Source organism: Strongylocentrotus purpuratus, unplaced genomic scaffold (genome assembly GCF_000002235.5).
Source record: "Strongylocentrotus purpuratus isolate Spur 01 unplaced genomic scaffold, Spur_5.0 spur5_scaffold_6, whole genome shotgun sequence".
In the NCBI taxonomy this organism is placed as follows: Eukaryota; Metazoa; Echinodermata; class Echinoidea; order Camarodonta; family Strongylocentrotidae; genus Strongylocentrotus; species Strongylocentrotus purpuratus.
The window spans coordinates 46,858,214-46,919,161 of NW_022145612.1; the positions used below are offsets into that span (position 1 = coordinate 46,858,214).

A 60,948-nucleotide genomic window follows, 5' to 3' on the forward strand; every position below is an offset into this window, starting at 1 on the left:
ACCTGGAACTTATTAATATAAAATATTCAAAAAACATCAACACTAGGATTTGTTTATTTAGATTTTGTGTGGGTTCAGTGTGCTTGTCAAGTTGTCATTACTCTAGTAGTACTACTACTTTACTAGAGCCTAGTCCCTAGAGTCTAGTAGATCTACTAGTACTAGTACTAGATCTAGATCTAGATCCCTATCAAGGGGGGGGGGGGGCGGTGGGGGGTTTAACATTTTGAAATCGGGCCAAAAATTTCGCAACGACTCAGCCAGCTGCTGATTAGGAGGGGAGGGGGGGGGGGGGGGGGGGGGGGAAGAGGACGTTTAAAAAAAAAAATTGGTCACAAAAACTTCGCAACGACTCAGCCAGCCGCTGAATAAGCGGGGGGGGGATCTTTTTTAGGTCATCCATTAGGATTTTTTTTAATTTTTTTAAAATCAACACTAAAAAAGGGGGGGTTTCCAGAAAAAACATATAGGTCTACATAAAAAAAAAACTCAAGGGGGAGGTCTAACACCCCCCCCCCCCCCCTGCGTACGTGCCTGACCCCTATTATTATTACTTTTAATATATTAGAGATTTCTTTCTTCTCCAAATCGTGCAGTTCATGTTGATAAATCTATTTGTTTGTGTAAGAGAAGACCCCTAGTCCACAATTATTTTTACTTATGTAGTCCACTTCTTCTTGTCTTAATAAACCAATTCTACTTAAGACTACTTTATATTTATAGGCCATATAAAGCACTTTTGAGGCACAAGTTAAATCTTCCATTTAATTTTACTTTGTACTTTGGTCCATTAAATTGGAATGTTGATTTTCACACCATATTAAAATTAAGGCCAACCATGACATGAAAAATAGCTTTTATGCTAGATCTATATTGATTTTGTTTTCTTTTTGTTTCAACAGATTGAAACTGATGAAGAGCTGGATGGAGTTAACTGATGAGTAGACATTACAACATTTCTTATATTTGCAAGATGAAGCTGAAAGTCCCATGCAGGTAAAATTTTCAGGATATTTAGCACACAAATATTAAACGACCACCTATCAATTCACTAAAAAGGAAATGGAACTAAGTTTATGTTGCAAGTGTATATAGTGGAAGGGATATTTTATTCTAGTTCTTCCCTTTCTTTGTTTACAAAGGGATTTTTCCTTATTTACAGGAGGTCCTGTGTGTACAGAACGATGTCTAATGCACATTCAAAGCACTACATAATAATAATAATGATCATACATGTAGGGTATACACAGGACCCCTCATTACTTTTTGTTTGTAAGTGGTCCTTTCACTTCTTGAGCAATGAAGATGAAGAAGAACACAAAATAAGATTAATGAAAGTCTGTTTATAGGATGTATTATGGTTGATATGTATCTATTATTATCACTTTTAATTGAAGTACCTACATTGTTTTCTCTTATGCAGGATGATGCTTCTCTACAGTGGATGATGAAGGCATGCTGATTACAAACCCAGGAGAGGAACAAAGAACAGATATTGACAGAAGCATATCTAGAGATGCGGGCCTACTACACTTCATACGAGCAAGTGTGCTAATATACAATGTAGGTACCCCCAATAACCTATTGTAGAACACATATCATGCAGAAAGTTATAGATCTGAAAAACATATTTTTCATTGTCCGTTACTTGTAAAAGAATACTTGACTGAATATCACAATTGTGATTTAGATTTAAAATAACATGTTGATATAGATGAAATTTAAGTCTACATTACGTATGTTTTAATATCATTATTTCCAGTACATACTCTGGTCCAAGTTGTGTGGTCATTTTATGTCCCATACTTAACCGAGTATTATTCAATTTTGAGCACAAGTTCACAATACAAGTACATTGTACACGTATTACTTATTTCATACCTTGTCTGATCCAAGCTCCAGCAGGCCTATCGTCTTAATGGGATCATCAGAAATAATCTAACATGTGGTCAGTAACTAGTCTTGTAGGTAAAAAAGTTTAGGTTTGCCCACTAGAATCCCAAGTGAATATTAGTCCTTCCTCTTTTTGTCAGAGCAGGTATCAGGGTGTATGTTATTAGTTGTTGTTTATTTTCTTATACACTGTATCTTATTTCATTTTTCCATTCAACAGACTTGGGTTATCATCACAGCCCTTTCTTCTGAAAACTAGCCTACAACTTCATCGATGAATGCAGAAGACATCTACATGGGACTACGTCTTAAAGATGCAACCCTCATATAATGAAAGAGGACATTAGAGATGGGTTTAAACTTGAATATTTACATACTATTTATTTATTATTTGTATTATATATTTGTAGAATACCACATTTAGAAAAAGCTAATGAATTTATCATCTTGTCAACTTTCAAATATTTAAAGATAACTAATCATCAATGAATAAACATTAACATTTTAACAATGTCAACTACCATCTTATAGGATGAAACTGAGGGCTGGGCAGAAAGAAATTTCCTTGAAATTTGAGTGATAAAGATCTATCAGTCTATATCAAAGATTGAATTAATCAATGATATTTTAATTATAATTATACATGTTGAAATTCATTTACCTCAGTCTATGGACTTCTGTATTTGAAGTTTTGTAGATTATTACATTATTGCTGCTTCAAGTATTGTATGTAAGAAGGTTTGAAAGACAACCCTCTAAATGCACTAAATATGGAAACTGCTAATCATCATTGCCTTTTGTATCCAAACTGCTAATTTTAATAGAATCATGTTTTGATACTTCCTAGCTTAAGAAAACGGGGGGGGGGGGGCTCGTTATCCTCTTCCTGGTGCTGTTTCTACATGGACCATGTAACAGGTTGCAAAAGTGTAAACAATATTATATTTGTTATATGTTTATATTAGAAGGATTTAGAAAATGAAAACGTTTTGAATTATAGAATTACTGTTGCTAGAAGTAAGGCCAAAAAAAAAAAATCATTTGGTTGTCCTCGACCGCCCGCTCGTCATTTTCGGGCCGCTCGTATTTTTTTTATTTTTTTTTTTAATTCAATTTTTTTTTTTTTTTTTTTTTAAATGTATTTAATTTTTTGGGGGGAGCAATTTTAAATGCCAAACATACCATTGTATGCATTTGCAAGGATCAAAATGCGTCCCGTTGCCAGTTTTGTCTTTTCAGTACGCAATTAGGTATTTATTAAACTTGGCATTTTTATTTTTCTATGTCAAAATGCCGTTCATTCAAATCAGGTTCTGAGCATTCTTAAACTCATTTTAAAGCCCATCTGTACTAGTCTACAGGAGAGATTAGATCACCCTGCAAGGTCACTGGACAGGTGGTTATCTCATCAAATCAGCTCTCAGTTAATTTAAGATAAAGAGGATCATGGGAGACCAAATGGTCACTGATTAGGCATTGTTTGCTACATAGAGGGCGCAAGTAGCTATAAGTAGTACAACAGAGATTTAAAAGGTGCTGTATTTCAAAGCCCAAAATACTTTCTGTGTTGGTCTTGATATTCATTGTACATTAAGCTAGTATTTTACCATATTAAAGTGTTTTATAGACTTTGTTTGTTTAAATGCTTGAAAATCCCAATTATTTTTTTTATTTTTATGGAAAAAACATATTTAAAAAAAAAAAATGAGGGAAAAAAAAAAAAAAAAAAAAAAAAGACACACAAAAAATGAAGTTAAAATTTAAAAAAAATCCGCCCACCCGCCCCTACTCCAGAAAAGCAATCGAGGACAACCAAACTATTTTTTTTGTTGGCCTAATGGCAGTATTGATGTGTAAGGGAATGGGGTGGTTTTCCCAGTGAAATTAATGGTATACCAATGTAAAATTAATAAAAAAAGAGAAAACTATTCTTAAAAATAAAATTATAAAGGACATGGGCCACCTAACTAACAAACCACTTTTGGGTTGTTGTTGTTGTTGTTTTTTTCGGGGGGGGGGGGGGAGGGGGGCAACCCAATTCAAAATTTCCAGCGTTAAATTCCATTGTCTTCAAACAAAAATTATGTCAAGATGTTGAAAAACAATGTTTCACTTTCCGTTTCAAGTTAGAAAATTTGAATAAAATGATTAACATATTTTCCGATCTCTCTGGTCTCTACATTAAACATGTTCAAAGCTCCTGCAAAGGCTGCAAAAAGGAAAAGTGAAGATAATCCAAGTGAAATGTGGACAGTACGTAATGGAGTGAATATGGAATGGTTGATCGTAGTTGATAACGAGTAAACGTAAATGAGTGGTAATAACAACTACGACTGAAAGTGAGACAGAATGGAACTGCAACAGGTTGTTCAGTCAAGCAGGCACGTAGCCACGGGGGGGGGGGGGGGGCACGTGCCTCCCCCCCCCCCAAAAAAAAGAAGAAAATTCCACGATCGGTTGAACTTTTTTAGACCCCTTTTTTTTATCTCGATCGATTACATGTATGTGCCCCCCCCCCCCCAAACATCAAAGTCTGGCTACGTGCCTGCAGTCAAGACAACAAACCGTTAGTTGCAGAAGATAATTTACGAGAGCCAGAGAAAGAGAGAGAAAGGGAATCATTAAGGTACGATGAGAGTGGGTGGAGAAAAACCATCCACTGTGCCACATAATTTGTCTAAACTAAGGAAACTTTATACATTAGTATATTTAAAATGTATAATCATAGCCAGAGAATGTGTTGTTATATGGCTTATAGCCAGGAGGGGCGGTCGAGCGACTTCCAAAGTGGGGGGGCACCAACAAAAAAGGGCACTTTCTGAAGAAAAAAGGGCACCTACAGTGGGAAATCTCAAAGCGAAAATATACAATTTTTTAGACATTGGTACATACCCCTGCATTGTGATTACATTATCAGGGATGATTTCAATATTTGTTTCTCTTCATACATCATACAAGATATCGCTTAAGCATCATACTTTACAGTTGGGTGGGATGTCTGAATATGCATTTACGAGCGAGCGAAGCGAGCGAGAAAAATTTTAAAGATCTGCGAGGTCGCAGTGCGAAAAATTACATCTTATAAAGAGGAAAAAAGCCAATCGTGATGGGGTTATAAGCACATTCTCTTAACGGAAGACTGAAAAGACCTTTGATAACTAACATAATTATATCATCTTTAAATGCGAGCGAGCGCAGCGAGCGAACTTTGGGGGAAATTGCTCTTAGTCGCTTTAAATAAGGGGCATGTTTAATGATTTCATGAAAAGGGGACAATTATCGAAAGGGATAAGACACTTATTAGAAAAGAAAAGGAGCACGTGTCAAAGTACAAAGGATAATTATAAGAGGTGAACATGAGGCATTTTTTTCACCTGAAAAGAGGCACTCACCTGATGAAAAAGAGGCGTTTACGAAAATGGGAAATAGGCATTTGTTGACGGAAAAAGGGCACCCATCAGATTTTGATAGGGGCATTTATAAGAGGTGAAAAGGGGACAGGTCCCTTATTAGAAAGGAAAATGGGCACGTATCATTATTAAAAAGGGAATTATCAGAGGTGAAAAGAGGCACTGACCAGATATGAAAAGGGGCACTTATGAAAATGTAAAAGGGGCACTTATAATAAAGGAAAATGTGCATTTGTTGAATGAAAAGGGGGCACCGTTCAAATTTTAAAAAAGGGCCGTTATGAGAAGGGGAGGGAGCTTTTTCTTTTTAATGGGGGCACTTATCATAAGGAAAAGGGGCACTTATTAGAAAGGGAAAGCGGTAGTTATGAGAAGGGGAAGGAGCTCTCTCTTTTTAATGGGGGCACTTATCATAAGGAAAAGGGGCACTTATTAGAAGAAAAAAAGGGGCACATGTTAAAATTAAAGGTGTGCTCATCCGAGTTTAAAAAAGGGGTAGTTATTAAAAGGAGAAGGGGCACTTCTTACAAAGGAAAAAAGGAGCAGTTGTCAAAGTAAAAGGAGCACCTCTCAGTTTTGAATAGGGCAATTATCAGAGGTGAAGGGGGCACTTATCAAAAGTGAAAAGGGGCACTTCTCGTACCTGAAAAGAGGCACTTACTAGAGATTAAAAAGGGCACTTATTAAAGATAATTTCAAGATTTATGAGAATGGAAAATGGACACGTATTGCAAAGGAAAATGGGAACATGTCGAAGGAAAAGGGGCACGTGTCAAAAATAAAAAGGGCACTCGTCAGAGGTGAAAAGGGGGAAGGGGCACTTTTATTTAGTAATAGGGGCACTTGTCAAAGTAAAAGGGGCACTTTTCCTATGTAAAAGGGGCACTTCTTACAAAATAAAAGGGGCACTTTTCCTATGTAAAAAGGGGCACTTTTGGGGTATCTGAAAAAGTGGGGGGGCACTGTGCCCCCCCTGCCCCCCCGGGAGAACCGCCTCTGCTTATAGCATGTTTGATTTAATAAAACAAAAACAGACCCAGTTATTGATAGACCAAAAAGGGAATAAGATCGAGACATTAAGAATATCAGTATTTCTTATTCAATGAAGTTAAGGCCACTCCCCCATATTGCGATGCATTCTGGGTATGAGGGGTGGAGCTTAGCAAGCTTGAGATCTGTGAAAAATGGATGGTTATTATCATTTTTTGGTCAATAAAGAGATTTTCAGAAAAATTTTATGCTGGAATATTAATAAGTAGAGGTGTAATTATGTTTTCAAAGGCTCAGTTAGTCGGCGTAGATATTCATAAATGAATGATACACGCCATTAAAACTTTAAAAACAACAACAACACAACGAGTGGAATTTTTAAGGTCCACTTCCCGATGCATCCTGGGTACACCAGCTGTTATACTGGTGATCGATAATACAAGTTCGAGCGCGTATTTCACCTAACGGTGATCGCATCAGAATAATCCACGCTGATTCGCTGAATCACTTGCGTTGCTAGCGCGCAGCGTGATGAATAAATTACCCATAATTCCGTACAGTAGATTATTTGACCTCTCTAATTACGCTGATACGCGTATTGTCTTTTACCATGTAGTGAACATCACTTCAGTATACTTTTCGTGGGGAGCATCCTACAGAATGCATAATTCATAAGGCTCATGAATTATGCAAAGGGGCTTATTTTGGCTTCTAATGGATCCGGACAAAATGGCGGAGCTTGGGGGGCCTGGTCCTATCCCAGGGTTTGATAGTAGCTATCAACCCCTCTGACGTAATGATACTTGATAGATCGAAATGCTCCTTGACATGTGATATAGTTTTGACCAATCAGTGAATGACAATCTATGTATGAGGTATATAATAATGTTTTCATCCTGTTTCTTTTGACTATTTCCTGATTAAGTTTTGTGAATGTGGAGTTTGATTATAAGTTTGTACCAGCTGTGTGAAATTGATAGGCTTTCGCTAGTTTTGGGATAACTCCATGGTGAAATATGTGATTCAAAGGATTAAAATATGTGTTGATTTCTGAAGATTTCTTTTTTCTTCAAATTATTTATCATTTACTTATTAATACTTTAATCATCTTTCTGTATTTAATGCAGTCATAGATATGAATAATAATCTACGATGGTATGTTTGTATTTTCAGAAGTGAGTACAGAAGAAAATCATTAATAAGAACATTATTGTCAGCCGGCTGGCAGAAGGGCGTTAGCGGGCGAGCGACTCGAAAACTACTTTTCGAATTATTCGCATTTAAAGATTTGTTTTACATTTAAACTGCTTTCCGTCCAGAAAATTGGTTTAAAACTTAAATACTAATAGAAATGTTATAGTAGTACACGGCCAGTTTTATAAAAGTTTGAGGCGATTTAGTGCTAACGCCCTTCTGCTTAACGCATCATTTTTTTACCTGTAGATCGAACTAATGCTTTCTGCCACCCAGGCGACGATATAAGCATGATAAATATCCAAACTGGAAACTACTTGTATAATACATTGTATTGTATGAAGAATGGTACAAAATTACGTTTTAAAAAGGTAAGACTTTACCAGAGACTTGAATAGATCAAGAGAAGAACATTCTTTGATATTACTAGGAAGTTTGTTCCATAGTTGAGGGACTGCATGTTGAAATGCTTTATGATCATATGATATTGTAGTTAGCTTGTCCTAAAACCCTTGGTTTCAACCCAGCCATATTGAAATCTTTTCTTTATATTGATCTATGATTATAGTGAGAGTTACGACGATGGTTTTCGTCAATCGAGGAGAAATGTGTTACCGAGATGATAGTCTTCTCATTCTCAGGCTGCTCTTTGCCTTCTTTAGCTGTAAGTGATCTCTCATCTTGTGACTGGAGATGCATGAATGGATTGGACGCCATAATCTACCAAACACTCACCTTTTTTTTTTTTTATAATTTGGAATGCTCAACTGACCCTATTATTCCCTTTCCCTTATGTTAATGCCTACAGCTGCACTGTCACAGTACACCGTTATCCTTTTTTTTTAAATCACAAAATTAATCATTCTTGTCACAGTTAATATTGCATGTAATTTAATTTGTCTAGTTTTTGTCTTGCTTTTGAAGAATATTACTGTACATCTATCTTTCTTGCTCCATGTTGAATGATCAACTGAGTCTATCATTCCCTTCCCTGTGTTACTACCTACAGTTGCGCCCATCGTCCTTTTAAAAAAGAATCACAAATTTAACTATTCTTAGCACAGTTAATGTTGCATGACATTCAATTTGGCTGCTTTTGCACAAGACTATTACCATACAGCGTGTCCACACACAAAACAATTTATCCCGAAACTCTATAACGAAACGTCGTATAAAGAATCACCGTATAAATTTCAGAGTGTCCACACACAAGAAACGTCGTATAAATAATCATCGTATAAATTCTAGGATGTCCACACACAGAAGAAAGTAATCCTGAAACTCTACAGCGAAATGTCATATAGTTGCGCAGTTTGTTACTGCGGTCATGAAATGGTTGCGGAAATGAGAGGTCTGGTCTCCTTTCGCTCGAGGTCACGTTAAGCCCCGCCCAGTTAGTTACACTCGTTACACTAGTTCCGTCCACACACAACATCTTCCGTGATTAGGCGTGATTAGGCGTGATTCTTTATTGGGTTTCAGTTCGAAACGATGCCCAAACCTGCGTTTCGTTAGACTAGTTTCGTTATACGACGTATCGTTAGTGAGCGTCCACACACACATATTTCATCGTAAAAAACTATCGCGAAACGGTATAGCTTATCACGCCTAATCACGGAAAATGTTGTGTGTGGACAGGGGGTATCTCTCTTGCTCAATGTGCTTTAACTGTGTATGTATAATGTATGTTTAATCAGGCTTGATAGATCTGTATGTCATGGGAATCCTGCATGGGAACCCTGCATGTGTGGGAATCCAGATTAATAGACTAAACAATAGGTTAACAAATCTGTTGTTCTGGGTTTTTGGAATGGGTCGGGAAATGCTAGCTGGTAATGTTGTGTTTGTTTTGATTTTTGAATGGTCTGACGTACATGTATCTGCATGATAAATGGAATGGATTGTGGGTGGAGTCAGAGATACACAAACCTGGGTTTTGTTCCATTTCTTAAAGTATTTTAGTGATTTTCTTTCCCTGAAGGTAATGTAATTGATGACACATGGGGGGGGGGGGTGACTAAGTCCCTTCGCGATTGGTTTCGGAACCGGGGGGGGGGGTTGTGGGGAGGAGAGGGAAATGTTTTTGTAGAATATTGTTCCACTTTTTTTCTGCTTGTGTGGTCATGAGTCTCCGGCGTGTGATTCAACATCTGGGGAAATTTGTAGGCTTTGTCTTGACACATTTTAATTATGTGAATGTGGTACAGTACATTATGTATCCCTTAGATTGTCTTTGTCACATAAATCAGCAGCACTGGTTGCATGTGGTTGGGATATAGGTTAGGGCAGTCTTCGGACTAGTTATTTGGTTAACTTTGCTCAAGGCCTGGCAGCACAGTCGGTTGCACCCAGTTTTTCATGTAGTTTTGTGTGATTTGCAATTAATTAATTATTTTCATTTCTGTAGATTTGTATCATGTGTTTTCTGCCAAATAAAGTAATAAAAGTAATAATAATAATACAGTAAGGTCTCCAGCTCATCCCTCTATGCATGAATATGTTGGGCATGGCTACAATTCCTGTCTTTACTTGTATGTTTGTGTTTGTTTGTTTGTTTGTTTTACTTTCTATAGTTGTTTTTGAATTGTTGTCCGTGTACTCATGATTAGTACTAATAGTATTAAATTAATCCCATAGTATGTAACTAATGCATCATCATCATTATCATCATCATCATCATCATCATCATCGTAATCAATATCATTGTCATCATATTCATAAGCGTCATCATCGTAATCAATATCATTGTGATCATATTCATAAGCATCATCATCATCATCATCGACACCATCATCATACCATTATCTCCATCATATCATCTTCTTCATCATCATCATCTTTATCATCATAATCATTATTATCATCTTAATCATCATCAACACCATCATCATCATCGTCATATCATCACCATCAACACCATCATCATCACCATCATATCATCATTATCATAATCATCATCAACACCATCATCATCATCATCACCATCATATCATCATTATCATAATCATCATCAACACCATCATCATCATCATCATCATCATCATATCATCACCATCAACACCATCATCATCACCGTCATATCATCATCATCATCATCATCATGATCATCATCAATATCATCATCATCACCATCATCAACACCATCATCATCACCATCATCATCAATATCATCATCAATATCATCACCATCATCAACACCATCATCACCACCATCATCACCATCATCATCACCATCATCATCATCATATCATCATGTCATCTTCATCATCATAATGACATCATCACTACAATTATATTACCACTACTTCTGCTACCTAATAGTACAGTAGGAAGTCATTAGGCACACATCAATTTGCCTTCCACGTACTGATAGCAGAGAATTGCCCGAGTATAATTATGGATCACACTGTAATTTACAGTGATCAATCAAAATTAATACACTAAAAAACAATGATGAGGCTCAGTTACATACGATGCATATCTTGAGAAATTTGTTTTTGAAATTTTCTACAAGGAGCATTATGTGTTTCATTTTTTGAGGATTTGATAATATTGTCTCATTCTGAAAAGCATGTTAAGAAGAATTTGATTCTTATTCAGCATATAACTTATCAAGAAATTGTTTGTTTATCCTCCAGAGTTCGATGCAATTGATGATGAATAATGGATATCAAATTCTGATATAACCATTTGCTGTAACTTGTAAGCATTCAAAATTTCATATTATTGAAATCACATGTGCTGATTAAAAATATTTTCTTAAATACTCCAGAGTCTAGATGATTGGACATTTCATTGTTTCAGTCTTCATATTATTTCATCATCACTCTACCAATCTCCATCTCTTTTTTGTCTTTCCTATTCTCATCCATATAGGTCTGCCTAACTATGAGAGATGTTCACCAGTCTGCCTATTGCTTCATATCCAGTCACTCTCATTTCTACTTTGCAATTTTTCCTTATTTTGTTTATCTCTCTCTGTACATTCACCATAAGCTTTTGCAAGATCTCTGCCTTCTGTTTTAGAACTTCATGGATTTCATTCTCGTCTTAACTTGCATCATGAGATTAGTTCAGTCTAGCCTATAATAGTTTAATTTTTTGGCCCAACTGAAGGACCTGCTTTTTGCAAAACCATTATCTCCTAGGTCAATCCAAGAGGTTTTTAAAACAAGGTTTCACTGTATCATAATTGCTCATTAGTACACAGCCAGGGATATCCCGAGGATTATTCCTAGCTATTTTAACAGCGAATTTATGGTGGAGGGGGGGGGGGGCAGATACATAGACAAGAGGCTGAGAATGTATTTCCAATTAAATTCCATTTATAATGATCGAACCACTGAAAAAAATGAAGTCAATAACTCAGTTGGTTTTGTTTTTTTAGCCTTCAAGTATTTTCTGAACAGAAAGTTATTACATGTATTTTAATAGCAAACAAGAGGAGTACACAAAGGTTGAAACAAGGTCTTTCTAACGAAACAAATACAACTAAACTTTCTATCAGAGCTTCTGTAGTTTCTAGCTACTTAGTTTCTTGTGTTGTCAGCCTTCTTGTACAATTCAAGCATTTTACTTTGCTGAATGTAAAGTCCCTAGCAGAGCTTTATCAATGCAACCGCTATTTTTGACCAGTCTTTTGCTCCCTCCCCCAAAATTATTTTCTGATAAGTTTAGTTTCACTGAGATTTCTTCCATCCACTTTGTCTGACTGGGATATATTCAGTGATATTTTTACAGAAAATAACTTCATAAACATACAATAGTCAGACAAAGTTGGTGTTTCTAGTGGGAGCAATTGTAATACTTACAACGTTACATAATATGTATTAGTAAGTAAATAATAGTACATGCTTATCTGAAATAGAATGAATTAGAGAAAGAGAGCTGTAAATAATGGGTTGAATACATACAATAGTTGTTTTTGGTTTGGAATCCTTCATTGAATGAATACACAGTATTACTACAGAGTGAATGGAGTATAGTATACAAATATACACTGTCTTGAGAGGTTCTGGTTAAAACTATCCGCAAGAGGTGACTCCAATAGTACTATTTGCTGAGGGGCGCAGCCCCAAAGCAAACGGTACTTTTAGAGTCACCGAGGCCCATAGTTTTAACCAGTACCTCGAATAGAAGGCATGGTATATTTGTTTTATATCCTGCATCAAATTACCATTTTGGGGAGAGAAAAAAAATTTAGAATTTTAAAAAAAAAAATCAATTTTTATTAAAAAAAGATTTAAAATATTTTGTTTTTATTAAATTAAGATTTGGAAAAGAAGAAAAAAATTGGTGTAAAAACAAAAAATCACATTTTTTTCCAACTCCCAAATAAGTACTCCCAATTAGTACTCTCATATAGTACTTTTTCAGAGCAACTTTCAAATAGTTGAAATGTTCAGGTCACGTGACGAGCTCTCAACCAATCAAAAACCAATACATTTTTGATGCATGAAATAATACTTTCTATTTTCAGGGCTCTAAAAGCCTTAACTTTTGATAACTTACTTTAAAATAGAAATGAAATAGTGCTCCATTTAAATTGTGGTGAAGAAAATAGTGTTTAAGCAGTCTCTTGACTCTGACATAATGGCTGGAATAAAGATTTATTCGCTTGATGATGAAGAACACTTACATTTATATTTTTCTATTGATATTTATGCTTACGTATTATACATGTAATGTGTAATGTAACTGAAATTATGAAATGTTTTATTGCATTACAATTTGCAAAGTGAATGAAACCAACTTTATCATATGTATTTTTGACAACATACACAATATATACAAAATGAATGATGTGTTTAAAGTCATGAGTGTTGTATTCAACTCAGTTTGAAAATAGTAATGCAATGATGAGTATTTTGGAAATGGTAACATTTGGTTTGTAGTACACGTAATAATATGGAGAACTTAGACCCCCGTGTCAAACACAACATATTCCACCTGATTGGTGAGACACAGTGCATAAGGATGTTGGTTGAAAGTATGTTTGTCTGTTTGTCTGTTTGTTCATTCGTTCATTTTCATCGATCCCTTGCTTAATTGGTAGCCTCCCTTGATGTGCAGACCTGTTCGTAAACGGAATGAAATTGAAACGATCGACGTGCCTTTTATTTTGGGGCATTTTGAGAAGCCAAGATCATTTTCGTCATAACATTTTGGAGGTACGGACATTGTGTTTTGACACTGACTTGTACATTTTAAAAAATGCTATACTTACGTTTTACTGCGCGGATTCGTCTGAATTCAATCAATCTCTTACATGAAAGATCACTATTGTTTTGTTTTGTTGTTTGTTTGTTTACTTTATTTTGTTTTTTATGATACAGATAATGATTTTAAGACTTCATATTTTGTTTGGAAAAGGGTTAGAGGTAATCAAATTAACTGTCAGTATATTTTGATATGTCAGATATTCCTCTATATAACCAGGAAAATGGGGAATAAATATTATGATGTTATTTGGGTTTCAGGGTATTGTAAGTACATGTATATGAAAAGACATTAAAATGATTTATTCATATCGTATATAAACTTTTTATCACTGTATACTCTCTTTGATTTTTTTGTTTGCATGTGATTTCCAATGTAATCTATAGTAAATATAAGATAGTCTTCTTTTTTAAGTTACTATCAAGTCGACATTGAGCTGTCAAACTGAAGTTGTGTGTGTATAACAAAGGAAATGGAGGCTTCAGACTAATACAAATTTATCTGTTCGCTATTAATGGTATAACCATATTTCCGTTTCATGTGGGGTATTGACAACTCAAGGGGTCCCGATGGGTTTTCAATAGTACTTGAACCTTTTAATTGGGTCAAAGACGCTGATAGGTTTCAAGTCGTTTTTAAAGGTCATTTGAATTTCTGTTTGAAGGGATCACTTTTCAAAGTCCACCGTCGTTCAATAGACTAACATCTAGACAACTAAATCCACAAACTCCTCTTAAATTTGCTTACCACGGACTGAGTAAATTTACCCCTCTTTATTGATATATACTTTGGCAGGGTTTAAACTAACACAAGTCTCCCTACGCTACAATAACTGATTGCGAATATGTATACCGCTCCCAGCTTTTAAGAGCTCGAGGCTGGTATAGAAGAGCAATCTGTGGAATTGCAATGGAATCTTATAATCGAGATAATGATAACGTTTGAGACTATATTAATAAGTTAGTTGAACAACAATATTCCTATTGAAAGGATTATGTTAGTGATATATTGAATGCACCATTGTACAGCTATTAATATATTTATAGGTACAAGAATGAAATGTTAATTCTGTAGATCTTTTCGAATATTTGATCCCTCCTGCAGCCGTACCTATTTGGCCTGATCACATACTCACATAATTTTAGAATGAAGAGGGGTACGTCACATGCCCCCTTCCAACAATGCCCGTATTAGTAATTTTACGGTTGTTGTAGTTGTAAATATGTACCTATAGGTTTTTATCTTCGTAGGTAGTATAATCCTTATCTACCTATTGTTTTTCTTGATTTCTTCAATTCATTTTTTCATTTCCAAACATATAATAAAACAAAAAACATGATTACAGGGCACGGTTGATACTCACAAAAAAGAAACAAACGTAGGCCTACAATAAATGAATGCACAACATGACTTGGATCATAAATAACTAACAATTTAATACCTAATTTTTTCACAATGTACAAGGAATTGCACAATTCTTTATTTGTTTCGTTACCAAACAAACAAGACTAGAAAACAAGAAGAGATGTTTGGAAATGCAGGGGGCCTACATGGAAGGCTTGTAAATGGCTGTCTTATATGGTGGGATGGTAGAGCCCAGGGCCCATATTCATAAAACCTTTATAAGCCTAAAGTTGTGAACTAACTAGCCTAATAGTTGACAACTAACCTACTATTGTTTCATGAATATGGGCCCAGGACAGGTCAACCAAGGGCTTCATGTAAAAACCCTTTGACTTCACTGTCGGCCTCTACGTTTCCACCAAAAAAAATGTTTCGTTTTTCTTGTCTTGTTTTGTTTAGATCTGATATAGACATGCATGTACCGATCGAGAAACAGGCGGAGGCTAAATACATTTCCATGGCTTTACCAGCACTTCTCTATTAAAACTGATAGGTTTGTAGATATACGACACACGTAGCTCCGGCGACAATGGATCCGTGGTTAAATACATACACTAATAGAATTCCCAAGATCAGCCATGGACCAAACACTAACCCTGTACCTGAAACATAAACCCAGTGTTAACACTGGTCAACCAGCTGGTCAACCTAAAATCTTTGCACATGGCAGTTGTCAGATCACTGGACGGTTGCTGTTAATTGTATTATTATTTGTTTTGTTCCGTGCAGTGACACAGTTCGAATGGATGAAGAGAAGGGCAGTAATCAGATCAGATGAACATCAGACTCGTGAAGAGCCTCTCCGGCCGAACAATCTCTGAAAATATTATCTTGTCACAACTAAATGAGGAAAATGCAGATTTTCACTCTTTTTTTTAAATACCGTTTTGAAATTGCAATGGTGCTCTTAATTGAGAAAACGTTGTCATTATATCTCATTTTGTATTTGAAGTGCCATAGTTATTGGTCTTCCTTGTGTTAGAATCATCATCTTAAAATTGTGTATAAAATCGTAATTTTGTTTGTGCAATAAACTCACAAAATAACAAATAAGCAAAATGGTTGATAACAGTACACGATTTCTAATCTTTCTATATGATAAGGAAATATAATGATAGTGATATTTGACTCACATAATTTCGATTTTGTAACTAGGAAAATATAACCTTGCTTTGGCATTACAGGGTTATAACAGCCAGTATTTGCTAAGGATGGTAAGTTTTTACATACGATATCAAATTTTGATAATGATGGTACATGACTGTATTTAAAATAAGGTTGCCATATATGCTGCAAAGTTGGATATTAGGTTTGTTAAGTTATTTTTCAAATCGATTGCTTAATTGTTTGTCTTACCCGACTGTTTAGGAAGCATGTGTATGTGTGGATACAAATCTTTCGTTCTCAGAACAACTCGGTAGTTAAACTTATAAATCAATATTTGTCATGAAGCTACGCAAAGTAAATAATGTGTCACTTTTTTGAGAATATGGAATTTGAATGTTATATTCGTTATATACGTTAAAAATATTAACATTGTATTATTTATACAATCATTATACACGTATTCCTTTCGTATTCAGATAATAATATATAGATAATTTATCACGGTATCAGTGTCATATACCATCTTGAGTTCTCAGAAAGTGTTTTTTATATACATGTAATTCGAAATATTACGATTATTCACTGTAATTTGGGCTATTTAGAAATGTGTGGCAAATGTAGAGTCAGAACATGGTATTATTGCAATGAGATTTTCTGGGGTTGAAAATAACTATTGTCTTTCATATATGTATGTTTTGGTGCATGTTTTTCTAATATGAATGTCTTAGAGATCTGTGGTCAACTGAAATTTCTAATTTGTATCTTGGAAAATATAGTATAAAGTATAGTATTTAAAATAATTTAACCACTTGTATATTAATACAGTGTTTTCCGGCTTCAATTTAGTTTATATCGCTAGGATATTATATTATTAGTGATACTTTTATGAATGAATCATCCCCAAATTCATTGGGGTAAACGGGGTGGTGTTTATGGTGCTCGGACATTATTCTACTATGTTTGTAAACTAAGGCTTTAACAGTGGAATATGCTTACCGGCAATTTACTTTGATATAATGAGATTTTGTTCGTAAACTTCGCCCGGAGGTTGTGTATTGCATCATGTTGTTAAATGTCGAATCCGGACACCTACCCCCTAGACATCCACCCCCGGATAACGCCCCCAGTCAACTACCCCTTAGGACAACTTCCCTCTAGGACAACTTTCCCCTAGGCAACCACCCTCTAGGACGACTACCCCCTGGACAACTACCCCCGGACAACTACCCCTAGGACAGCTACCCCCCCCCCCCCCCCAGACAACTACCCCCGGACATCTACCCCCTGGACAACTATCCCCAGACAACTAACCCCTAGGATAGTTGTCCAGGGGGTAGGTGTCCTAGAGGATGGTTTTCCAGGGCAGTTGTCCGGGGGTAGTCGTCCTAGGGGTAGTTGTCCTAGAACCGTTAAATGTATGAATTTTTGTTTTGCTGGTAGAAATACATCGGATTCCGAATTCAGGAAATTAAAACGACACATTACGTTTTGTTTTAGGGCGCAAGTATATCTTGTTTGTGGTCATTTCTTCAAGATGTTAATACTTTACTACTTGATTGGAGTTTCGAGAAAAGCGTTTCTTTTATTTATTCGTTATATGTCTTATACCTAAAAGACCAGGGAATAAAATTTGAAATGAAATTAAAAGCAACACACTGGTAGCGTATTATGCTTCATAGACTCATAAACATAATTTCTTGACAAGAAGAGAATTTAGAGCTGTTTATTTGATTACATTAGTAAGACAGAAACGCACAATATTAATCATTTCATCCGTATAACCAAAGTGAATTATATTAATTACATAGATAATCATGAAATATAAAAATCATTTGACAGATATATACATAAATGCTGCAAAGATTAGTACTAAAAGTGATCAATAAATTCAAATCATTTTTTTCTATTCAATTAATTTGTCATCGTGAAAAAATTACAAAACATAAATACAAAATTCGTGTACATAATAGGCCAATACCTCTAAAAAAACATATTGTGCTTAAAAATAAGGCCCCGATCAAGATAAACGCAATATTATACTAAATTCGTTTTAAACAAATAAAAAAAAAAAAGCATTACATTGTGCCTGGTGACGTGAAAATAACTCAAAAGTATTACCCTTTGAATTCCAACGTTATGGACTAAAAGCGTTTTACTCTTCTTGTAAACATGTAAAATGAAGAATTTTTTCTTCTTACAGCGACATACCTTAAGGCTGGAAATGTTTCAATGGCGGATCCAGAGGTAGGGGCACACGACGCCCCCTCCCAAACCTAAACCCAATTTAGCACAACTTAAGAAAGGAAAAAAAGTGTACACATATTTTGGACTGAAATGGGACTCCTTAATTGTGAGACCCCTTTCTTTTGTTCTACTTGCCCCCTCTCCAAAAATCAATCCTAGATCCATCATTGTACATGAAGCCTTTAGTGATTCTGGTAGAAAACGAGGGCCAATAAATAGTTATTTTCGATCAGGACTTTAGGTCCCTCCCATATCTTGCATACTGATACACATGTATTTCAAAACCGTTATTGTGGCGCAACTATAGCTTCCCTGCAGAGAGAGAGGGAAGAGAGAGAGAGAGAGAGAGAAAGGGGCGAAGGTAAGAAAGTAACTCGAAAAGACGATTTCCTCCCGGCTCCACCATCCTGTCTGATGGCCTTTAAATTTTTTATTTTACCCATCCAGTATACTATGTGTCCCCCCCCCCCCCCAACTCTATGCCATTGCATAATGTCAACCACATACAACATCTCAGGAAGCACCTTGGAAGCGTCACATGACAGTGCGATTAACAATTGCTACAGTACTGTTCTCCTATCTTCATATAAAAATATATGCGTACATAAATTATTAAGAATAGCATAGAAAAACTAAATATAAAATATACTAATGCCTCTTTTTGTGTTTCGGTACATACAGAAATAATAGATGAATTGCAGCAAAGTACATAAAATCTACAAACAATGATGTGAAATGATGTGAAAAAGTGACGATTCGTGAATAAGCCTCCACTAAATATGTTCAGTTTCGTGCCAAGTAACCCCAAATAACCCCTGGGGTTGTTTCATCAACTAAAATTGATTTTGATTTTAAAAATCAAGTTTTAACCAAATTCAGTTTTATCTTAAAGTTTATATTGCTTGTGAGTTGTTTCATCAAATCAATTTTAAGCTAAAATCGATTTAGATTAATTTGAAGATCAATTGTAAGGCTTGATGAAACACCCCTTGAAGACAATTGGGCATTATGCATAACATAAATAAATCTTTTTTAAGGCCTCCAAAGATCATCGTCTTTGTTTATCCCCTTCTAAATTTTTAAGTTTTTTTTTTCTTTCAATAGATCTAAGGAGAAGGAAACATCGCAGGTTCCCTCATAATGAACAGTTGGATAATTAAATGGTTTTGTCAAATTTATACATCGTCTTTAATTTCATTCTTCATACTTAATACATTTTAAAAATATAGTACTATTTGTATCGGTACTCTAGTCGGGGCCTCCATCAAAATCACATTCAAATGTTACACTATACTTCCATTGTTTATAGGCATACGTAGAAAAAGAAATACTAAAACCAAATTTAAACAAAGGAATATACCACAAGTAAACCGATAACTCGTTCTGTAAAAAAATGGAGAACAAAATAATTAGGAAAAACTTTATAATTAATTTCAACAACTATCTCTTATCCACAAGTATATAAACATATATTTCACCAACTTGCATTTCAGAAGAAGAAAAAAATTAATTCTGAAAATATATTTATTCTCACCTTTAATGCACTACTTGAAGTACAGATTACATGACGTAACTAAGGATTATTATACACATCTTGGAAATATAAATGTACGTCAATGCACCATAAGTAAACTTCAAAGAACTTTAATTAAGCCGATCTTCTTAACCTTTAAATAATTCATATAAAAATATTTGTCAATTATTTGTCGATTATTGTGAAATCGGTTCGAAATAATGTGCCATCCGATAAATGCAGTCATTCATACAGTAAAGGTGTTAAAGTACAAGAAAGTGAATACTGAATAGTGTAGTTCTAAGTAAGATTGTTGGAAACAAATAACCGGTTGCTGACACCATGTTACGTGATTTAAAAGAAATCATTTGAAATCTTGGATGAAAACGTATAAAATCAGATCTTTTCAAAGATTGCATTAAATCGAACAAAATAATGACGGATTTTGAAAAGTTGAAATCACTATATAGGAACCTAATATTTGTAAATGAATCAATCGGCTGAGAAGTTTTAGGGACTAACTCTCCCATTTGGAAGTGATATACATTAATTTCAAGTTTTTCTACTTCGGGGAAGTACTCCAAACATATTTTGAAAAGCATGTCATAGGGGTCATAGGTCCTTCAAATGGACAAAAAGATCCTAGAACAAGTTATACCGTTTTGGGAAAAGTGATTAAAGTCAGTGTATGTGGTTGAATGAATAAAATGTTCTCCGTCAATTTGAAATTTACTCATTGTGTAGTGATGAAAACTTTCGAAAATTCATTACTCTGTGTCCCATTTGCAGGCCAAAAAAATGAAAAGGTTAAATTTCAATGGCATTTGAAAGATAATACTATTTTAGAACTCCCCTTAAAAAAGGGGGGGGGCTTGAAAATTTATAGAGGGACAATAACGACAATTAGTTGCCAAATCGACTTAGGAGCTATAGAGCCAATAAGTAATAATCTTGATTTTCAGACCATTGTACCGCATGGTCGTACGTTTTATGCTGCGCAAAGATTCAATCAGTTTAATTTTGGCCATTACAAGAAGTAGGTTATTGATGTAGACAAATCATTTACAGCTCATTTTATGTATGTTAGTTACCAAAGAAGAAAAGAGCCAGTCACTCACTCAATACTGACAATATTGTCTGACAGTGAAGTCTAGCAAGAAAACGGGTTTCCTTGCATAATTTGAATATTAGGACACTGCTAACGTTTAAATTTCACAGATAGGACATACGTGACTTATTCATAAATCCTGCTTGGCTGCAAAAGGGACATAGTATCTTTAATATTTGTCCGATTTAGGTCAAATTTTTATCAATCTCCTTCTCTGCTTTCTCTGCTTTCTCTGCTTTCTCTGCTTTCTTTAAGAATATGTTGTTATTTTTCCTTTAAGGCGTATAATCAAATTCACACAGTAATTCATACTTTAAAGAAAGGATGAACTATGTGAAATATTGCAAGCCTACAACTTCAACTTCCCTTAAATTACTTTCCCGCCTTCATGAGCGAAGCGAAAATGCTGTCATCTCGCTGTAGGAGATCGTCTGGTGTATCGAATTCTGCCACACGACCGTCACTCAGCGTCAAGATCGCATCTGAGTTCAATATCGTCGCCACACGATGCTGAAGAAGGACAAGGATATTGGAAAGATTTGCAAATAGTATAATTACATTAAATTGCTGCTTGTTTATCCCAAGTCATACAGGTTAACTGACTCCAAGCCGACACAAATCTTTGACATGTGAGATATTATACAAATTAAATTAGGTCTGTTGGCCTGGATTCGATCCGGAGTCGATCTCGCGATGGACTGACCTGGGTATTGTACATGATCATTCACACGGTAAAACGCCTCCAAACCGATCGATACTGATCTTGGAGATTTTTGGTAATTGCTTTTATTGTTTTCGGTCTGGTGTGGGCGTGAATAGAATATTACTAGGTAATAATTAAATGGATGAGATTTCAGTAAATAGAACAACGTCAGAAGTATATCTCTATATTACAATATTCAATTGAGACCTGGGCCCCCGTCTTAACAAAGAGTTGATATCAATCGCAACTATGTACAAAAAGAGATGGGAGACTGCAAACTTGCATTGATTGGAGGACTTTCGATTGATTTGCATCAATCGTAACTTTGTAAGTCGGGCCCTGACCTACAGAGTTCCTTGAGGTTTTATTTCATGTCATTTTTTAAATGCACAAAATATGCGTGACATAATTTCTATTTTAAAGAAATATCAAATTAGGTTTCATGTATGCGGGTGAATAATTTGAGGCTACACACATGGAGTGAAAGACGATTTTCTTCACAAATGCAGATGTCTTAAATTTCATTTCAAGACAAGTACAGTTTGACAGACCCACGCCAGTTTTGTCACTTACTGCAATGGTTAGAACTGTCCTGTCCTGGAAGATTTCAGCCACTACGTCTTGCAGAATCAAATCCTGTAAACATTAAAGCGATAATATTTATGACATATGCATGAATTCTCATATCGCTAGCTTGTCTGATCTGCAATGAATATTATTTTGGCCAGAAAATCACTCATTACACTCTACCCCTACCCTCCCCCACTCCCTTCCACAGATTTGGTCAGACCTCCTCCCTTCATCATTTTGATTTTGTAACGTAACATAGCGTAACATACTGTAATTGTGTACTGAATAATATTGTGTACTTGTGGTGCTGTAGTCCCGGCTTTATTTCTTGTATAAGGACATTGCTTCACTTAATGGCTGCTGGAACAACAGCACCACTGCGCCTAGAAACAATGTATTAGGCGCGTTATAAATGTGATCTATTATTAGTATTACTATCATCATCGAAGGCCTAGCGACGAGCTTGTTATTATGACCCTTTTATTCCGAGTCTGGATAGAAGATTGAACTTATAGGTACAACCATTTTCTATGTTTTCCCCTGCTCTGATTTTACTTCGTGTCCTTCATGCTTCATGACTTGTACCTCTCTTGATTCATGTAACTTAATTGTACTGTATAAATCAAGTAAATCTCATGTTCCATGAATCAAATGAATAAAAAAATACCGTTTCTTGGTCGATGGAAGCGGTCGCCTCATCCATGACAATAATCTTTGAATGTCTGAGAAAAGCTCTGGCGAGGCAGAAGAGCTGACGCTGACCAACACTGAAGTTTTCTCCTCCTTCGGTCACTTCATAATCTGATCAACGAAGGTGGGAATCAAATTACATCAAGGTATTTAGAGGAATAGAATGATTGTGCAGAACAGTCAATAACTAGGACAATAGCATAATCAAGATTTGTTCTTATTTTTAAGTAGATTGGTAAAAGAGAAAATACGATGTGATACTTTATATAAAACAAAAAAGGAAATTACGAAATTATCAAAGGTACTCTGTAGTAGGAATTACGCCATACAGAATGTTGTCGCCAAATTTCGCAGACATTGCAAGAGCCCTGCAATTATTGCTTCACAAGAATACGAAGACAATGACTTTTCGAAAAATTGCGAATCCTATATGACCTGAATAATGGGTAATTTAAATTGACTTGAGTTGAAACGAGATAATAAGTGCAGTAGTGAATCATTCAAAATAATTATTTTTAAAAAAGTTACCCAATCCTGCATCAATATTGGAAACGACTTCCCTCAGCTGAGCTACATCGAGCGCTTCCCATAATTCCTTGTCCGTTTTTGTACCAATCGGGTCCAGGTTGTACCTAAAAGACAAAGAAATATATCATTATCATCACCATCATCATCACCACCACCATCATCATCATCACCGTCATCATCATCATCATCATCGCCATAATCATAATCACCATCATCATCATCATCACCATCATCAGCACCACAACCACCATCACTCACATCACCATCATCATTATCATCATCACCACAACCACTACCCTTAAATGTAAACTCCAGTTCTGGTAAAAAAAAGAAAATTAATTCTCACAGAATCAAACGAAACTTACACTGAATGTTCAAGATTACAAATAAATGACATGTGCCAAACAATTTTGGAAGAAAATGTATACTGACTGGGTAATGAGCATAGAAAGACAGGGAAATCAAAGTAGTACTAGCCCCGACACCATGTGTGTTGTCCCATATATAGCTTTCTGTGTACAGTGCTTGTTACTTTACCTCGGTCAAATTTATTATGATTTTGATGACTCCAGAACCTTGCAATGCACACCAATACTTACATGCTACATGATCAACTGATTCTGATCCTTTCCACACCTTTTCTTTCACAATGCAATCGCATTACCAGTACTAAAGTTTATCTTTAACTTCACCATTACAATTAACATCATTAACATCACCACCACCACCACAACAACAACCACCATTACCATCATCATCATTATCATCATTATCATCGTCATCACCACCACCACCAACACCAACACTACCACTACCATCACCACAATCGCCATCATTATCATCATTCACCACCACCACTACTACCACCACCGCCACAATCACCATTACCATCGTCATCATCACCACAGCCACCATCTCCACCACTATCACCACTACCACTATCATCATCATGAATATACCTGATGGTTCCCGTGAAGAGGATGGCATCTTGGGGGATGATGGAGAGTCGTTGACGGAGCGTACGGAGCGGAACTGCAGCAATATCAATACCGTCAATTAAAATTCTACCCTTGAATGTATCTATCATACGGAACAGAGCTAGTGTCAGTGACGATTTGCCGCTCCCTGTTCGGCCGCAGATGCCAATCTGAAATAGAAGAAATAAGGAAAATGACGATTATATATGATAATTCGACTGTGAAGTATAAGAGAAAGAGAGAGAGTGATGACATTACAAATGCTTTAAAGATGAACCAAGATTTCAACAACTACATAAAAAGCAATTAAAACTTATTTTACAAGCCTTTCCAAACAAAATACCACAGGGTACAATACTTGCTTTCATTACAGTCTCATCCATCAGAAATAAAACAGGTAAAAATGGGATTCCATTTAAAACTAAAACCTCAACGACATATCATATCAGGCCATAATATGTACAGCGATTTAATTTGACTAATTTTCTTTTAAAAATGCAAGGGTAAATATTCAATCCCAGAGGAAATTTAGCATTCTAAATAAATTGAGGAAAATGTCGAATAACAAATCATAATGAATTGAATCTTAAGTTGGTTAGGCCAAAACATGTCTAATTTTTTTTAAACTGAGGGACAAAATCATAATTGCATGCTAGGAAGGAAAGACAAGCATTATATCATTCCTAACCTTTTCCTGAGAGCATACGTTGAGTGACACTTCACGTAATACTGGATTTAGGTCGGGTGAATATCTCACACTGATATCATCAAATTGAATCTCACCACGAGCCGGCCAATCAGGAGGGGGCTCAAGACCTGTCCAAAGATGTCAAAAGAGTTTGAAATGTTGATATTTTTGTTTTGTTATGAATACTGCCGTCATACAAATAAATCAAACTCTTTAAAAATATATGTTTAAAAAAAAAAAGTTTTCTAAGCTTTGATATTACTTGCTGATCATTGTATTTAAAGCCCCACTGCACTACTTATATCTACTTGCGCCCTCTATATAGCAAACAATGCCTAATCGGTGCCTGTTGGTCCCCCATGATCCTCAGTTTCTTGTGTTAATTGAGAGCTGATTTGATGAGATAACCACCGGTCAATGACCTTGCAGGGAGGTCTAAACCCTGGCCAAACTAGTGCAGATGGGCTTTAAGGCAACTGCATTTTTAAGTTCGTTTGAAGGTTGTAATACAACGTTGAGTAGGTATAGGCCACACAGAGCTTCACGATAAATTCCTCCTCTGTGACCCCTCACCCATCCGCCCACATCCCTTCTCCGCCTGGTGAGGATTATGCCCCTTTTGTCAATTGACGGATAAGCCACACAAGTATTACAGTATGATAATTCTCATAATTATGAAATATTGATTTCACCAAACAGAAGCATCATTTTAATGTAATAAAATGTTTGAGAAGGGAGTGTAAGTACACTAAGAAAGAGATGCTAAGTCATTGACCTCATCAATACTAAACTTCGGGCGTTCCCATGACCATATTTCATTAAAAATTGAAATTATCATTGCGTCGTGACCTTTTGTCGTCCCCCTCTTCTTGGTATCTTCACATTTAAAATTACTAATAACACTTTTACTACAAAAATAATTGGTAACTATTATAGCTTTGGCAAGATAATACCTTATACCTCTATTTGTATATCATATGACCGGAAGGACTACCTACCATCATAATCTTCAGTTGGTACCTCCGCGTAGAAACGAAGACGTTCTACTGCGTTCATCTGCAGCTCCAGATCTGAGTACTGAAGAACTACAAAGTTCATATACAGTGAAACCTATGAGATTAGAGAGAGAGAGAGAGAGAGAGAGGGGGGGGGGGGGAGAAACGGAAAGTTTATTGCTTAACGTGCTAAATTTGCTTTGTTAAAGATCACTCAACAAATGTAAACATTAAAAAAAAAAATCTCTAATCACATGATGGCAAACGTAATTTCCTGTACAAATCGCACTGAATTAGAAACGTTATTTAGGTGAAAGGTAAAATACGCTTAAGATCATAATGGTGGATTTGTGCCCTCATACTTTTTCCCTTCTTCCTTTCAGTTATGAAGAGGGAAAGGTTAAAATCATGCAATCAATTTACACAGCAAACAATCGTGAAAATTTGAAATGAAATATGAAGAATATATATATATAGAAAAAATATAATTTTACATGCATCCTTAAATTTCATAACAATTCTGATCCTTTCGGTAATCAAAACTCTTTACTCTTATCATGCCATAGAGCTAATCCCCATTGTGCCAAGCAGGGGCGTACGCAGGGGGGGTGTTTTGGGGGTTCAAACACCCCCTTTGGTATTTTAATGTATGTAAACCCCCCTAAAAAAACCTAAAACCCCCCCCTTTGGCTTTTTTTTTTTTTTTTTTTTTAATTAAAAAAAAAAGGAAAAAAAAAAAAAATTATACCCACGGCTAACCTAAATAAGGTGACCTTACCCTCCCCCCATACGTAAAAAAATGTCAAATTTTGAAATTTTGAGACCAAAAAAAAAAAAAAAAGTGTCCGCTTACCCCCCCCCCCCCCCCCCCCCCCCCCCCCCCACTGAGCGACGTTTCGGTCGGCGCGATTTTCAAATTTTCGGGAGCAAAATATTTTAAAACCCCCCCCCCCCTTGAAAAAATCCTGCGTACGCCCCTGGTGCCAAGCCCCAAATCCCCCCGTGCCAGGTTGTTTTGGGGATAATTTGATTAACGCGATGGTTCTATGAATAGCGGGAGCAAAATACACAGCACAGTCCAATGAGCATGAACAATAACTGCTATTACGAATGCTGCATTGCACGCACATGGCACTCAAGCGATAGCTCTCTCGCGTGTACAAAGCACTATAACGATAGCGTGCATACAGCCTTATGGCAGGCTATGAGTCGAGTCTTACCTCTAATGAATATGTAATAGCCAGACCGACAACACTAGCGTCAATACCCAAATAGGCAGCTCCGAGCAAGACGCACAAACTCGCTGAAAATACCACGAAATCACCAAGATAATCCTGCAAAAAGTAAATAATATATTTCTCAAATAAAATTTGCACTAATCTGCAGATTGACGAATGTGATGTTGGATGTTGGATACTAAAATGCAAGGTTCATTTAATGAGACAAAAATAAGAAGTGTCAAATTGACATTGCAATGAATTTAATCAATGAAATTGGACAAATAAACGTTTTGGGAAATTTGGAGTTCCTCGATGCCTGTAAATATTCAAATCAAAATTCAAAGTTACAAGAAGGCTATTAATCAATGGACTTACGAGACTATTAATTTATTGTAAGTAAATATCAACCAATTACCCCTATTTACAGGGAAGTAAAACAGCTGAAACCAACCTGATACGAAGCATAGGCCTAACCCATTTAAATAGTCAGTATAATTTTAATTGATAACATGGAGAGCTTGGATACATGTCAAGAGAAGGATACATATCAAGAGAAGGACCTATTAAAAGAGCATTATTCTGTACTTGAGAGTGATAACATAAGGATTGGTACAACTTGGTCCAATTACGACAGGTGCACACATTTCAGCCTTAAGCTTGAACCAAGCGAAGGCTGTCACACAGCGCGGCATCTATGTCTCGCTCCAACTATAATAATAATAATAATAATAATAATCTAATAAAGTCCACTCCAAATTTTATTATTAAGTTAAACCGAAAATGGAAATTCTTTTTGCCCAGTTGATCGTGATCCCGGCAGCCACTGAGCAGCGCCAGATCGACGTTGCTCTATACCTTATTGTTGAACGCCAAACAAGGTATCAGCAACTCCCGTCTTTTAACGTCTTTTTGTATGACGCGGCCGGAGTTCGAACCCACGACCTCCCGGTTATGAGGCGGACGCTCTACTGACTGAGCCAGGCGGGACAAACAGTATCACATATTTATTTAAAAATCATACCAGTCTGAGAGCGACCCATCTCATCGATGTGAGGAGATAGAGGAAGACGGTATTGTTGACGTTGATGCGCTCCATTATTGTCTTGAAGAACCTTTTCTCATCCTTGTATGCTCTTATCGTGGACAGACCGCCTAGGGTTTCTGAGAAGTGGGCAAAGACCGGGGAGCGAGAGACACTCTCTGCCCGCTGCAACTCCCTATAGGATAAGACAAATCATCCAGTTATAAAATCATATCGTTTATTCTTTTATAATTGTTTATAACAATGTCTGACAAGGCGATTGAAATACGTGATATACAATCAATCGTTTTTAAATGTGCGTTTTATTTCCCTAACGGTTAAGTCCTTGTTTGCTAGTCGGTATATTCATTTTTCGCGTTTCAATAATACATCACTTTAAGTGAGACAATCCAAACAAGAATTAAAAAGGTGAATCGAGCTGAATGAAAATTCTCATTTCAAATGATAATATTTACGGTAAAAACATTCTCACACATTAAAAAAGCTCAGTGACCAAAAGGAAATAGTAAAACAGTAAAACGGAATTAATATTTTATGTACAAAAAAATAAGATTTTTCCTGCAAAATATTTTTTGAACAATAATTTTCTAGAAACGAAGCAGCGCATCCAATAAAACATATGGAAATGGTCTGCACAATTTCTAGACATTATATTTAGGCCTATTTATGTTAGAACACTATGTATCCCGTATTACGGTACCGGATGAAATGCAGACAGTAGTCTATCAAGTTCCGGTCAACTTCACAATGTCTCATAAACATTAAAACGGTGGACTTTACCTTGAAGTTGCTATGTAGTACATCAGCAGAAAGATAAAAATGAAGGATATCTGAATGAAGAAGAAGACGAAGTACCAGACGACGACTACCTGAACGATCAGGGAGCTGACGATGCCGGCTGCGAGGTTGATGAGGAGACAAAGTGTATGTACTAAACGCTGATCAATAGATAAGTTAAAAATAAATACGTATATGAATAAACATTCACGAAGATCGCCACTTGAGATTAATATCAATCTTGACTTTGTACTTGGGATGAATTAGAAGGTTAGTCTGCGACTGCATGGTTGGAGGACTATGTGAAATTTTTCCAACTCTTAACAAGACATGACCAGGGCCCTGCCTTTTAAAGAGTTGTGCTTGATTTGATTCAATCGTAACTTTCATAGAGATTAATCAATCATATTTCTTAGGGGTTATCAGAATGTAATTTGTGGTGAATTAAAGACTTTTGTTGAACTCAGATCAACAGCAACTCTTCGTAGACACACACATTTTACGCTAATTTGTCAAAGAGGAATATTAAATATTGTGATGGAATAATATATATTGATATCATCATCTTGAATAAATTCTCTTCAAGATTCAAGATTCAAGATTCAAGATTCAAGATAATTTATTGTCCGATTTAAAAAAATACAGAAATTCGTCCTCCACTGGCAAGTGACGTACATATACAAACAACATAAACAATATATAAATACATTCGAGGATACAAAGAAAATACAAAAATAATAATAATAACAATAATAGTAATAGCAATAATAGCATTAACAAAGCTGACATGTAAACTTGAAAACTGGCATTTAAAAATGGATCTCGATAATGCACAGAATGCATTGAATAAATGAATTTAAAAGTGCTCTGAAACATTCACCCCTTCTCTCCCAGAAAAGGGGTATGAGGAGAGAGAGAGAGAGAGAGAGAGAGAGAGAGGAGTCGAGTGGAGTAGAACAGAAAGGAAATGTGAGGGAGAAAGAGAAGGAGGGAGAAAAGAGAAGGTGACAGAAAACGAGGAGCTCTGGGAGGGGAGGGAAGAGATGAGGTAGAGGTAGAGTACAGGATATCAAGAACAGTGACTGCCCGTGGTAAAAAAAGACAAATGAGTCGTCAACATTCGAAAATTCGAAATTCAGAGCTGCAAGCTAGAGATAGACCCTGTGCAGTAGAAAGTTGGAATAAAAAAGTGTCCAATAAGGAACCTAGCCTTAGCCATTTCACATTTACATATACATATACATGTGTCATGGGACAGCGGCCATAACATACTAAAAACATGTAAGAGGGCGTGCACGAAGTCTGGTACATGTATACAAAGAGATGCGGTGTAGAAGAGAGGGGAGAAATAAGAAAAAGTGGTAAATAAGGGAGAAATGCACACCTAAAACAAAGCTTCAAGTGAAAGGAGGGAAGAGGGAGGGAGAAAGAACATAGCAGCTGACATTCATGCACGCACTCAAGATACGTTGTTCATCCATTAAAAGTTTAAAAGATACTGTTTCGCATCATTATGGACAGAGTGAAAGGCATTTTAACACTATCATAAAAGACAGTTCTTCTCAAATATACATATTTGTTGAGTTGAAAGACATTTACTGTTATAGGTTTAACATTATTGCACTTAATACTGACATTTGAAATATTGACATTGATTAAAAAGTTGATTAAAAAATTGATCAAAAAAGCATGGCAAAAGACATCAGCTGTTCGAAAAATGGTTATCATGAAAATGACTCTGCTTTACATGACAAGACATGCAAAAAACCAGAGTTGTGATCAGAGCATAACATACCAATTTACATGTATGCATGTGTGTGTGCAGGCATGCGTGAAGTCAGGTACATGAATACAACAGAAATAGAGGAAAGGAGATAGATAAGGAAATAAATAAGAAGAAAAGAAAGTGGTAGAATGATTAGGTGCACACCCAAAGCAATGCTTCAGGTAAAGTTAGAGAGGACAGAAAAGGAGAAAAGATTATGACCTAGCTGGCTCCACGCATGCACCCAAACCATCCACACATTACATACACTCAATTAGAAAATCATCGTTTTACAGAATTGTTGAAAATGTGTATGGCATTTGGAACAAAAGATTGTCTGAATCTACATCGTATTGTTTTAGGCACTGTTAGACGTATACCCAGTGGCGTAGACAGGTTCGTACACCTGGGGGATGACTGGGCTGCCAACGCTAGTGAGGGCGCGAAGCGCCCGAGCGAGGGAGCGAAGCGACCGAGCGGGGGGAGGGTGTGGGAGGGGGGTGTCCCCCCTCCCACGGTAGGGAGCTTTTGCAATTTTGAACTTGAAATCGTGCAAACTTAATGAGGTAAAATAACACACACAAGCGTGCACGCACACACTACGTATTTATTTATCTCTGTGAATTTTGCTGTTACACCTCTTCAGAAAAAAAACCAATGTCAACTGTGTACACGCAGGTATAGTCTTTGTTGTCTTGATAGGGGTATGTGGTTATGAATGAAAACAGCCTCTGTGGCCATTTGTGAATAGAACACATAAACAACAAACAAATAACGATTAAACTTTGAACAAAATTAGATTCTGGTCATAATATACTACATGTACTTTGTTTTAATATAAATATTCATTGTTTATTTGTATGTAAAAAGGAAATTATTTGATAGATTGAGGAGCTCGCGCAGTGCACTCTTCACTTTGCACAGCACTCACTTCACCCGCTCTTTCTTCCTGTCTCCTCTTCTCCTTTTGTAAGGCCGGTATCATTTCAAGCTCTGCTTACGATATCGGTCTTCTGCATTCTCCCCCTTTTCTTTCTTTTCAAATACGATTAATTGTACTATTGATTATTTATATTTATTTATTTGTGAATTACTACTTGTATTACTTATCATTATATTGCTTAAATGTATTCACTGTTATTTTTGTTATTGTTTATGGAAAATGCAGAAATAAAACTTGAAACTGAAACTGAACTGAACAATATGTCTGTTCATTATAAAGCATAATGAATACGTACATACTATGCTTTTTTTTACCTCAAAGAAACAGGCATAGTATCCATAGATGGGTATTGGCTGGCGGCTCTTTAACATACAGATACAAAAAACATAAACAGTATCACTATGATCCATGGAGTAACAATACTGCTTTGTAAGTTTGTGAAGAAATCGGAACCATAACGGCATTGCATCGTTTCAAATTAGGGCATTATTTACTTCTATTTGATCTCAGTCTTATAATAGTAATAATAATAATAATAATAATAATAATAATAATAATGATAATAATAATAATAATAATAATAATAATAATAATAATAATAATAATAATAATTAAAAAAAATAATACTAATACAAATAATAATGCTAATACTTATAGGTTCCTTTTATCTCGCATTTCAAGACAGGGTAAATTCACACTGCGCTTTACATGAAACAAACTTCTTTAAACATTTCAAACTTATGTCTTCATGCATCAACCAACATACTTTAAATGAATACAAAACAAAGTGCATCTTAAATAAAACAAAAATAAATAAATAGTTAACAATACAGAAAAGATGTAGCTGCTGCAACCTTAACAACAAACTAATGTATACCAGTCAGTCCTGATATCAGTATTAGTGTAACAATAGTCATCATAGTGGGAGCATGAAGTTGAACAATTCATGATTATACATAATTATATATGTTTGTTTGAATAATACTTGTTATAAAGATAGTAGGATGGTACTCTCTGTCACGAATTATTATGTATACTGTTGTATCACATTCATTTTCTATTCTTTTTTAGAATTGGCTTTCACCGTGTGAATGCAGCTAACAATAAACACAATAATGATGAGGATTATTATTATCATCATCATAATTATTATTATTATTATTAATATTATAATTGTTATCATTATTATTATTACTATTATTATCATCATTATGACTTATTAAGTAAGCAAATATCATTCCCAAAAACCTGGGGGGGATGATTGTACATGCCATCCCCCCCACCTTGTGAGGTGGGGGGGATGCATCCCCCTCATCCCCCCCGTTGTCTACGCCCCTGCGTATACCTGAACGGTTGAACTTTAAAAGCTCATGTAAAGGATGGGATGAATCTTGCATTATTTTATGAATCTTCAGTAGAACCTTCTTTTCATACAGAGCACCAATTGTGGGCAACTCTGTGTGAGTAATTCGCTGAGCGACTTTCCTAGCTCTATCAAGCTTATTCACATTCTCATTTGACTGGTTCCCATACATGCACACGAGACTGAAAGTAAGGATACTTTGTAACAAACTTTGGTAGAATAGTACCAGGATGGTATTGTCAACTCGGAATTCCCTTAATTTCCTTAGGAAATACAACCGTTGATTAGCCTTTCCTGCGAGAACTTGTGAATTTGGATTCCAATTCAGTTTCTTGTCGATGATTGTCCCTAGATATTTGTATTCTGGGACCTGTTCTATGGGATGTCCATGGATAGTAATAGGCTCATGAGAATGTGAAGAGCGACGAAAATCAAAAATTATTTCCTTTGTCTTTTGTACATTGAGGATTAGATTTGATTGATCACACCATTCTACAAAACTCTGTACTTCTTGGAATTGTATTCTGGGACCTGTTCTATGGGATGTCCATGGATAGTAATAGGCTCATGAGAATGTGAAGAGCGACGAAAATCAAAAATTATTTCCTTTGTCTTTTGTACATTGAGGATTAGATTTGATTGATCACACCATTCTACAAAACTCTGTACTTCTTGGAAATAGTTCTCAGGCCCATGCTTTAGAAAGCCGCATATAGCTGTGTCATCAGCGTATTTTACGACAGAGCAGTTAGAGAAGAGAGAAGTGCTTCCACTGGTGTAAACAGAGAAAAGGAGGGGAAAAAGCACACAACCCTGTGGAGCTCATATACTTACACAAGTATCACGAGAGGAAACTCCATTACACCTAACACGCTGTGGCCTATTTACAAGAAAATTAAGGATGATCCTAACCAATTTAGGGGAGACATCAAAATTTGATAGAGAGGCAGCCAATTTATGTGGGATAATGGTGTTGAAAGCACTACTAAAATCAATAAAAACACATGACAAAAGCCTTCGGGATTTCAAGGTGTTGGTATATCTTATGTAAGAAGACCAACACAGCATCTTCAACACTCCTATTGGTTTGATAGGCATATTGAGTAGGGTCAAAGAGACCTGTCTGACGTCTCAGAGATTTAGCAAGAATGTTCTCAAAGCACTTCATTACATTAGACGTAATTGCTACAGGACGGTAGTGATTTAGCTCTACCGGTTTTGTTACTTTAGGAACAGGAGTTATGATAGAAGATTTCCATAATTGTGGGATGTCACCAGTATCTAAACATGTTTGGAAAATAGCTGTAAAAACCTCAGCAAGTTGCTGGCTGCAAGCTTTTAGAAGTTTGTTTGAAATCCCATCTTGGCCAGTAGCTTTACCAGCTTTAGCCCTAGCGAACAAAATTCGAACATCGTTAATATTAACCACTACATCATCATCAGATTCCCTAACCTTGGTGTGGAGCAGTTCTAGCAAACTCTCATATTTTATTGAATCACCGATTAAGGGTTCCATACAAAATCATTGCCAACTTGAATTCATTAATTTGTGAATGACAATATCTATACGGGGACAAACGGCGTACGTGACTAATTACAAATATTGGAACATACAAATCAAGAAATAATTACCTGATCAATAAGTTGGGTATCACTTGAGAAACGGTTGAGAATTCTGCCGATGGGCGTTGTACCGAAGAACCTTCGCATGAATACAGAGAGAAACATTGTTTCACAACAGTCGCAATGTATATAATACTTTAGAGATAAAATTACTACTCCAATTTCGACCAATCAGATGGCTGAATTTCTTAAGTTAGGTATATAAAAGACATTATTACTATAATCTGGTAAGCAGGAAGACATAGTATGGATCGAGCCATGGGGGATCCAGCCGGCGGCAAGATGGAAGGGTGGCCAATTCCATGATTCGTGGAAATATTTAGCGGCGACTCAGCCAGCCGGTGAGGCTCGTCGGGATTAACTTTAAGTCCGACTTAAAAATTATGAAGAGCCATTTGTAGCCTTAAAATAAATATATTCAAAAGCAAGACTTTTCATTAATTCCACATCAAGAACATGAAATCTTCTTGATAATAGAAAATATGAATGATTGAATTAGCATTTTATGCCTTTTAAAATAAGTTTTACAAAGTATTTTCAAAGATGCTAACGGCTTTCCATCATTTTTAAGTTCAACTTAGGATCTTTGTGAAACACCCCCCCCCCCCCCCCCCCGGTGTGCAACGGGCCTTGTAGTGAATGACATTCTTACCTCATTGGTAAGTGGATGATGTTATCAAGTAGAGCATAGTGGAGGTTCCTTGAGGCTTGCAAGGCTCCGTAGGCAATGAAGAATATAGAGACCGAAGTGAAAAACATCGTACTGAGAGAAAGACCAGCATAACCACCGATCCAATATGATGACTTGTCGATTGCATTCTGGTTGAAAAGACACACATTATACCAGAAATGTTTTAATGAATGGCGGGAAATTCTGTGCAAGATGTTGTACGCGGTGTCAGTGATATACTGATCATATCCAACCCTTGTGCGTTGACCTGACAAAGAATATGCGCCCCATATTAATCCGATCGGAATTCGGAAATGTTGATAACTTCGACACTTTCTGTTAAGCGTGACTTTTGGATCTTCATTATCGAGGTATATCTTCCAGATTAAAAACACGATAGCCTAATCTGTTCAAAGAGTACGGGGGGGGGGTCGTAAATAGCAATTACGGAGATTCATCAAGGAAAGTGGGAAAATCCCGGTGAAATGTTGTATGTCTTCTGTCGGATTATCTGAATGCTAGAATATTGTTAACACAATCGCTATTATTTTCGAAAAATCGACTCAAGAGAAAATTTCAATACCCAATTTTATTTCTCATCAAAAAATGTGTTCGAATTACGTAATACGTCATAGTCATGTTCGCACATGGAGATTGCCTTCGTTGATTTTGCTAAAGTAGTTGCAATCATGTTTTTTTTTAGGATGGTAGATTTGTAAGCTTTTAGGTAATAATATATCTAAAGACTTATAAGCCCCGGATATAAGCATATCACTCCCATGTCAAGATATCTTGCCAGAATATACAAACAAGTTTGGATTTATACGACCAAATCTCAGACGAAGTCTTTTGCTACATTTTTTAAGGTGTCGCCTTCCACTTACCCCTGTCGAGTTGAGGTCATATTGAGACCAGGAAGAAAGCCAGAAGTGTGTTGAAATCTGAATGGCTGATCTCGTCACCACGGTGAATAAAACAAAGAGTGCCAGACCGTATCCCATAGCCTTGAAGTAATGGAGATACATCCCATACGAAACGGAGCCCTTCTCCTTCTCCTCCTTTGCTATCAGACGCCCCTTTTCATTTTCTTCAGGACCTGTTTTGGATGGAGATGTATACAAAGCATTATGATAAACGTAATACATAGACGGATCAAAATATTCATCAAAATCTTTGCGCTCTTGCTCTTTAATCCTTAACCTTGTCCTATCTACAAATCCCCTCACGGTGCTTCTGGACTTCGAGAGCTCACTGATGAGACAATCAGTTGGCTAAACAAGGATTTTCCTATTTAGACAATGTACACCTTGATATTCTTCGAACGAATTGTTTTGTGGTTTTATGTTTTCTAACAATATGAAAATTATATATTACATGATAGATCCCCTTTAAGTAACGCATTACCATTGAATTCTTCGTTCAACAAGTAATCACACTATATACTTTGGAGAGTTTGGTTATATTCATCTCCATGTAACACGGTCATCATTGTGTTATCATAATATACTGCACCAATCTTACGATTATCATGTTTCTATTGTGCCTCTACAACGCAAAATTTCAGCATGATAAACAACCCCCCCCCCCCCCCAAAAAAAAAAAAAAAAAAAAAAAAAAAATTGATGATGATGATGATGATGATGATGATGATGATGATGATGATGATGATGATGATGATGATGATGATGATGATGATGATGATGCTGATGATGATCGATGATGATGATGATGATGATGATGATGATGATGAATTGATGATGATGATGATGATGATGATGAAGATGATGATGATGATGATGATGGATGATGGATGATGATGATGATGATGATGATGATGATGATGGATGATGATGATGATGATGATGATGATGATGATAATAAAGATGATGATATTGTTGATTATGATGATGATGATGATGATGATGATGATGATGATATTGTTGATTATGATGATGATGATGATGATGATGATGATGATGAAGATGATGATGATGATGATGGATGATGATGATGATGATGATGATGATGATGATGATGATGATGATAATGATAATAATAAAACTAATTTATCTTACACTTATCCGCATGGCCTCCCGATATCGAACGGGCTACCTGACGTCTGAGTGCCTTCCTCTCGTCCAATAATCCTTCTGACTCGGCCTCAGACTCAGCCTCTGACTCGCTGAAGATGGTTACAGCTTTTTGCCACTCCGAACACAGGGAGGGATCGGTGATGGCCACATCTTCTGGTGAGCCGATGGTTACGATCCGACCGTCCTTCATGACTATGATCTGTCACGGGAGACATGTCATAGTGAGTTTACATGATGTAGAGAACCCTCACGTTTGCCTCATCACCCATACCCGATAAGTAGTGCAATATAAAACTCTCTCATCGTTCTAATTATCATACATGTACATGAGCATGTTTGGGCATTTCAAATCATCTTCTAACTAGATGGAACTTCGACTGCGCGCAGTCGAAAATGATGCCTCCGTCATAGAGCAATTTTACAAACCAAAACAGAAGAAATTTGTCAAATTCAAGGTCAATTGTAATCCATTAACAGGTTCTCAGAATATCGTGATTACAAGCGTATTGGAAAGATTTTTTCAAAAACCTGTTTATTATAAAAGAAACATGTTGAAACATATCATTACGTGAACTAACATACATAGGCAATTTTAAAAGGGCATGGTAGGGCTATTATATAAAATAACTTTAAAAAGCTTAGCAGTAGCAGTAGGTGATGTAAATAGCCACATAAAGAGATGCGCCTGGGGGTGATGGAAGAGCCGGTATGAACACCACCTTGGGAGTGATAATTCCCACCATCATCCTCATGAGCAGTCAATATTTGTATATTATATTTCGCACCCCCCCCCCAAAAAAAAAAAAATAATAATAATAATAATAAATAAATAAATAAATAAATAAATAAATAAATTATAACAATTTTTTTTTTTTTAATTAAAAAAAAAAAAGATATTTTGATAAAATATGCCTGTCAAAGTGTATATATTTGTTAAGAGTCATGGGAACTTACCGGTCTAAGAGCATTGCGCGTGTCTTACTACGATATCGTATAAGTATAGAACTATGCCCGGTCAATAAGTTTTCGCAATATTGCCCAGAAGTCAATAGCGAATTTCATGACTGCTGTTTTGACCAATCAGAAGCCTAGAAACTTCATACGCGCGCGGTATATTATTTTTAATAGAGCCTCTCATGACCAAGACGTCAGTACATATTTCTATACCAACCTGATCTGCCTCTGGTAGATACTGGAGCTGATGAGTTACTAAAATCACAGTCTGGTTATGTTTCCTCAGGATCTTAGAGATGCCATGCTCAAAGAGATGCGCTCCTACATGAACATCCAGGGCAGAAAGTGGGTCGTCCTGAGAAACACAACAATCAATCAATCTTAAAAATCGATTTGTTTTATGACTGGCTCCCAATCATGTATCAGGCAGGAAATGAAAACAGTATCTAGATCTTCAGTGACATAGGTTTAAAAAAAATTATCTCTGTCTATGTAGAATCCTATCGACGAGTTAAACAAAACTAGCTATAATGTGGAGAAATGTTTCTTTTCTTAACACAACGATACGTAATAATCTTTACTTGCTGTTTAAAATACAATAATAATCTGGCTAAATTTGATTAAAGTCATAAGAGATGTACCACTCGATCCTAAACTTTAACCGGTCAATGTTTTTCCCTTTCACAGATAACTTAAGTATAATAATGATAATAACGTTAATCATTTCCATTGATATCTGAATCTGAAGCATTAAATATTACTTTTAATTTAGATTCAATTTAGATACGAATCCCGGACACGAAAGCCCCTATAAAGTGTTGGGAGCCATAACAATGTGATGGCAAAATTTTACTTAAATTGTATCATAATGTGAAAGAGCATGTCATTTAAGACACATTTCAGCGAGAATTTTCAAAGAAAATATGTATTTGAGGTCGAATATTGATGAAAGAATAACAAATTTAGGTTTTCTGCTTACAACAGAAAACCCAAATGATGTATTCTTTTATCAATATTTTTCTTCAAACACATTTTTTTTTGGGGGGGGGGGGAATCTTTGCAGAAGTATTAAATGACGTCCTCTTTCACATTATGATACAATTTAAGTGCAATTTTGCCATCAAGATTTTGGCAAATTTTGGGGCTCCCAACATTTTAGAGGGGCTTTAATACGATTCATAACAATTACCAGAATGACAATGTTTCGACCAGAGTATAGCGCTCTTGCCACACTGACTCGCTGTTTCTGCCCACCGCTCAAGTTGATACCCTTCTCACCGATCTCCGTCTGGTCGCCAGCTGGTAACATGTCAATATCGGGGTTCAGGGCGCATGCTCCAATCACTTTACGATATCTGAGGTCGGATGGGAAATTCAGTGAAGGGAACAATTCATCAATATTTTTTTTTTCTTTAAAAGATTTTAGGATGATTATTTTTCAAATTATATTCTCTCTGCCTCCGCGAAAAAAACTTTGACCTGGCATGTTAACACAAACAGACCTACCGCAAAACAAGAACTACATAATATTATTTTGTATCTCAATGATGAAGGAGATGACACAATCATATTCTCTAGGAATTAGGAAAAAATGCATGTAATTAACCTATGCTCTCTTTATTTCTTCCTTTTATGATTTTTGATGTTTTATCTCACAGGAGATGGAAACTTATTATGATTATTCAAAGAGAGTACAGAGAGAAAGGAGAGAGAAATGACAGAGAGACGCAGATATCTAATAGTTAAGACCTATCAGTATTTCAGACGAATATCCATAGGTAATCTGCGGGCTATTAGAAGATTACGTCAATAACCGAGAGGATAAATTGTTTTAAAAACGACAACAAAATAAAAAAGGAACAAAATTATACAAAATTGTATTCGGATTTTTAGTTTTGGTAAACTCACTTGGAATCCCTGAGCTTTTCTCCGAACAAGACGTTGTCCTTCAATGACGAGTTCACCAGCCATGCTTTCTGAGCGGCGAAGGCAATATCGTTGTGTGTTCTGTTGGGACAAAATAATTTGTATCATAGTATCTGATTGCAGCTTGCGTCTGTAGTGTTTTAATATAACTTCCATGTAGTCATTTTACTTTTTCCCTTTCAACAACCTTGTTGCCGTAATCAGGCGCGTACGCAGGATTTTTTCAAGGGGGGGGGGGGGGTTTAACATTCATAAATCGGGCCGAAAATTTCGCAACGACTCGGCCAGCCGCTGAATAAGCGGGGGGGGGGGGGGGGGGGGGGGGGGGGGGGGTGAGAGGTCATTTTTTTTTTTTTTTTTTTTGGTCCAAAAAAAAATCGCAACGACTCAGCCGACCGCTGAATAAGCGGGGGGGGGGAGGGGGGGGGGGTAAGAGGGAGGGACACATTTTTTTTTTTTTTTGGGGGGGGGTCTCGAAATTTGAAGAGGGAAATTTTGAAGAGGGTAAGAGGGAGGGACACATTTTTTTTTTTTTTTTTTGGGGGGGGGGGGGGGTCTCGAAATTTGAAAATTTGACATTTTGCTCCGTTGGGGGGGTAAGGTCAGCTTTTTTAGGTCAACCATGGGAATATATATTTTTTTTTTTTTTTTTTTTTTTAATAAAAAAAAAAAAAAAAAAAAAAAAAAAAAAAAAACCAAAAGGGGGGGGGGGGGGTTTAGAGAAATTTAGGGGGGGTTTACACACAAAAAATTACCAAACGGGGGGGTTAACCCCCCCCCCTCCCCCCTGTGTACGCGCCTGGCCGTAATTAACATTTGGCAACAATGGTTTGTGTTTCTAGATGGGCCAATCCCGGGCCAATCATGGCCTTCTGAAACCATGTTTTCCTTATCTTAGAATTTTATTGACTCTTGACCCCCCCCCCCCTCTCCGAGCAATTTAGGGACCCCCACCACCCCCCTTTCCCCATCTCATAATCCAGAATTCCATGAACTATATTACCTATTGAGTTGTACGTTTCCGGAAAGTGTGGTCATTTCCCCCATTATCGCCTGCAGGAGAGATGATTTCCCGCTTCCAACAGTTCCGACTATCACTGTAAGCTTACCTGTCATGATGGATATTGTTGATGAAATGAAAATAAACACACAAAAAACACATGACAGCCAAATATTAAATCTATTCATTAAAAATAAAATGTAGATATATAACCACGGGAATGACTTTAAAGGTACACATTTTAGAAAAGAAGATTTGAGGTATGACCAACAGAAGAAAGTGAGAAAGGGAAAACAAGAGTTCTGCTGGTAGAGTTACAAGGAAAAGGAAGTAAACAGTGTGGACACTTTGGGGCTGAGGGATGGTAATGATAAAGAACACGAATATCTAAGAAACGAGGAAACTTGAGCAACTGATGAATACGCCTTATAAAAGATCACCACCGGGAATAGAGTAACGGGGGTTCAAGAAATGAATATAAGAATGACAAGCAAGGAATCGCGAGCAGCATGCAAATCATTCATCAATACAAATACTGAGATATAAGAATCAAATTACCAATCGGAATATCGACGTTTATATCGTGCAGGATAGGGGTTGAGGCGATGGGGTCCCATGTAAAATTACCATCCGTTACCTGCATTAAAGGAAAATAACGACATCCTCGATAACCTAATTATCATCATGGTGATCTAATGATTCAAATCAAATTATTTTACCAATATAACAAATGTAAAAATAATAATTGCTTTTGATTCAAACTATTGAGCAGGAATACTCTTTCCCAATAAAATGCACGAAGTGACAGATCGAGGCATACTCACTGGAGGAACAAGAAGCATTTAACAGTGACGGATTAAGAGGGCACTATCCCTGACCCCCCCCCCCCCTTCTTTTAAAACCCAATCGCGCACACTTTGAATTCACTAAAGAAAACTATGCCAATAATTGTGGTTTCGAGCTGCCTTTTCAAACAATAAACCAAAAAAGGCACCCGAAATTTCACTACAATTATGTTTTGTCAGAAGTCTTCCGCGCCCCCCCCCCCCCTCTTCTTTACAAAACCATGGATACATCCCTACAAATATAGTGAGACGTTCGAATATGTTACCCTGATAGCTACGTCATTAGGAAGTTCTTCATAGACTGAAGTAATCATGCTGCCTCTGGAGTACACAGATCCATAGGATGTGGTGCTGGCTAGGAGCGGTGCCCGGTCAGAGTTCGGAATGGTGGTCTCAAAATCTTTTCCATCGTCATCGCCGTCGCCCTCGATCTCCGGAGCGAGGAAGTAGGTCTTGAGACGTCCGCAGCTGACGAGGCAGTTGACGAAGAGATTGATGACTAACGGGAGAATGAAGAGGGGAACAACGATCTGGTTGGATAGTGAGAGGGTTGTGAAGGCGATGTCGGGGGTCAATGGTTTCCCAGTGATGCTGGTGTACGTTCCGAAGGCCTGGAAGAAGAAAGGGATTAGGTAGATATAAACAAATCTGACATAAGCCACATTAGCAGTTGACATGTAGCATCATCATCATCATCATCATCGTCATCTTGATGCGAGGAGAGATTGATCATAATAGCTTTTGGGGGAATCAATGTCTTAAAGCCCCACTGCACTACTTATAGCTACTTGCGCCCTCTATAATAGCAAACAATGCCTAAGCGGTGACCGTTGGTCCCCACGGTTCTTATGTTAATTGAGAGCTGATTTGATGAGATAACCACCTGTCAGTGACCATGCAGGGATGTCTTATCCCCCCCTGGCTCACCTAGTGCAGATGGGCTTTAATGTAATTTGCATAGAGGCGGTTTGATTATATTAAATTAAATCAAATCGTTCAGACCACCAGTGCTTATCCATTCTCATCTCAAGGGAATCAACTGCCAGAGGTCCAGAAGAGAACCAAATGTTCGTGTCATGCGGTAAAAGGGTATATTCATCATTAAAAGAATAGTAGGTACACATCGACACACAGTACGCATCTGAAGATAATTAGACAGGATCCTTATTAATCCACTAGCCATAGTCACACTGGACAGACAGAAAACAAAAGAATAACAGACCGAACAAAGTATTACCCCCAAAGGATAACAATTCGTCGGCTCTCGATCGGTGAGGAGTCTTGGTGGCTGGCGTATAATGTTGTCGTCAAATACAAAGAAATAAAGAGAATCAAAGTAAAAGGTTATCTATGTCCTCTTGAGTATATAGCTACAGAAATGGAACTCGTATCAAACTATGTAGAAGCATTGAATTAGCCCCAGGGTGGAAACTACAAGAGATGACAGCTTGATCGAATGCTATGCTAATAATGGTAACATGTCATTTGATAAGCGAGTAGACAACATTTGACTCACCACCAGCGCGACGATAACGGGGACCCCGGAGTTGATAACAACTGGAGAACAAAAAAAAAAATGCATTTTGAGAATCAACTTTGTTTAAAATAATAAAAGCATCAAAATACTGTACACATCAAAATTATCTATATTTTTCTACTCGAAAATCGTTTGTTATTGACACTAAATCCCTTTTATAAATGAATACCGTATCGGGAGGAAAAAAAGTTGACAACAATTATAACATTAAAACAATGGTTTATTATAACATTAAGACACGATCAAATCTAATATCTTGAGAGATCTACACTGGTTGCCCATTCAGCTACGGATCCGCTACAAGGTGATTCTAATCGTTTTCAAAGCTCTCCATGGCATGTGTCCAGAGTACATCTCAGTTTTGCTCACACCGTACATCCCACCAAGGCGTTTGCGGTCATCTTCTCAACACCTTCTCACCCTCAATCATGGAGCCACAAAAACCTATGGTGACAGGGCATTTGCATGTGGTGGACCAAAACTTTGGAACGCTCTCCCAGTGTCGCTACGCTCCATGATTGATGTTGACGTTTTTAAGAGAGCGCTGAAAACTCACCCTTTTTATGAATGCTTCGAGTAATTATTATGTAAACGTACATTGTACATTGTAAAGCGCTTTGAGAGGGCCTTCGGTCCTGAAATGCGCTATAAAAGAACGAACTATTATTATTAGTATATTATTTGGATGGAAATCACCTTCATGTAAGTCGTTTCTAAGATTAGAATGATGTAAAACAGTTAATGTGAGAAAACTTACAATCGACTGTAATAACGATGTACATCTTGAAGATCTGTGCGAGCTCTTTCTCTCTTGCTTGTTTGATGAGACCATAAAATAACTTCTCCCAACCGTAGATTTTCAGAAGCTTAATACCCTGTAGCAGCTCGTTTGATAGTTTCATTCTTTTGTCAGCACATTGCTAATGACAGAGAAAGAATAAACACACAAGTGATGATACCTTTGACTAAAATTACTTTCTATTCTGTTATTCTGGTAAGTTTCCCAGATGGTTCGAAATCGTGCTTTAAGTTGTTCATTATATATGCAAAAAAAAAGGATATGCGAGATGCACAAGTGAAATCTATATTGATTTTCTTTTAAGATTACGCTGAAACCTTTCCTTGCAGTTGAGTGGGTTCTGAATATTTATTAACCGCAATAAGTCACTTAAGAGATAGCACTTATCCATCTTTTACACTGTATCCGGACACCTACCCCCTGGACATCCACCACCTGATAACCATCCCCAGTCACTACCCCCTAGGACAACTACCCCCTAGGACAACTACCCCCTAGGGCAACCACCCTCTAGGACGATTACTCCCCGGGACAACTACCCCCGGACAACTACCCTCTAGGATAGTTGTCCGGGGGTAGTTGTCCTAGTGTCTGGCGAGTAGTTGTCTGGGGGTAGTTGTCCCTGGGGTAGTCGTCCTAGAGGGCGGTTGCCCTATAGGGGGTAGTTGACTGGGGATGGTTATTCCGGGGGTGGATGTCCAGGGGATAGGTGTCCTAAAATCCGTTTACACATGAAGACGTCCCACTTTGTGCATTTTAGAATGATCACTGCCAAAGAGATGGAGGTGGTTCACGAATACTATGTTTGCTCTCTTTAAAAAAATCTTCCACCTGTGTATCATAAAATGTACCGCCAGTGCATAAATGAATAATTTTTTAAATAGTTTTGTACGAATGACTTTTATCTGCCTATGCGCAGATAGCATCTCTGAAGTGGCTTAAAAGTAATATTGAATTACTATATAAATGGACATATAGTTATGTAACTATGTTTTAACCGATATTCATTAGAACGAACTTATTGAGTTTCTTTTGTTAAAAACATGATTGGGGAAATCTTTCAATGAAGGAAAGAGAAGAATCAGATTACAGAAAGATATTATTACTAATTAGGCTACTCGGGATAAATGATACTCATAATTGTAATGACCCTCTTCATCTTAATCATCATTGCATTATTATCGAACAACGAGATGAGAAAGCATTTTATTATCCCATACCAGAACTTTCTTAATGATTCCAGCAACTGTGACACCAATCATTATCTGGATTGGAATCAAGAGAAAGAAGAGACTTGATGCGATGAGAGCAGGGTAGCCCATCTGACGATAAAGAAGAACCAGAGTGATGATAATCTGAAAAGGGAATTGAGTAAAAAGAAAGACATACTGAAAATATCTACTTCACTCAATCAACAAAATAAAAGCACTATTTCCAAGAAATTGTTGTTATCGCAAAAAAGATCTAAATGATAATAATAATACTATGCAGCTTTTATATAGCGCTTAATACATCTCGGGCGTCTCTAAGCGCTTTACAGCTATACTATTACCACCGTCATTGGATTCAGTGCTTGCCCGCACAAACTGTGTGCACAAACTCCACTCCCTGGGGAACATTCCAGCCAGGCGTTACTTGACGCTCAAAAACTGTTTAACCAACAATGACGGTCGCATCCTACCGGGTAACTATGGTAATGCCCAGGACTCAGTAACACCACTGACAAAGAAAGATAGGGAAGTGATTAACTGCCTCCCTGTCATTTTGTGGAGAGAAAAAAAAGCGTTATATCCGTTTCATCCGAGGCGTCATGATTTACCTGACGCAGGACCGCGTCTGCGTCACTCTGGTGCGGTTTTTGACGCACCATAAGACGTAGACATCATACAAAAGAAAACAAATATGCTACGAACTTAACGGTGCACAGTTGCGTTGAATTTCTGGAAAATATACTCCATGTATTTTCCTTCACAGACTTGAATAGTGTAGTTTAGCTAACAACATAATCAAAATTATGCCGTGTGTGCAACGAGCATAACTCTAATGGTTTCAGTACGTCATTAAGTCAAATCAAATGAAATGAAAGAGACGGAATCAAAGTAGGCGAGTTTTGCAAATGTGTTATCCTACCTTCAAAGGTACCGCCCAAATCTCGTTTGATAACTGGAAGAACATCATGATATTGTTGGCATCGACGGACATGTGGTTGGTGATCTGACCCATGGTCATCATCCCACCCGACATCGCATACGTTGACATCCTCATCGATTTCCAATACACCATCGTCTGACGAGGTTAAAATGAACGCGGGAGACCATGGATGGTGATCATGGTGGAACAAAAAGTTAGAAAATTAGAGATCGAGGTATATCATGGAGATGTCACTTGCCCGACCTAATTAAATCCACTTTGTGTGTATCTATCAAACTACACGAGATATATAATCTCAAATTTGTTATGGCATCTAAAACTATTATTCATAACAAAATTAATTTAAACCTATCATACAATTATCAAGGGTGGCAGTAATTTAACTAATATTTCGATTAAGTCGTTTGAGCTGCAGTATATGCACTATTCTTTTATGCTCAATGAGTAAATCATAGTGTGAATATCATATCATTAATCCGAATAAATCGTCAATAATATTTCTAACTGGATGTGGCCGATGTGGGGGAGGTTCAGGTAAACTTAGGTTAAATTCAACTTACCCTTTTTTGTGGAGGGGGCATATTCACAACTTTGTTATCGATTTGCTCACCCCCCCCCCCCCTCCCTGCACACCCGCCTCATTTTCGTTATGGATAACAAATTTCTAAAGTCATCGTCAAAATCTTAACATTCCCAGGACCCTCTTTATATCTTTTAGGCAATTTTCGGCATATAAATCTGGTCTGAAAATCATCTCCCAGAAGTGACCCTCCCGCTGCCCCAAACGCCCCTCAATTAAAAAAACCAAACTAAACTTATACCTGGATCGCCGAACGAACATGTAGACCTTCTACTGAGACAATGTATTGGTAGAACTGATCGCAGGTGTGACGTATCAGTGACGACACCAACACGGCTGCTACCAGAATGTAACCGTTAGCAAAGAACTCTGAAGGCGTCACCAAATGGGGAGTAACAATCTGAAATTAAGTCATAACAATGATAGTATGTCGGAATCCTTTGAAACATTTCCATCACAAGTACGTGTCCTGTTATCTTTTTTTAAATGCGCATATACCTATGCAATTATGTTCCTAAATACTATTTAGGTAAAGAGGGGGAAAATAGCTTGATGGATAATGATAGCGACCGATAACGTTTGAATGTAAGAACTTAACAGATTGCTCCCCAAAATGCACCATTTCTCTTACAATGAAAAAAAAAATTGAACTGTGAAGAGCCATCTTAAATTTCTTATAGAAAATCGTATCCGATGAAAATTCAACTTGATATAAATGGAAAACTGAATGAATGTAGAATACAAATATAAAGGATTACAAAGTATTTACCCTTTCATTACTGTACAAAAGCAAATTAAGAGGTTATTTTCCGCACCCCTTCAAATTACGGGTCAAAATGCGTCAAATTTGCCGAAGTTACAGTGACGACATATAAACATGTGGACACAATCGGTTAGTCTATACCGTGTGAGTCAAAAAAAAGTTTACACCTAGAAATTTGCTAATTATTTGTAAAATCATCTATGAACAGAAAATTATTATACATCTTATGAAAGAGTGTTTAATCCCCAATCATTTGGTACCATTTTTGTGTGGTATGTGTTCACGCTCGGATGAACAGGTGGCATTGTTTGCGAGAGTGCAAAAATCGACTTGCGCCAAAGTGATGCCTTCAGTATGTATTATGTTGGGATTAGCGGAGTGAGAGAATCGATTGAATTTATCAAATGAAATGCATTGCATATGTTTTTTTGCAAAGGGCCAAGTCACACACACCCACACACACGCGCACAAATGTTCGTTGATATTTGATATTCGATATTTGATATGTGTGGCATGATTAATTTTAGAGGTGTTATTTGGATCTGCAAAGACCGAATTAATACCCAAATCCCAATTGTTTTATGCAAACATCACACAGGCAACTTTGGCGCAATTTGATATTTGCACTCTCGCAAACAATGTCTCCTGTTCATCCAAGCGTGAACACATACCACACAAAAATGCTACCAAATGATTTGGAATAAAACACTCGTTCATAAGACATATAACAGTTTAATGTTCATCGATGATTTTTTTAAATAATTAGCAATTTTCTAGGTGTAAACTTTTTTTTGACTCACTCTGTATAGCTGAGGCGATGAACCGTGCTTAATTAATGCAAAGTCATTGTGAATATACGTACTCCACACAAATGATGTCATCAAGTCGATAGCAAGTTTTTAGGTCGACAACTCTCATTTTCAAAGCTTTAGATTTAGATTTTTCAGAGAGCTGTATGATACTCCTCTGACAGACACTAAATTGGCATATACTTGATATTATTGTCATTTATGGCTTATAAGCTTTCCGTTGATATATAATTCATCCATTTCATTTTTCAGTTCGGATATGGTCTTTAAAAAGAAACATATGTGTTTAATTTGCTACATTAGTATCTAAATCAACACTCATTACGTTAGTATCATAATCAGGCGTTACTTTTTATTATTTATTTTTAACCGTTTTTTAGAAAAAAATGTTTAATGAATAAAACAAATATTAAAGCATTCAAAATATCAGCCAAAAGAGGGAGAAAGAAAAAAAACTAAAAAAATAAAAAGATTTCCGACCGACCGACCCATGTTTTGGCACCTAAAGGGCAATACAACATCTTTTTTTTAGGCCTCATAACAGTTCTCCCATTCTAAAATATTCCTCTTTTTAGCAGATTGGGATATAGTTACCTCACGCTGAGCATCTTCAGGTAAATAGTACGTATTGGTGACAAAATTCACAATTCCGCTGATGGACAGAGGTCCAATGAATGACAATAGATCTCCAATGATCTTGAGGAGACCAGCGAAAGCAATCGTCGGGCCGTATGTAATACACATCACCTTGAAGATGTTGAGCTGTTTACCTGACTGACGGCATTTCTCCTGAATACGTGATTTTGTTTTAGGACACAGGATAATTAACAAATAAACATAAATATATGACTAGAAATATCAAATGCACATGATAATTTTCATAGTTGTGAGATTGACATTATAAGTTGGCGGTGATAATTTATTACGGTAGTTGACTCTCAAACACAAATAAATTTTCCCCATGTTCTCTTTAACGATAGGTTACTACTCAACGTGAAGCTGAAAATAAACGTTCGTGATAACTTTACTTTGTGAATGTCTACTGGTAAACAAACTCTATAGACCAATGATATTCTACTATTAAACTTACTTATCAATTTCGTAGACGTTTTATATACAATGTAGGATTTAAAAATATAAGTGAAATATCATATTGAAACAAAATTTGCTATCCCAGTACTGTATGATGCCGGCCGAAACATTTTACGTATAAATACAACTGCGATGAATACGTGAAGTTATTGTTTTCCACGTTTATATCATTAAACATTCTGAAGGAGGATCAATCTCTACCTTTTCGCTTTCGTGCAGTTATCTAAGCTGTTCATGTTGTATGTATATTCACTTTTCAATTTGGTGCAGAAGATTCAAGATTCAAGTTTTATTGTGCACAATATTATTACATACTGTTTCCCATTGGTGTTACAACATATGCATAGACATGACATTGTCTGCGTTGAGCCAGAAGGGTGTTAACTTAATGAGAAACAAGAATGGTTCAAAACCAATAACTTTACCTTTTCTCTGTCTAAGACTTTCCTGAACCTCTCATGGTTGTATGTCGACGTGTGAATCTCGGGAATGCTACCGAGGTCTTCGACCTCGATGATCTTCTTGTAACCAGCCTTGAAAAGCCAATTCTCCCACCAGAACGTCACTTCAGAGAGAAAGGACGAATGCTTGGACAAATACTTCATCTTCTGCTGTCTCAAGTCAGCAGGGAGTGCGTCAATGGATGACTCGAAACAACATATCGTTTTCTGAGTGAATATAATATAGATGAAATCATACGTTGCAAGTGTATCCTTTTTACAGATCGAGTTATTACGACAGTTATTACGTAATGCCCGCTGCACACGAGGCGCCATTTGCTGACGGAGGGTTACGTCAATGACTGCGTCAGCGGTCTTTGACGTCGAGTGACATGGTGCACGAAGTAAATGCGACATGAACAGCGCAAACACTGCATTGATTAACGATGCATGCTCTAATTGCCCATATGGCTGAGTAATGACGCATCGTTTGCAATGGGCAATAGCTTGATTGTTAAATATTTTGATAACGTTAACAACAATTAATATTAATAATTTCTCCACTCCTGACAACGGATAGTCAACCTGTTCAAAACGTCGAGCCACTCCCGCCACCCATCCTCTCCAAGCGCCATAGTTTTCCTTACAACTATAAGCTAAGAAAGATAACCAACAGTCTTTTTCAAGACTACACCAACAGTCCTTTTCAGGACTACACACCCTCAAGAAAGATTACCGAGAGTCCTTTTCAGGACTCCTCAATCATCCCTCTCTCTCTCACATGGTGCACCCGCAAGCCTACTGTATAATAATTAATATAATGTAACATTGTTGGCTAAAGCCCGGCGTACAATAGGCGACCCTCCTGCGATCAGATTTTCGTATGAAAGGGTGGTTATATTAGATATGGAATCTAAATAACCATTTCCGCCATGATTTAGGTTCTTAATAAAGAAAAGAATATTAACAACCGTAAATTTAATGCATTTACCTAGTCGACATTAAATCCGAATCGGCTTCAAATTGTACATAATTCTGGTCTGACGTCAGTACGAATATGAGCCGATTTGGTTTCCCCCTCCAAAAAAGCATGAAATCCCTAGAAATTTAGATTGTTATTAATCATATGACTATTCAGATCCTGGGTCATTAAAACAAGTTACATGTTTGAATGTTCATATAAAATGCTTTCACAAATATTTCCAAAATCAGATCGTAGTCACATCGTTTCGTGTGCGCCAGGTTTTTTTACAGCTTGATGTAAAACCTACACAAATAATATATCATTTGCAAACACTCCGCATTGGAATAGCATAGCCAGAAGTCTTTTTTCAATGAGGGATGGGGGAATGTGGATTATCCCTTTTCTGTCGGGGCACGAGAGGCATATTGACTGTTCATTTTCTTTTTGGGTCCCTTTGCGATTTTCGTTGATGAAACGTGGGGCTAGGGAATGTCTGTAGTAGAAACACGTTTCTTCAACCAGAGCATATTTTTAGTGGACAGCGACAGCTAAGTAAAGGTACATCAGATGTTCAAATGGAAATTCTCGTATAAAAAATACCCAGACGACCTTCTTTTGTAAATTTCGTTTCAAACAGAAATAGTTTTGTTAAGGAAACAGAGATACTTGTTTTAAATTGTTATGCGATAAATACATGTAGAAGCTGAATTATATTGATTGAGGTCATTGTTTTCCCTTCGTGCCTTTCTGTAGAATAGATGCAAATAAAATAAACGACTTGAATGTCGTCATCAAAGTATACTTACGACAACAAAGTTGAATTCCACAATGAATAAAATGCAGTATATCACCAAGAACACTATAGTAACATCATATCGAAAGATGTCGAGTTTGTACGTTCCGCTATCGCCAATTAGATCGTCGTTGAGAAAATGATGCAGGCGATATGACATGGTTACTATGGATACCGACCAGAACAATAGAAGTAACCACGACAAGTGTTCTGTCCGTCTCTTCTCCAAGAAATGGTAATATGAAAGGGATATGATTCCAGAGAGTAGAAGGAAGGCACCATTGAGGTACAGATAAGGGTGGGGATGGTCGCCCCCCTTTCGGAAAGATTCCTCGCTGAGTATGCCTTCGCCGATTGCAGCGAGAGACACGGCGATAAACGCTAGGCTCATTATCCATCTTATGGAATGCCCGGGATATCGGAGGAGGTACGGGGTGGCTTTTTCTCTGACGCAACAACATCGGGTGATGATAATGGTGAGGATGGCCAACACAGAAAACGTTACGGGTGGGACTGAGATGATGGCGTCTACAACACATTCTTGATTCGACGTTGAGGCGTTACTCCCACAGAACCAATTCCATGAAGCAGAATCCATGGCAACGTCCGGAAGGTCTTCAGGTAAGGGCGGCTAGACACAAAGAAAAGGAAGAAAACTCGTTGGTCAATTAAAAGTATGACAAATTTTAAAAAAATACATAGTAGATTCCGAATAAAACTTGATTTGACACATTGCAGTTTTTATCCAACTTTTAAACATAATAATTATTTGGACTTTATCAAGAAGTTCAACTTACACGTTTATAGCGATGCTCAAACGACCGCGGTTTGACAAACAATATTATACTCCACTGTTTGTAGAGAAAGACATCGTTTTGGTAAACTGTTTCCTCACAGGGTAGTTGTCAGTAAATCGTCATTTTTTTAATTGGAAATAATATGATTGCTATAATCATAATATACTGCTCACTGCATACTGCAACCGCTTGAATGTTATACGTGGGTTATAATTATGTTGCGTAACATTGTACACCTTTATAAAACGCATCATAAAATAGGTGGGGCTATGTAAGGTCACGTAGGGAAACATAATTGTATATCCTCGTTAATAAGGTTAATGAATATGTTACCTCACAACAGTATGCACACAAAATTGCTGTAGATTACAAACTGTCTGCTGTTAACGCTTGGCAGGAATACGCAGTGGGCATAAAATATCATGTTCCTTTAAAATATCAACGTCTCTGAAAAAGAATAAATGGAATAGGGTCAGGATGTTTTCTACGTGCTAATAATATGCTTAAACAATACCCGGCTAGCATTTTTGTTTTGTTTTGTTTGTTTGGCCTAACTGCTAATAAAGCATTGTATGCTTGTAAGTTAGGTAACCATGTAATGTACCACCGACTTTAGGTACTCTCCGAGGGACTTGTAATGAGGGTAATTACCTATTAAACCAAAGAGCACTAGCGCATGGATCGACTTGGTTTCGAGTCCATGGACCTCCCAGCGACGGTACCACTGGATTACCACTGAGTCATTGCGCTTGTAACAGGTTTATCTCATGTATAAGAGCACACTTATTGATAACGTAAGTTGAGGCACAAGTTAGTGTACTTACGGTATGCCACATAGGTTATACAGTGTGAGTCAACAAAAAGTTTACACCTAGAAAATTGATAATTATTTTTAAAATCATCAATGAACAGTGAATTATACTATATTTTTTTGTACTCAGATCAGACACTGAAAGTACTATTGATATTTCATGCATCACGTGACCATGACGAAGCAAAGTTTTAAGATGAATCACGAAGCGCATTCATATTTAGAGAACGTTAAAGGTCTAAAATGACTACGCGAAATGTACTCAATAGTCAATATCAATACGATTGTATATTATTACAATGATTCTCCTTTGTAATCGCAAGTTCTATCCCTTGCATGGTTACTTTCTTCTCGTTTGATCTTGGATATAGATCATAAACCATATTTAGGCTACATGATCTGATGCATGCTAACTAACGTCTTACGAAGATGTCCCGAAAATTTCGCACTGTCGGCACTGTGTTTACACTCACGTTGTTTGCAAAACTTCTTTATTATTTATACATTCAGACCAGATCTATTCTCCTCTTTTGTAGGTAATATACAATGCGTCCAGACTGAGACACGTGTGGTGAATGGGTAGCTCGCCTCGCGACGACTAGATTGGGTTTTTCAAAGCGGTTATTTATTCTTCCTTGTTTGGTTACGATCGGGCTTACGACCCCCACCCCCCCCCCCCCCCTAACCACACAACACACACTACTAACACCAACATCGACACCACCAACACCAATATCACTACCAACTCCTATAGAGCACGGCATCTTATCTCTGTTTAAATATTTTGCGCTCTTTTATGCCGATCTTATAACTTTTCCTTCTCCAGCAAAATTAAGCACCCCAAAATAGTTTGAGCATAATTAGGCTTTATTTGTTGGATGTCTTTAAGTCATTGTGCCGTTCTCCATCCAGCTAATTTCAACACAGAATTATGCGTCAAAAGTCATTGAGTATTTAAGAAGCAGAACCAATAGAAACATATAGTTGTACGTTTGAATATGCTCCTTCGATTCGGTAATAAAGTGTAGGGCATTATAAACGGTATTATTTAAAAAACAGCATTACGACGCTAGAGTTCGCTGAAATCAAGAAGAAGAAAAAAACTCTCTCTGCACATTTTCAAACATGATGACAAAATCAAATTCCATGCAGACCTATATACAACAAAGTACACGACTATAATATTCAATATCAATTTTCCGAGTAAACTGCGTTGTGTTGTGGTCATACAGGCCTTCAAAACTAGCAACAAGGGATTTTCTTTATAAATTAAAATTATGTATCAAAATTATCGTTTATGAACATGATAAAACTGATTAAGTCAAATAAGACAATTGGTACAAACATATTACGCCTGTGAGGCGAAAGCAATTGCTCAATAAAACTGTATTTGATCCTTAAAATGAGTCGAATTGAACTAAAAGGCAAGTAGCTAACTAAAAAAAAACACAAGAAATCTGTTGGTGTTGATGGTATATCCACATTTTTCTTGAAAACTTGTGTAAACGAATTGATCGAATCTATAACATATTTAATTAATAAGTCGATTTTAGATGGTAAAGTACCAACATCATGGAAGATAGCTAAGGTAATCCCTCTACATAAAAAAGGGGACAAATCAAATCCTGATAACTATAGTCCAATTTCTCTTCTTCCTTGTATTTCTAAAATCCTCGAAAAAATCGTTCTAATTCAGCTACTTAAGTTCATTCAAGGTAACAAAATGTTAGTACCTGAGCAATCAGGATTTAGAGCTAAGCACTCAACCACAACGGCATTGTTGAAAGTGCCTGACGACTGGCTCCAAGCCATGGATAACGGACATTATACCGGGGCGGTATTCATCGATTTACATAAAGCCTTTGACATGGTCAATCACGAGCTACTTTTATCTAAGCTAGCTCGGCTTGGTATAGTTGGTAAATCTTTGGACTGGTTTTCAAGTTATTTGTCGAAAAGAAAAATCACTACTTTTTTAAATAATACATTTTCGGATGAATATTCTATTAACAACGGGGTGCCCCAGGGGAGTTTGATTGGGCCAATTCTCTTTGTATTATTTATTAATGACTTAGCTTCTGTATTTGACAAATGTGCTTTTCACTTTTATGCAGATGATACTGTTTTATATTTCTCTGATAAAGATCCAAAAGTTGTTGAGACAACTTTAAATTCCGAACTTACCAAAGCTAGTAAATGGATGAATAGAAATAAGTTGAAAATAAAATGTACTAAAACTGTATGCATGTCTTTTGGAACAAAACAAATGCTAGCAAGGCACGATGTTTTAAATTTAAGAATTCAAAATACGTATATTAAAAATGTAGAAACAGTAAAATACCTTGGAATTATTATTGATAAAGAGCTTAAGTGGAATTTTCATATTGAACAAATGTGCTCTAAAATTGGTAAAATGATAGGTTTTCTTGGTAGACTGAGACATTCTGTAAATGAATCTATTTAAAAATTGTTTATTCCTCAATTATTCTTCCCCATTTTGATTACACCGATATAATCTTGCAGTCTGCCCCCAAAAAATATCTAGATATGTTGCAAAAACTTCAGAACAGGGCAGGAAGAATCATATTGAAAATCAATCCATACTCTCATATTTCCACTTCTCATATCCATGAAGTTTTAAATTGGAAATTACTAAGTGTCCGCCAAGAAGAACATATATATATTATGATGTACAAAAGTTTAAATAATCTTTTTCCTGAATATATCAAACGTCCCATACCAATAAAAACAGACAGGTATTTTTTCCGTTCTATAGGTAATCTAAGTCTCCCTAGACCGAAAACCAATAATTGTAAAAGAACATTTTATTACAGAGGAACTTCATTGTATAACAAATTACCAGCTAATACCCGTAGTGCTTGTACGATTCAAAATTTCAAATCCAATCTGACAATTTTTTTCACAATATCTTCGAAATGTGCTCAATAATCTGTTTACCTCTCTTTCCTTTTACTTTATTTGTTCAGGGTTCGTGCGGTTCTGTATCCCTTATAAAATCCACTGAATTTGAATTATAAATGTAAATTGAATTTATTAGACCCGAAAATATATTATACATGTTCAGTTATATCGTTTATGTTTTGTTTAATGTAATGTTTACATTGAATTTATATAAATCTTATTTCCCCATGATTGTATAAAATATCTGATTTTTATGTATCAGCTCTTTTATCCGGACCCCATGGAAGAACAGGCGTATTTTGTTAACACGCCTGAAATGGGCTATCCGCCGTATATCTCATTTATGTATGTATTTGTATGTTGTGATGATTTTATACGGAAATAAAAACAAACAAACAAATTGAACTATAAGGTTATATGATTATACACATCAATAATTATCGACGATTTTATATGAATGACCCTTTTTGTTCAAGTATTAAATAACGCTGTCATACCAAGGAGGATATTATTAGCTGGTATCTCTTTGGTCATACCCCTTCCATTTCAACTCGACGCGGTTGCCTAAACAACATATGATATGACCCGGGGGGTGTTTCATAAACAGTTCGTAAAGTTACGCATGGCTTTACGAACGACTTGTATATGAAGTGCCAGATAGGATGCCCACATTTTTTTCCTGATATTTCCAATAACCTCAATTAAATTATGGCAAAAAACATACTTTGCATTAAAATGGTTGTTATAATAAGAATGTTAATCTATATCTGCACAGTTTAACTTAATAAATAATAATCAATAATGAATGAGCATCCCATTTGGCTTTTCATATGCAAGTCGTTCGTAAAGTCATGCGTAACTTTACGAACAGCTTTATGAAACACCTCCCCGATAAACTTTGTGAAGTTCATGTCGGTTATATCCTCTGCACTACACACTCATACTCGTAGTCATACTCCCAGCTCAGCGTTGAATATTTCAGTTTAATGACAGAAATCTAGGGCTACTGTATGATCGAGTTGGTCCCTAATAATCATTCTTGGAGCAACCACAACAGTTGACCAGATGAATTGGTTGAGCTAATAACACCTTAGCGCACGCTAACCCTAACCCTAAACCGAACCCCCATTCTGGGAGTTCATTGGACGAGTGGGCGTTTGTTGGGCGTTCATTGGGCGTTCATTATTTTGTAGTGCATTCTGCTTATTTGAGGATATGCGCCTCCGAGAGACTCCACCGAATTTACAAAAAAACAAAAGAAAAAGTTATTTCGATATTATTTATTTATCAATCATTAAAAAAAAATCTCGGTAATGTTGACTACGCTGACTGCTATATGTATGGATAACATAACTTCTTCTTTTTCTTCAAGATAATCTGCCTCCTTCAATACTGAAGATTCTTGCAGATGCCGTATACTCGGCCTGATTGGGGTGTGCAGGTGGACCATTACACCGGGGTTTCCCCCTTGTCTTATACGAATAGTGCAATGGGTTCTTAATGTGCAAGGGTGGTGACTCTCCTGTACACGGGGCCTCCATTTAACATCCTATCCGAGGGACGGAGTGTTTTCCACTTGAAATAACCTGCGTCTATGAACATCCGCCCCCAACGAGTCACGTATATGTTTTGCCGGTTGAATGGAACTCGGTTTATATACTCGTTTCCGACAAGGAAGGAATATAAATATATTAATTGCACATTCATATTCATGCACCTAGCGAGTCATAGCAGGAAGACGTTCAATTTAAGTGCACTCGTATTACTAGCCTGTGCTGTTTCACACGAATGTTAGGAGTTGCGTACCGTAGGTGTTGCGTATCGCAACTCTGTGTTAGGTTAGGTATATAATAATATCTTTTCTGTACGTCGGATAAGGAAGAAAGCAATATATACTCACAATTCACGAGGTCGGGTCGCACATTATACGATCTAAACACCTCCTGATCTAAAGCCAGAGCTTCAAGCTTCGCCACAGTATGTCAGATACACTCACAGAGATCCCTATTAGTGGAACTCGAAGGACAAACAAAATGAATGTTCCGTCGAGCAAGAATGGGTATTCAGGTAACACTGGGAAATTGTCATCCTTATAGGTGCTTAGTATACCGGGTATTCATGCCATTGTGCAGAGGTCACGATTCGGTAGCTGAAGCGTAGAACGAGAGATGGTCGTGTATATTAGGGCGCGTTCATGCTTGATTTTGACGGCCAGAATCAGGCATCTGTTACGCGTTTAGTTTAAAACACGATTGCGTTCATGCTCACTTTTGTAGAATCACCGAAAAACGGCGATCACGATCGCCGATCGTAAACTCACAAAAAGATGCGTTTACAATTTGTAAACGCGTTTAAATGGGGTCAACGCACTGACCTCTAGTGGGTCTACGTAGCATGCGCACACAGGTTTGCGAATCCAGCTGAAGGCCACCCAAGGAGAATTGCCTGGAGAAGTGAGCATGAACAGTGCACCGTGGAACTGCGATTACGATGAGCGTTTACGATGAGCGTTACAAATCGCTCATTCTGCCTTCAAAATCAAGCATGAACGCGCCCCTAGTGCACACGATGTCGAGCAAATGGAAAAGAGACGAAAAGTAAGAGAAAAGAAAGAGAGGGGAAAGCAAGCTATAGTGGAAAGTCAGACACATTGGCCCGAATTCACAAAGCAAGGTTTGAGCTCAGATCAAGGTTTGAGCTCAAACCTCCTTTTGTTTCGCCAAACCTCCTTTTGTTCTTTACAAACCAGGTTTGTAAAAATCGCGTAAAACGCGTCATATGACGTACGAAAACCAAGGTTTGTCGACAAACCTCCTTTGTGAATTCGGGCCATTAAGGAAACGATCTATGGAAACTATTGTGATAAGATCAAGGGAAGAATAGTTTTGGGGTATTTTGGAATCATAACATCATGCATGTTCTAGCAGCAGGGGAATCTCTATGTCAAAGCCAAACGCCCAATAATTCGAGAATCTCAGTTTAATATAGGCAAGGGGCGCATCTGTTCTTGTCATCATGAATGGATGTGATTGTTGATTTGTTCTTGAATGAGGTAGAAAGTTGAAGATTCTAGCCCAGAATATCGAAGTATTGCCAAATCAAGTCCATGCAGACACACGAAAGTTTTTGAAATTTTGAAAAAGCGGACCCATGTTAAGGAATATTTGTGAAAAAGCGACCCATTTTAACGGTACCCCACTCCCCGTATGTCTCAATATGTTAGTCCCACCCCCCCCCCCCCCCCCCCACGCAGTGCGTGTCAGCTATTTACTTCACCTAATTCATTCTGACTGCGATCGGATCCAGGTTAGAAACCTATTCACGTCTTTCGGATGGTGACGTAAATAATCATGTCTGATTGATACACGTTCAAATTAAAACCCAAACACTCACACACTTAAACAGACACTCACTATTCATGAAAGCACCTCCACCACTCTTGAATAGTATAATAACACTTCCCCGTGTGTATATTATTTGAGGGTCATTTGAGCCATGGTTAATAGATCGGTTTACTAGCATATTCAAATTTATGTATGTTTCTTTCCTGGGGACCTAGTGACGAGTTATCCCCTATCATTAACATGTTATTAATGAATGTACTCTACAAAACAGTCTACATACACTGTCGCTCACATAGTTGGAATATTTTTGTTTTACCCCAATTTATGGAATTATTTTAAAAATAATTAAAAAATAATAGATCTAGATATTAGTATACATTCTCAGATTTCATTGAATAATAATTTGCAAATGTGTGTTTTGCGTGATTGCTAAAGCATGTGTATGCTACTATGCTTATCAAATAGGGGACCTACGCCCTTAAGTCATAAATGACAGTAATGAGGATTAATGCCCCCAAAAAGGGCACTAATATAGCACATCGACATGGTTTTGATCCTGGGGCCTCACAGTTACGAGGCCAGTGCTTTGTCACTGAACCATGACTGTACGTAGCGGGGGCTAGGGTAGGGGGCAGTTTCCATAAATATTTTTTGTTTAAACAGAAAATGCAATAGATTTTCAATAATTTATT

The 60,948-nt window shown here is 36.9% G+C and overlaps 1 protein-coding gene and 1 long non-coding RNA gene across 3 annotated transcripts; one reads left to right on the top strand and one right to left on the bottom strand.

Moving 5' to 3' along the window:
- The first annotated feature begins 882 nt into the window (after window positions 1-882).
- Window positions 883-2,291, top strand: LOC115919477. The gene is made up of 3 exons (XR_004061871.1): window positions 883-996; window positions 1,424-1,563; window positions 2,114-2,291. It is a non-coding gene; the product is annotated as an uncharacterized LOC115919477 (long non-coding RNA).
- An 18,975-nt stretch (window positions 2,292-21,266) lies between these two features.
- Window positions 21,267-59,163, bottom strand: LOC105439697 (ATP-binding cassette sub-family C member 9-like). 2 transcript variants are annotated; one of them, XM_031000188.1, is made up of 29 exons: window positions 58,813-59,163; window positions 52,396-53,013; window positions 50,611-50,853; window positions 49,688-49,882; window positions 47,763-47,921; window positions 46,921-47,076; window positions 46,011-46,145; window positions 44,749-44,911; window positions 43,971-44,011; window positions 42,721-43,065; window positions 42,168-42,246; window positions 41,613-41,718; window positions 40,592-40,690; window positions 39,873-40,038; window positions 38,901-39,038; window positions 37,712-37,928; window positions 36,521-36,732; window positions 35,619-35,785; window positions 34,976-35,045; window positions 29,276-29,433; window positions 28,475-28,670; window positions 27,454-27,567; window positions 26,237-26,348; window positions 25,239-25,366; window positions 24,533-24,720; window positions 23,574-23,677; window positions 23,023-23,156; window positions 22,359-22,421; window positions 21,267-21,592 (listed from the first exon to the last, which is right to left on the bottom strand). In XM_031000188.1, the coding sequence occupies exons 2-29, from the start codon at window positions 52,978-52,980 to the stop codon at window positions 21,455-21,457; spliced, it is 4,611 nt and encodes a 1,536-aa protein (XP_030856048.1). In that variant the 5' UTR covers window positions 52,981-53,013; window positions 58,813-59,163; the 3' UTR covers window positions 21,267-21,454. The 2 variants fall into 2 exon arrangements, with proteins under 2 accessions (XP_030856048.1, XP_030856049.1); XM_031000189.1 differs by lacking the exon at window positions 58,813-59,163 and adding an exon at window positions 53,513-53,617.
- Window positions 59,164-60,948: the final 1,785 nt, after the last annotated feature.

Excerpts from the sequence above, each read along its gene's own strand:
- LOC105439697 (XM_031000188.1), bottom strand. The coding sequence starts at position 52,980 with ATGGATTCTGCTTCATGGAATTGGTTCTGTGGGAGTAACGCCTCAACG. Across the intron at positions 47,922-49,687 it reads CTGAAGATGCTCAGCGTGAG|ATTGTTACTCCCCATTTGGT; the intron begins GTAACTATATCC and ends ACTTAATTTCAG. Across the intron at positions 28,671-29,275 it reads TACTACATAGCAACTTCAAG|GGAGTTGCAGCGGGCAGAGA; the intron begins GTAAAGTCCACC and ends CTTATCCTATAG.